Here is a 72089-nt window from a genome sequence, read left to right on the forward strand (position 1 = left end):
GACAGGCAAGTGTGCAATGGATTTGTTGTTAGATAGAAACAGTTAGCTCACATCATATAATTTTTGTTTTTGTTTCTTTTATTTTATTTTTATGAAGTAATTGCAATTGCTTTAGTCGACTAATGAGTTTTGTAGTTAACTTGCTCATTACTTCGTTAGTTTAAGAAAATATTGATCAATTCAAGCTTTTCTATCAATTGCTTACTTACTTTCCTGTTTTTCTTGTGTTTTTTTAACTCCTTTTTGTCTGACTGTTTTTTATTTATATAATCACCGTATGTTTTCAAATTTCTCACTCGTTTCTTCCTTTAATGAAATGAAAACATTTCGCTTTGAACGTTGTTCTGTAGCCATGTTTTTTTTGCAATCTTTGCTTGTTTGAAGATTTACTTTTTTCACTTAAAACTCTTTTCAAACATGAGCATACGATGTGGTTTATTTAAATTTTAATTTTCGTTATCCAGTGCACAAATTTCTTCGTCAATGGGACAGTACAAAATTTTCATCAACTCTGGACCATGAAAAACGTTGCCGGTCGTCAGAAGTTTTGGAAGAATGGTTTCGTCTTCTAGCCTTTGCAGCCCTCTGGGCTGCATTTACTTTCGGTAGAACGAGATGCAACTAACACCCAGCGGCCTTCTGCTGGTGCTGGGTCCGTTGGCTATGTTTTTGCATAAAATTACTGCCCGTCGTCACACGGCTTTTCATTTAAATATCTTCAATCTCCGGAATAATCGCACCCTTATTTTCTCTGGCACAAATCCACTGCCATCGGTTTTCCACGTCGGTCGTTCCGTTGCGTTCTACGGCGGATGCTTTATGTGTGCATTCGTCGCAAACGGTGGAAAACTCCACCCGTCTGCCGTTGGTTCTGGGTTTTCCTTCTTCCCTTTCTCTCGGTTGCTACGGATGAAAGAATACTTTTCCCGCTCACCTGCGATGGAACTATTTTCTTTTACGTGCGAAGAAACCTTTTTTTGTGGTATACGCCATAAAACCAACCTGAGCTGCACATTTACCACGAGATGCAGTTTTGCTCGTGATTTTTTTTGTTGCATTCTGTAATTCGCTCCGAAATCCCTATCGGGTTGACTGGGGCTGCTATTTTATTTTTTTACTATGCTATTTTATTCTCTGTGGATTCTTCTAACGTTACAGTTTGCTAGGTGGAATGGTTTCGATTAAGGATCTTTTTCCATGGCAAAGTTGAGGAGAATATTTTTTTCCTCCGTGTGCTTTAATGTTTCATGCGCTTTTTTAATTTTTCTCTTGTTTTTCTTCACATTTTTGTTTCGTTGTAAAATCAAGAATAAACTGCTTCTATTTAAGAACCGTTTTTGTCAGCGGTACACTTTTGCACGCTCTTAAGTGAACGGGTGAACATTCTTTTGGCTATTTAGACTGGTTCACGCTAGTGTTGTGTTACCATAAATTGTCAGGTTTTATGTAGTATATCGTGTAAAGGTTGTAATAAAATAAAGCATTTGAGCGAGTCGAGTACTATAGGAAGTCCTTTTTCCTAAAATAGTGAACCGCAATAAGATGGTTGACTATGGTTGGAAAGCTAAAAGAAACGCCTATTTCTATAATACTTCTACATTATCTTCTCCTGTTTTTTCGCCTTAAGAATTCAACGTAAGTTGAGTATTTGATTACCAGCTCCTAATCATTAGTTCGAAACCTGTGGTATGCTTTTTCACTTCACTAGGAATCCATATATTTGTTTGAATTGGAGCAGACTATTTTGATAGTTAAACACTGAATTTATGCTTTCTTTAGACGCTAGGAAAATAATTGCTCAATTTCTCCTTGCTCCGTTGGGAAAGATGTTTCTACTAAAATACTAAACGGAAGATATAGCTTCAACGTGGCAGGGCATCATCATTTTTAGTTGTAACTCGCTTAACAACTCATTTTATTTGCACGGAAAAACTGTGGCAATTAATTCGAACAGGCCAATGAAAAGTGTGCACAAATTAGAGCTTGTTAAGTTCAACTTAATGGCCCTACGGGTGAGCGAATAGCTGATACTGCAAGCGCATAAAAACAGTTTTGTACTATTCGGATCGGCATGATTTCTAATGTTATTTTTTTTATCTTTTTCTTCTTTTAGATCTCCCCGCTCACCGGCATCGCACCGGAAGTTTGGTGAACAGTAAAAGCAGAATCGTAAACTCATACCAATGTGTGGAACGAAACCATCGCAAAAGGAGTAGGAAAAACAAAACTCCTCCCCAACCGAGCCCTTTTATGATGCATAAATGAGTTCGGGTCAGCATTTATGAGGTGTTTTTTGGATGTTGGCACCACAGTTAACGGAGAAATGAAAAAACTCCTCCCTCACAATACGGACAGCAATCATTATCATCGACAGCAGCAGCAGCATGATCATCATCATCATCGCCTCGTCATTGTCTACCACTAGGGCGACCAGCATGGTCATCGGATAGAACCGTAAAAGTTTGACCAGCGGCGCAAGCGTTTCGAACCAACGTTACTAATTATTCATCGGAAATGCATTAAAATTCATTCACCAACCACATGGTGCTTGGAAAATGGTCGGATGTGTGTATGTGTATGTGTGCGTGGGGGTGTGTTTTATGCGTTTCTGACGTATTTTTTTTTATGTTGCCGTCCGATACGAAGCTTAACATCCCTTCTGGAAAAGCGTTGCTCATATGTGGTAGAAAGTAGAAGGGAAAAACAAATTTACTGTCATTAAATAACTCACCGATTGAAACGATTAATTCTAGGGGCACACTTTTGTGTCGTGTTAATTATTGTCGTTAACGTTGTAAATGCCTTTACTTGCAATAAGGCACGTTTCATAGGTGTAGTTGACAAGTTTATCCAATACCTAAAGTTGGATTTAGGAATCCTTTGACATTGTTTGTTAAGGGAATGTAAAATAACCTATCAATAATAGTTCCATAACGAATTGGTTAACAATGTCAGTTCCAACTTCTAAGTAAATTTTGCAGGTAGTTCCTACGCATGAATATGCATTATAGAACAGATCGTGGTGGAGGTGCAAAACTGCTAAAATGAAAACCTGTTTGTTTTAAAAGACAAGTAATGCTCACTTGTGCGAAGCTTTTATGTACGAAATAATTATCATAATGTATACTCACGATACTACGTAACTAGAATAAGTGGTTGGCTGTACTTTTCCCGTACGGTTAATCAATCACCAGCCCCAACGTGGAATTAGTTCTGTTTGTTTGCTCCATTTCCGGTGCATGACAACGACAATTGTATAAATTTTAATTAGCTGCACCATCAGCACAATAATCTCTATGACGCTTTGGTAAATTGATGGGTTTGCAAGTTGCTGTGATCAAAACACACAAAAATGTAAAATCAACTCCACACCTTTCCGATCCACGGGCCCCCTCGAACGTGCACTGTCTGACAAAGAAAATGGAAAATTCGTTCGCTACGCTGGTTTTGTTGCCGCCCTCCGGGAGGGTAGAGTAGCGTGTGCGGCCCGTTTATTTACATTTTACCTTTTTTTGATCGATTTACTTGTCTTTTTTGTTTTGTTAAAGTGTTCCTTCAAGCCATGTGCATCAATAACTGTTATGCTGGCGTTTCCCCGCGTTGCTAGTTTTATTTATATTGCCTTGTACCTATTTGCACACGGGCAGTGTATTCCGTAGCGACTTTACCGTGAACGTATGGATCGCTGAAAATTCGAACAGGATTCTGTTTGTTTTCTGTCTTATTTTTTTCTACAGTTTTCCTTCCTGTCTGACCATGTTCGATGTTCCGCATTTTACTTTTACACGGTTCATGCCACTGGCTCGGGAACTTTGTGTGTGTGTGTGTGCGGTGCTTCCGTGTAAAAGTCTTCGGAAGTGCAATATTGATGTCCCAAAAATTGAGCCGCGAACGGAGAAAGGGGTAAAGCGGAAGCAATGGAAACCATTTCGATCAGCGAAGAGGCCCTTCCGACTCCGTTGCACTTCCACTTCCAGTTCGGTGCTGTGTTGCGTGGTGGTTTACTTTCGGCATAGTGTATTTACAGGCGATAAATATTGCATGTTACCCGGGAACTTTTAATTAGCTTCATATTTTCGGCTTATCTGCTGCACAGCGGCGGGGTGGGTTGTAATGGTAAAGAGGTTTCTTTATTTTTATCATTGCACCGGAAAGGCTGGTGCCTTTTTCGTAAACGTCAAGCAGCCAAAGTTATTCAATTTCTTATTCAATTTCTTCCCCTCCCCAAAGCGTAGTACGGAGCGTTCGATTATGGGCCACTTTGAAAGGTCTCTTCATGCTCTAGTGTGGTGTTCATAGGTACTGCATAAGCTATGGAAGGAAAGGGAAAACCTGGCTGGTGAGCTGAAAAGCCTTATGCACCATTGCACTGGCTTTTCATCGATCGGTTGGTACGGTTTCGTCGGACGGTTGGTTCGTTGAATTGGGTGTTTCGTGATCGGCGTGGTCGGAAAAACTCATAGGTCTGTAGAACAGCTTCGCTCATAGTGTTTGAGAGAATCGTGATTCTCGTTTAAAATTTATTTATTTTCAATGAGCTTTAGATTTACAAAAATCCATCAAAATGGACGCCTTGGTTTTTTTTATTTTTGGTTCTGACTATTAATAACATTTCTGTATTCTTACAGCATTATTCACGGTTGATTTGAGGTTCGTGTTTGTGTTTGACTGTGCAAAATTCCCTTAGGTTTTACTCAAGTGTATGTGATAAACGAAAAATAGGTTAATATGAAGTGATCAATTCAGAGTAAATAGTGTTTTTGAGTGTAATCGTGTGTCTCAATGAGTGTTAGGCTAAAATTTATCCCTGTCCAACAAATGCTGTACGATTGACAAGTGTACCCAATCCCGAAGCAAGTATCAGTCGTTCGGAAAATTGGTATTTTTGTTGTTTGAAAAAAGCGTTGCCGAATCCACTGCATCTGTGGCCGAGGCGAACTGACCGCGACCGAGTCGGACGGAGCATTTATGTTTGGCCGTAGGTGAATCACGCCGTGGGCTGAAGAGCGACTAACAGACGGTCGCTTCAGCAAGCGGGCTTCAGCGGACGCACCGACCAAAATGACCAACGTTAGCCTCAGCAGAATGTTCCGGGGCAAGTTCCGCACCAACACCTGCCGGATCGTGGTGCTGACCTCGCTGGTGTGGCTGCTGATCGATGTGATACTGATAGTGAAGTACGCCGACTGCCCCAGTACGGGCGGTGGCTCCAGCTGGCTGTGCAAAAACAACAACAGAGGAGAGTACGACGGGGAGGTAAGTTAGCATGCTCCAGTACTTTGTTTTACAAGCGCAACGGAAATCATCGAAAATGTATTAACTCTCTCCGGCGTGTTACTGATAAATAATCACCGCTTTAAGCTACGCCGCAGGTGGGTTGTGATGTTGGATCGACCAGGATGTGAACAGCGATGTTGAACGATTGTTGTTTTCTCCTGATGTACACAGTTCATAGTTGTCACGAGTTTGAGATCAATTTTTACGACTAGAAGTATTTAACTATTACCTTTCAAGAACATATTCAACCAATTATTATTAAATGATTAACAGCTAAAGAATTCTTATTAAAACATTGTTAGAAGAACTAAATCATTTAATGCATCTGCAAAATAGTACACAAACGTCCTGTCAACATAATATGATGAACATGTCTGCAAAACGTTTCATTGAATCTGCAACATCTTGTCTCAATGACTTTGTACACTTAGTTCCTCGTACAGTGGCTGTCAACTGTCAAAGAACTGGGATATCTTGAGCGTTCCTTAATCTTTGCACAGCTAATCGTTCCTGTGTCTCTTTTAATATGGGAACAAAACTCCTTGTTAGGTTTGAAAGGAACTTAAATATCATTTCTCTTACTTCCAATTACTACCATTTCCAACAAATATTACTTTAGTTATCCGCTAAATATATATCCATCCTTGTCGATCCAGAGAAATCAACTCGAAAGGTTTAGAAAAACCCATGCAGTCGATTTCTATATTGCAAAATTGGTGCAATCCATCAGTTTCAACTGCACTTTGCAATGTACCGTGGCAATAAATCTTTTTTTTCCTTCAAGCAATCAATATTCTTCGATGTTGGGAAAGTTTAGAGCAGGAATTTCGGCTGCAGGTAATACATCATGTCATTGGTTCGTGAAATACTCCACTACCGTGCAAAAGGACTCTTCTGGTGCGCCGGTGGAGTTGTTGTGTTTTGCTACGAATTCTATTGGTTTGGCCACTTTCCCCCCCCCCCTCCCCCCTCCTTATCGTTGCTCCAATCCATTTCCCAGTTATCTATGGGTGATGCTATACCGCAAAACCCGATTTCTGTTCGATTCTGTCGCAACTAGAAATCTCGGTGCTGATGCAGCACGTATTTGCCAGCTGTTGGTGCGGTTTCTGCTGGAGTGGGGACGAATATTGAACCAGTTTGCCAATAATGGTGGAAGGGGTCCGCATCCGACGCTCATCCATTTATTTGCTTACGATTTTGGAGAAATTTGGTCTTATATCATTGGAAGGGAAGCTTGTGCCTGCAATGTGTTGAAAATAGCTATCGAAACATATTCGGGTGCGGTGTAATGTTAGACAACACTGTTTCACATTTTTCGGTTGCTGTAATATGTATCCGGCGTTATCGATCGCTAGATTCTTGTCGTACCAGGTTTATAAATGTTCCTCTCGAAACGGCTTCCGAAGGGGCCAACTAACGAGAAACACAACCTTACACACAGACAAGCGCCCTGACCAGTACGGATAGTTTGGACGGGATCGTTAGGTTTGCCTGCCATAGGCGGCCATAGCTAGGTCAGGTTTCGTAAGTTCTTGTGGTTCGTTCGTTGTTCGTGAAATTACATAAATCAATAGGATCCCTTTATACTCTAACCTTTTACCTTCATGTTTCAAGTGGGATGTGGAAACATTTGATTAATCTAGGAAAGTTTTCTGGCTCGGAGAGCGATTGTTTCTGCAGTCCATCCGGTCCATCGGGGGGCTGCATATGGGGTAAACGTTGGATCGGTTCAGAAAGAAGATAAGCAAAATTTGAATTTTATCAATTTTTTTTTATATTTTCCTGGAGTGCTCTCCTACGAAGTTCTATTGAGGGTTCAATTTCCAAGGGATGTTATGAATCCATCCTGGTAGATGTAATAAAAGGTCTCTTATATTTTCCTAATGAATCGCCAACTCCATTAGCTTAGATTTAAATCATAACACACCCTTCCCATGTATTGGAGATTGTTTTGTTCATGCATGGTCCGAAAGATGAAACGATAAAATACAAAATATCATCTGCCTACCTTACGGAGTAAAGTAAATCAAATTCCCGGTACATGTTGGTCGGGATTCATCAGCTTAATTAACCCGGATGAAGTTGGTCTGAAGCGAAACGGAAATGGGTTTTATGCGCTATGAACCTGTCAATTGCAGAATTGCGATCCGTCTTCCCATTCGCTCGGTAAAATTTAGTTATCCTGCAGTAACAAATGGATTAAAATTAGATGGGAATGGGCGGCATTCGTTTTTATTTGAGATTAAAAATTTTCCTGTTCCATTTTGCCTTTTTAATTTGTTTGCCGTTAATTTAAAGTAAGCACCTGGTGTACCTGCTTGTGTTTGTGCCCGTGTGCTAATAAAAAAGAAAACTCTTGTTAGCTTGAATCTTTTTCCGCGGTGCTTTTCTTTCGCATTGTTCGTCCCGGGAAAACTGTCGCGTTTGCCTCGTGACACCGGACTGAAAGGCCTTCGCGAATGCGGCCGTATGCGCCGGGAATGTGAAAAATGGACGAAAGTTAATTTTCTCCAATTGACTGCGAGAGAGTGTACAACCTGGCGCCATGATGATGTAAAATGTGTTTCATTCCTGCGACGGGCGGTGGTGCCAGCAGCGGTTGCGGCGGAATTCAGCAGCTGATGCTGATGTTAGGGATGGGGTGCCTTCCGCTAAATTAACCTCAAGGATGGAAAAAAGGACACAAGTAACGGTGAAAAAAGGATGCTTAGCGGAATCGTCCCGCAACCGCAGGCACAAAAATCAAGTGGCAAAGAATTAAATCTCCTTGCGGTTGTTGTTGTTGCTGCACCAGTCTTCGTCGCGACCCGGCGGCCACTCGACCGGTCAAACCCGATGGAAATACCTTCCAGTACCCGGTGCAGTGGATCTTCAGAAGGCCAGGATGGGTGTGTTGCTTCAAAAGAAAGTCCCCGACTTCATTAGCATAAATTATGAGTGGGAACGATGCTACTAGTAGCTTTTTATTTTTTTATTCTGGTTCTATTCTTCTACTAAGAATTCCATCCTTCTTTTCAATTTTCTTTCTTTCGGAGTAAAAAGGAAACACGCGAATGTTGTTGTGGGGAATGGTAAGAAAATGTGCCGTTCCACTGAGCACTGGGCTGTTATGAACAGTTTAAGTCGTATTAAATTATTTATTTCAGCACATCGCATATAATTGAAGTAACCACATTGGATTGAAGTAACATATCTGTTAGTTTACTTTAATGGTCTAGCTTGTTGATTATATTTCGCTGCAATTCTCGAATATCCATTTTTATACCTTTGCTTCTGTGTTGCATTTTTTTAAAATTAAATGAATTGTTGAAGAATGTTTTATCCTAAACTTGAATTTAATTTATATGTGCAAAATTGTGCTTCAATTTCGTTTAAACTTGTGAACCACATCTTACAATCAAGTCATATTCAAATTACAAATCATTTCCAAAAATTATAATACGTTGCAACAATTGTAACAATAATAAACATGTATGAGAAAACAAGTATGTATAGCTCAACTATTATAAATTAAAATATATGCCTATGTCCGAAGATTTATGATTTCTAAAATACTTTGAACTGCTTTGATTAGGAATGATCATCCATAAAGTATAAGACTCGTAGGCTAAATTAACTTGAGTTTTGTTCAAAAGTTTCAACCACATAATGCTAGGCTAATAATAGATGGGAATGCGGTTAGCCACCAACCCAATTCATAAAATTTTCAATTAGTAAAAATTTAAACTAATGGCATCCCAGGGGGTTTCATTGATATAGTAATTATAAATTGAAACAGCTTGGTCATAATGATTTCATATACGATATTTAGATCTGTAAATTTGTATCACAGCACTGGCACAAATAGCTTCATCTACTTGTTTCGGGTTACGCTTTAATAAGAGGAATGAAAAACGTTGTCCTACGTATCGAATAATTTATGCATCATTTAATGTGTTATGCATCGTTTTCGCTGGAAAATGGGCACCGATTGGAGCTCGTGTGCATTCCCATTGCATCCTTATGCAGTGCGTTCGTTTCGCATTCCCAACCGTGACCGGTGTTGGAGGCACTCCACTCGGCAAGGATGTGGGGAAGGACACTCGAAAATGAACTGTTGCACACCAAACCACCCGTCTACGTGTCGTCCGATGGTGTTCCCAACGTTGCTGACATCGGCTGGCTTTAGCTGGGCCCTGGCCTGGCTGGTAATGGAGTTATCGAGGTTGCACTTGACGCAAAGTTGCATCCAACGCATCTACCTGCCCTGCCCTACCCCTGCTCAAACATTTCCCTACCATTGCGACAAATGGAGAGGCAAATGTTTTGCCTTTTAATTAGTGCGGAAATAAACGTACGTAAACGCACGTTGAATGCATAATTTCCGGAGAGTCGCGCAAGGGCCGGCGCTCCAACGAGAGATCGACATTAGCGTGCCGGTCGCACAGTGCGGCCAATCGTCCCGGAGGGATCCAACCGGCCCAGCCCGTTTTGCCGAGCAGGCTCCATCCCGGTTTTGACATGACATCTTCACTTTCTAGTGTCGAGTGGCTCCCGGAACACAAATAGTGTGTGTCCGTGCGTCCGACCGTTTTGCAAAAGTCCGACGCAACGACGTGGTTAAGTGCGATAGCGCTAAAATAAAAGAGAAATTGTATGTATGTGCACTCGAGTCCGGTGTTTTAACTGCGCGGCGTGTGCTTTCGCGTACAGGATTTTCCATTATTAACACCACAGTGGAGTGGAGGGCTTTCGGAAACTCCGCCCGTGCGCTGCAGTGACCGCTTGGGCGGGCTTTGGGAAATGGTACGATTGTGAACCAATTTTGCACATCGCTATGTCTAGGAACCGTAATGAATCCTGTAGCGATCCGCGCTTAGTGCACTTTGTTGCAGTCGAATATTTCGAAAGAGAAAAATTAAGTGCAAAAGAGTGTCCATGGCAGAAGCAGACCTATGATGACGCACATGACTGTTGTAAGTTGATAATTTGAAAATTTCACAGTTCGTCGAGCATCAAAAGCATTACCAATTTGTGGTGTCTGGTTACTTTTGTCATCTGTTTTGCGATGTTCATTATCAGAAGATAGAATTTAAATAATTCAATAACTTAAAGTAATGCAGCTAATTAATTTTGACTCACTATGAACATAAACGACCATGACGTAAAATGTATATTTAGATTATGCTCAGCATTAAAACTCCCACAAAGATAACAATATCATAATAGCAATCGTTAAATCTACGTTAATTGTTCATTTTAAAAGATTTAACTTCTTTGAAAAACATGTAAATAATTAGTTCAGTTCTAAAACGTACGTCCATCCTCTCCGTCCTGTATCATTTTATTCTGCAACTAAACTCTGTCAATAAGACAACGTTTTGTGGTCGGCTGTAAGTGGACGCACGACCCTCATCGTTTTTTCACTGTAAATCTCCGAATAACAAATTTCAAGTAGGTTCAGCAAAACCGCCTTCGGGGTCAAACCGTACTGCAGAGGCATTCCTTGGGAAATCGTGGCTACCGCGTCTTTGTTTCCCTTTGCGCTACGGAAACTTGGGTCGTACTAAAAAAAAACCGAACACCGTAGAACGACCAGACGGTGAGTAAATTATGATAATTTGTCCTCCTGTCCTATCGGAGGACGAGAAAAACGCTACATAAAAGGCAGACACACATCCCCGTGCAAGTCTTGAGCACACCGGACATGAAAGCACATTAAAAATACGACACCGATAGCAGCCCCCCGCCAGCGCGAATGAAGCTGGGCTCGTCCTTTGTCGACCGGCTTCTTTCAGGTGACTAGCAATCAAAATGAATCTCTGTCACCATCTTTCTTTCATCGTCTGTTGGTTAAGGAAAATAATCCCGAGGCGGATCCCTTTTGGGTTCCGTCCGCCACCGGTGGGTTGTCCTGTCCTAAACTGAGGAAAAAAGAAAACTCTTCACGGTCAGTTATGGCTCTTCTGCTTCGCCATTCCGTTGGCGAGATAGCGGGCGGCGTGTTTTGAATTTTCCGGTGCCTTTACTGTCCGTACTCCCTTCACTCGCAAACCACTGCACCATTCTTCTGCTAATCCATTGAACTTGAGAGCCCCGGGGGGTTCTAAGGTGGGTTCTAACCGGGGATCGCTTCGGTTTCGGTTTCTTATCGATAGATGCTGGGTTGGGCGCTGTTTTCCTTCCTCGTAGAATAAAGAAAGGTCTTTAGTTTAGGTTGGTTGAGATGTTCATAGAATTGAGTCGATAAATAAAAATATCTTTTGATTATAGGAGCGTGATTTCGATGTGTCTTATTTATGCCCACCCTAGTTCGTGTCTTATTATAGCAAGGACATAATTTTAGTTTAAAACTAAATAAAAAATATGATTTGACATAATTATCATTTTCATCATGCTTCAACACTTTCGTTTTAGCACATAAGCTTCCTCTTATGTAGCTGATAGCTACTTTCGTCACCCCTTCCGTTAATATAATTTGTAATACAGTGGAAATAATAAATCCACAAGAATGATAACATCAAGCTGGGCTGGAAAATACAACCTATTCTATGATGCGTATTCTACGAAATTCAGTTAACACAAACCGAATTCAATTTGCCGGCAGAAAGGGCTTAGCATAGTTCATCTCTGGATGTTTCTATTACCATACTTTAGAATAGGTAAACTGTACTGTTATTGATTTATTTTTTAAATTATACAACCGAACAGTATTCAACCTTCCGTTATTTACAATTTCACCAATAATTATGCATTTCCCTTCCAATCTTGTTTCAATCAATAATTATGTCCTGAAAATCAATCTTGCCATTTATCCTTAAAGATGCCACTTTCATCAATTTGCCCCAATTTGCTTTCTTCTTTTTTTGCAAAAAGTATCGATCCTCAGATTGTGGGATTGATGAAGTATTCAAATAAATCAATTTAATTAGCCCAGCATTACAGATGTCGGTAACGCTTGGTCGATTCATTTTTCAGCTCTGAAAAAGGCTCTATTGTTCTTTTGTGTCCGAAAGAAAGTTTTTAGTCGCTGCAAGACGTATTGGTTGGTTTTCGGACGATCCATTACGGTGATTACAACCGATGGTCCGGAATGGATACTGTGGTACTTTTAGTGAGTTTAAAATTGGCTGCTTGTGTGTGTGTGTGTTTTTTATAGCTGGTACCTAATCAAACTTGACAACGTAGCATTTACAGACGGACGGACGGTAAAGTGAGCTAGATGCTCTTGGTTTTGGGGAGGGGGAGACGTGATGGACTCTATCACGATGGGTAATAGATCAAGTTTTATACGGGGCTGTAGTAATCATCCTAACGACCATATCAATTATCCGCTTCCTTATCTAGATGGCCGTGTGTTTTTGGGCACTGATAAGATTGGGGTTTCAATAACAGCACACAACGTGTCTAAACGTATCTACCTTTGGATATAATTCTTTTATGTGCCTTATTGGTATCTTTTGCATATTTATTGAAGCGTTGTTGTTATCTTCACACTCTAGGGATTCTATTTTTCACGCAACTCCTTTTTGTTATCGTGACGAAATTGATCAATAAATCGGTCCAACAACTACCTTTGGTACCTTTGGCGGCTTTTTGCGTGATTGAGTTTGCGTAAAGTGAGAAGTAAAGTGTGTTTTAAAATTAAAATATGAATGACTGTCCCAATGCTAACGCCAGCGTTCGTTTTGCAGACATTTGAAATTTAATCTTAAAAAAGCCGTTCGATTTAGTGTTTCTCTTGTTTGTTTTACGTTTAATGGCATAAGGAGAGGTAAAAGAATGTTATTGATTACGTTTGCCAGGCAATATCTATTCTGGCTTTTTGTTGTACAATTGTGAAAGATATGTTTCATGTATTCAACCATTTTTATTCACATAAGATTACTCTATCATAAGAAAAGTACCAAATGAAGATACTTGTTTGTTTTTAAATCATGATCCTTTTCTCAAAAACGTATTTAATTAGATAATTCGTAATTTAATAAAAAAAATCTTCCATGTTTGAAATCATCCTATACTAGTGTTTAAGCTGGGAACAACAGTATCGCATCGAAAGTAAAAATTACTTAACAATCTCTCCTGGTGGCCGTAGTTAATTTAATAGACGAAACAAAAATTAAACCTCCATCGGTGGCTGTGAATTTGCTTGAAATTGTTCTTTGTTTGGGTTTTTTTTTCTGCGACAAATTTACTCCGTCACATCATCCGAGGTGATTGTCAATTACCGTTAACGGATTGCAAATTGGATTTGCTTCATAAAATTCATTCCGTTTTCCATTTCAACCCAAATTCCAGTCCCGAGGGCTCCCGATGGTGATGCGACTGATGGACAAGATGATGGACATCATGAATGAGGGTTTTTTATTCCTGTTACCCGCCTCGCTCCTCGGAGAAGGAAAGAAATGGAAAATACTTCAAGGAAAAACTGTGCTCCCCTTAGTTCCCAGACACGCAAAGCTGCTCGCACCGGGAAACAATGTTTCCGTGCCGTTTAAGCCGCCCAGTTTTCTACCTACCCTCCCTCCGTGGAGCTGCTCTTTCCAACTGACTTTAGTTCATTTTCTGCCAGATGTCACCAGTACCAATGGCAGCCATAGGTCGGTCTGGCGAGAAGACATCGAAAATTCAATCAAAACTTTTCCCAGCTGGTCAGCAAAGACAATGCTGCGCTTGTGTTTGAGGCGTGCTAGTACAGTAGAGGGTGCACTGACTATCGCTATCGTTGCATCCAGTGGATGTTAAGGATTCTAAAATTTTCCCAACAACGCGGCCCCCGGATTAAGTTGCGATAGTTTAGGAAGTGTATTAATTAGAAAGGCGGTTGAAACTCTTTCTCGTATAAAAGGATTCACAACTTGTTTGCTTTGCAGTTGAAAATACTTTTAAAAAACGACACTGCGTTTTTGAATATTTAGCATACTCAAAATGTTTTGGATAGCCATACTGCCAACGTAGCTAACATTTTAATTAATTAATAAATACTTCCTCCGCACAAACATTTTCATTCTTCTACATTCAGTAGGGAAACTACATTTCCAGTGCACTCGAAACAGACTGGCAATTAACAGTTTCCTTCGATAATGTCACTTCGGTGTACTTTCTGGCACTATTAAAGTATATTCGACACCCTCAAGCGATACGACATCGAAACTTGTCCGGAGTAACTTTTTTTTTCGATTAAGCTCTCTGCAAAGAACACGAGATTGCTTGAAAAGGTGTCCGACGGCTAGCATAGTTTTTAATTAATGGTTTGTATTCTGCATCCAGCCCTCTTCGTCTTCATCACTCGATTCCTCTCTGTTTAATTTTAGTTTTCAGTGTGTTTTGTTGTGTGCTCTCATTAAACTTTTTCCCGAGACGTTGTGCGATTGCATTTTGTGGTTGGTAAAGTTCTTGAGATGAAAATTACTTCGTAGATGGATGAAAAAGTTTATCGCCGCAAATTTTGTTCTGTGTTACTGTATTAAAGCGATGCATTCAATTTTGTTATGCAATTCACCTTAAGCTGTGCCAAAATATGAATACAATTGAGTACATTTTTCTTCAATTTAAAATTAATGTAATAAGTTTTATTAGAAATTAAAATTGTCCATTAAACGTTTTCACAAAACGCATTACTTATGCTGTACGTCCCCTCTTTCCTCTATTTCCGTTGGGATAAACAATATGAAACATGATTATACCGTGGTCAAGCGCTCAACAGCATCCTCTTCTACGCCAGTTTACTCTCTTTTATCTGGGTTTGCCCTGAAAACTTTAGGACAAACCATCACTAGGTTTTTTTCCTGTACTCAGGAAGCATAATATTTCATCGCTGTCCTAGCGAGCATCCGGGGCTGCTTCCTGACTCGATAAACTTTTTTTGTCTCCTATTACGATCGGATGTCTGCTCATAATGCTGATTAATAGCTTCTGTATCAGTTTTGAGCGCTGTTTCCGTTATTATCGTTTCCTTTTGGGACTGTCACAGTGCCATTTTCACTTGCTAGGAATGGGTGAAGTTTCGTTAAAGAAAAGTGGTTCTTTTTTTTATTCTCAGTAATTCTACAACTCACCAAAGCCGTGGAGTTCGAAACTAAGTTTTACATGAACACCAGGTGCAGCAAATTTAGCCTAACATATCTTTCCTATGCACGTTTAAGAAGAGCTCTTCTATAAATTGATCTTCTTCTGAAAATCTGCGAAAATATTTGGGCTATACTTTTACTATCTCTATATTCAGCACAATGAAATATTATTCAAATGGGTATAGTTGTAAAATTTAATTCTATATTTGAAATATTGATCAAACACAAATATAAAAGCCCTAAAATAACGCACGATTTCTCTCGATCGCATAAAACCACTATATTTTAACGAAGTTTATGATTCAAATGAGGCGAATAAGGCGAAGCCAAGTACAGTCTACCGACTTATTATGGAATTTACTGCCCACAATATTTTTCATATGCTAAGTTTAACCCACTTTTTAACTTCTACCAAAATCTTGGGAATAATCTACACAACCGTGCAACTATTGTTGCATGTGTGCCAAAGTTCAATCACCGAACATTAACGCAGTTCGTGTGCTTTATGAGGATTAAATATGGATCACCCTGTTCGCTGCACGACTGCAATGAACTGTTGCAATGAGCATAGAATTATGTCGCAGCCAGCACATATGAAAGGTTTATGAGAGAGCTAATGAACAACTTGCGCCTCACGATTGTTGTCGTGTCATGATGTTATGATTGCTGGTGGGAGCAAGCAACTGTTAATGACATTTCCCCGGACCAATTTTGCCAGAACGGCCAGTCTCTTGGCCAACGGCGTTAAATATTTATAAGCATGGGCGTGTACTTACTCAGTTTCATCAGCAGACCTTATGAAGGAACACACTATTACCGTCAACCTTTGTGATAAGCCGTATTTTCATTGATGATTTAATTTTGATATCAACTTTAAACCATCTTGTGGAACCAACCGAACATAATGATAACGCTTTTTGTTATTTGTTAGCTTATGCTTTGGGATCACTTGAATAAATGCACTCACAAATAAAACTGTATAAACATAGACTTTCAAACGTATTCAATCTTCAATATTGTACACGTCATTTTCTCGATCCACGGTTAACATAAAATCGTTCCTTCGATCAACATAATTGGGCCTAGATCGGATATGTTTCTTCCCGATTGGACATTTCTCTTCGCCGGAACGTCACAGTCGAACTGACGTGTCGGTCACCGATGAATGCAGGTCGCCAGCCGATTTCCCCTGAACGAACGGACCAACTGTCCAAACAATCGGCACCCGTATGCGTGTGTCTTCCAAATCTTCAACCTGTCCTCTGCTAAACTCTACGTCGAATTCGTGCAATGATTCGTCGGTTAGTCGTGCGTGAGTAAGGGTCGTACTTCTTTAGTCTGGGGTTGCGTAGCAGTGCTATTTGTTCGGGTTTTGTGTAAGAGTTTTGCGCCTTCAACAACATGAGGCACTCATATTTCCACGGATTCGTGCTGGTCCTCCTGGTTGCCGTTTGCGTGGCGGACAGACCAATCAAAGCTTCGCGCCCAAAAATGCCCAACTCGGGCGCGACGGACGATCTTCGCGAGGCGGTGAAAAACATCGCCAACATGAACCCGGCCGGCGACGTTTTGAAAGCGCATGTCGATAAGTTCAAGAATCTCCGGGATGACCTAAAGAAGCTGCAAGACTTCAAGGGGCAGCAGAACCCGCTGCAGTTTTTCCGCGAAACGATGCGTGTCATGGAGGGTCTGAAGAGTTTGGGAGCCGAGTGGAAGGACATCGAGAAAATGCAGGACACGCGGGCCCAAAAGTTCGAGAAGATGCTGGAGGAAATGGACCCACGATGTGGCATACCGAGGCAACGCACTTTGCTGGAAGAAATGAGACTGCGCTGCTATTACACCACGCTGAAGAAGAACCCGATCTTCCTCATCGGTCCGCTCAAGCTGGAACAGGCGAAGCGCGAGCCGAGTGTGGTGATCTACCATGACTTCCTGACGCCGGCGGAGGTTCGGCAGGCGAACGAAACGCGTATCATCGACCCCAGCGTGCGGCGTCGGGTTGGGCAGACCGTCCGGGTGCACGGTATAGCGGTGCGGGAAGCGAGCCAGAGTGGCTACAACGGTTCCAACGTGAAGCAGCGTGGAAACAGCGTGTTGATCTTTGTAAGTTCGGTTGGCTTTTCGCTCTTCTGCTTTTCGTTCAACAATTTTCCCATCCTTGGTCCACAGTTGGAAACGCATAAGGCCGCTGGAGTGACACTGTACGCGGACACTGGATTGACGATAGCTCCGATTGCTGGCAGTATGGTCGTCTCCATGGTTCACCCGTCGATCTGTCCGTCGCGTAGTCCCGTGCACCTCATCACCAACTTTGCGCTGCTCGATAAGCCTAAGAGTAAGGCTGAGACTATGAGTCAGATGGAGACTGAGAAGGAATAAAATCATTTTGCCCGTAGTGTTACCTGCTTGTGCGTTGGTTTAGCTGATTGAAATTCATTCTCAAATAAAGACCATGGTGGGTGAATGCGGGATATCTGGAAGATTGCAGAAAAATAGGAAACATTCCCTCTCCGGAAAAAGGACTCATAAGTGCACCCTGATTTTATCTTTGGTCAGGACTGCATTTCCAACGTGCCGGTTGTTGCTTTCCATTTCAATGCCTTAACCCCTGGTCACAGCTTTGCGCAACCGCATGCGGTTGCGTTTTTTCCCATGGGAGAGATAGGAGCTGTCAACCCCTGGTCACAGCTTTGCGCAACCGCATGCGGTTGCGTTTTTTCCCATGGGAGAGATAGGAGCTGTCATGGGCTGTCACCGCAGACGCAAGACCTTGCGGTTGCTGTACTAAAAAATCAAACGAGTTTGATTCTTGCCGCAGACTCTTGCGTTTTTATATGTCAACAGTAAATTTTGTTCCTAGTAGACTTTAATGAGATTGTATGCTCATATAAGTGGTATATTCAAACATTAAAGTATTATTTTTGGCAAAAAGCTGTGCTCGTTTGACAGATCAAAAACGCAACCGCATGCGGTTGCGGAAAGCTGTGACCACAGGTTCATGGGCTGTCACCGCAGACGCAAGACCTTGCGGTTCCTGTACTAAAAAATCAAACGAGTTTGATTCTTGCCGCAGACTCTTGCGTTTTTATATGTCAACAGTAAATATTGTTCCTAGTAGACTTTAATGAGATTGTATGCTCATATAAGTGGTATATTCAAACAGTAAAGTATTATTTTTGGCAAAAAGCTGTGCTCGTTTGACAGATCAAAAACGCAACCGCATGCGGTTGCGGAAAGCTGTGACCACAGGTTTAGTTTCCGATGATTTGGCATACGAACTGTCAAATTTGACAGTTTCAATGATGACAGCATATTTGTTGTTAGATCTTCCACCTTATACCGAATTACAAAAATGTAACATTTAATATGTTTTCAACCCCATCAGAAAGGTATTGTGCCAGCCTTCGGAAAAACTTAATCGAAGCGCTTAAAATGTTAAAGCTAGGGCTTGAGAAAACGACGTGCCAAAATTAACGCTAGAACACTTCGAGTGTAAAGGTACACATCGCAGCCGAAGCGTGTGTCGTTAGTTCGGCGAAGATAATTTGGCCCACTCGCCCGACAGACAATATCATTGCATGCAGGCATGCGGCGGCGGTTTCCCCTCAGTGTGGAAAACGGTTCCTTTTGTGTGGAATTTGAATTTCATCACCGTGTAATAACATCAACCTTCGTCAGTGCGTGCCGCTGCTGCTGCCGTACCCAAATCAGCGATGGCTTTTCCTCGCTGGCAGATTTGCTACAAATGACTACACCGTGGTGGATGCCGGCTTATTTCCATATCCCACGTTTCCTTTTTTTTTTTGGAAAACCCGGATACTTGGCGCTATCGTGGAGATCATCTCGTGTGCCTCCCGTGTGCACGATGGGGGTTTCAAGGATGTAAAAGAAGCGTTTAACACCACAGCCACTCTTCGTTCCTTCAACACTGACAGGCCGGAAATTCTGAGTTTCGGCTTATCCAAGGACGAGGCTCGGGATTTGATTGGGAATTCGCAATGGTTCATTGAAGTGAGAACGATTTCAATCAACTTCAAAGGAAAGAGTGTGCTCAAGCCTACTTCCAAAAGTCAACAGAATAATGTGGATTCTTTGAAATGCCCGGTTCTTAAAGGTTTAGTGGAGCAATGCATAATGCGGCACGCTTGATAAAAGCTTACTAAGGTATACTTGGGTTTATTCATGTTTGGAATACACAAGCAGTTGAGGTCAAATTCAATAAATATAAACGTATCAAGTTGATAATGCGGAAGTAAACAAGATATTTTTTATGTGGCTAACGCAGCAGTCGCCTCTACCTTAGCAAGCATTGCAATTAATAATTAGAAAAACTTGTATTAGGGCTACTCAACAGCAAGGTAAGATTAAATTCAAATTAATTGTGTACCAAGTTCGTACCTACGGTTACTTTCGAAACGCAACATTATTTTCCCAAGAACGGCTCCGTAAACTTCAGCTGTCTGAACTAATTACTCCAGGTAAATGGCACTTTCATGTTTCCCCATTATTGATAGATTGGTTAAAGCCTGTGTTGGCAAGGTCCTTCCTGCCACTATCTACCATGGCCATTGCTTTGGTTCTTACAATCCTCCCCCGTCATCTTTTTACTGACGCAATTCATCCAACAATCCTGAAAACAATGTCTTGCCTTTTGCCTTCCCGGTGGTGGCGAGATAGATAAAAGCTTTTCCGTGCCTCTTCCAAGCGGTGCCGAGTCAGCTAGAGTACCAGAGGACGATCTTTATAACACTCCATTGCTCTTAATCATCGCCATCGTCATCATCATCATCGACGCCACCAATGCCGGGTGGGAACTTCGGGAACGGTTGGATGTACAAAGGCGCGAACCATTCGAAGTGGTGGTTGGGAAAATGTCTTCCTGAGGTCCTTGCTTGCCGTTGATCTTTTCGCTCATCCGCTGACGCTGGGACGGAAACGGGGCTGGTGGACGGAAAGAAGTAAATTAAAGAGCAAAACGATGTGGAAATTTACTTGGCCCGCTTTTGGGAGCCTTCAGCTCGTATCGCCCGCAAAATGAAAGCAGGATCGCTTTGTGCTGACGCAGACTGTTGCTGGCTGTCTGGTACGGCTTAGAAATCTACCACTGTTAATAGTCGCAAAGAGGTGTGGAAGAAATTGGATTGTTAATGCCCCCACAGTACGTCGAACGCTTTTCCGGAGCTGTTCTTAAATCATTTTCATCCATTTCGAAAGGTAGAACGCCCCTTGGTGCGTTCTGTTTAGTTTATCATTTTAAATTCTACCAATTTTCTCCACATTTCAGGAAATGAGATAGAGTCTTTACCAAGCGTGTGTCGAAAGTGTGACTGCACGATTCGTACGAAAACGAGCACAGCCTCTCGTGCAAGTTCGTCTCGTAAAAGGTGCAAATGATGCTTTTCCCTCCGTTCCGTGGTGTCTGAGAAAAAAAAAGGTTTCTCGTTGGCTTTCCTTCGAACTTGACGGTTCTTTGCCAAGTAATCGGCTTTTGTCAATATTATTTTCGACTCCACACGAGAAGTTGAAGCTTATTTGGTTGCTCGTTGCCGGAAGGAGGGCATGATGAGTTCTTAGATATTTTTTTCCATTGGTCATATGCTCTGACTACGTGTTGTTACTGTTTGTACGACTGAAAAGGAAAAGTCTTTCGAACCTGGGGCAGAATATGGGAAAATGAATAGATAAACGAGATCAATTAGGTTAATTGAATGGTTCAGTTCGTGCACTGATTGATCTTACCAAACACAAAATGTTGATTTTCTGTTGATTAATGCTGTTTTTGTTTCGTTCAGCATAATATAACAATAAGATTGTTATTAAACTACTTAGAGCTTTTTATTTGTTTGTTTTCAACAGAACCGGTCCCGGATTTTTTCAACGATTTTCCGAATCGGCTACTCACACTTTTTCGAAAAATGTGTTTATTTCCTGGCAGTTGGCATGGCTGATACCCAACATCTCCATGCAAGTGTAATGAAGCAAATGTACGTTGAGCGGTTTGCTGCAATTATGCCAAGTTGCGTTGAGGTTTTCGAACGAGAACCCTTCGAACACCGAAGAACCTTCGGGAATCGTCTTCGTTTGATTAAATTGGAATGATTTCTCTGATGTGGTAACCGTGCACCGCATGCACTAATTGCTTTCAGGACCATCTCTTCCTGACGGTTCGAGAGATGTAAAGGTAGATATTAATTTAATTAAACATTGATCCGTTCCCGAGCCTCGGTACTGCTGAGATTATTGGCAATCACATGTGCCTGGTTTGATAGTGAATGCAATTTACTGCTTTTTTACTGGCCTCGAAAGCTGCTGAAGTGGGTTCAGCAGGGAGCTACAAATTTTCCTCCATTACAATGAGGCTCAGCAAAGTTTGTTGATGGAAGTTTAAGGCCCTGAGATTTTGACAAGTGTGCTATTCAAATCGATGGGGACAATTTCATGGAAATATCACCTTCCAGAGGCAGTTGCAATTTAATTTCAATTTCAAACTCCAACCGTCATTGCCAACGATCCGTTCGGTAGGCAACCAAACCGTGCGATGCCATTCATCTTTCTAAATAAAATTTATCGCCATAAAACCGCCACCATCCGGAACGTACTTCGCGATTTTTATTTGTTATTTACCGTCCTGGTTCTGGGCCGATGCTTGGAAACCACTTTCATCCAGCAACCCTCCCTTCCGCACACGCCCCGAATTCGGCCGATGGTGATGGAAAATTTATTTCGTTCGATTTTCATTTCTCTGCTCGACAAAGCGCGGGCGGCCAAAGCAGACGTCAATTGTGAGTTGTGACTGCGAAGGGGAAAGTGAAAAGTGTTTTGTCAGATTCACCGGAATGGTTGGTTTACTGCCCTGGTGATACGAATGTGATTTTAAGTCGTTTCGAAAACGCCAAACGGCTTTCGATGGAAGCCGTTTGCCCGGAGTGGTGAAAACTTCCGTGGGGAAAATGTAGCCGGAGTAAGAGGTGACAGCTTAGGGCGTAAACGTGACAATCTTATTTTATTGCCCTTCCACTTCACATGCTCCGTTTTAGCGGCTCGTTGGTTGGATTCATTCGCTTTTAGTGAGTATTATCGAATGCAAAAACTTTTAATGTACATGCCAATCGAAACGTAGCTAATATATCAACGTACTGATCGTAAATCATGGGGACCCTAAACAAATAAGGCTTATAATTTTGCACTTTTTATTTCAGTTAAACCATTTATTATCGTCCTTCAGATAATACTATGACAAACCAGTTACTTTAATCTAATAGTTCGGTTATATATTGTTTGACAAAACAAACAAATGAAATCTATGATGAGCTTCAGATGTATCATTTTTTTCTTGTTTTAATTCATGAAGAAAGATCGGGAATACTTTTTACAATTATCTTACTAAACAATAAAACAAAAATATTAAAATCTAGCTTGTCTAGTATCTCATCACACTAATTTTGCTGACGGCAGCGAAGTGTAATTTGATGATGAAAATCTTTGTTGATTGATTTTGTTTACGTTTTCTACGGCTTTTTGCCTCAAAACCCGCGTAATTGGTTTTTGTTTTGTTTTCAGTATCTACTGATACGATCCAAATTTATTCGTTATCCTCCAGTAGTCTCGAGGTCATGGTCGTTATCAGATTTTCTAATTCTTCACACAACCATTGTTCAAAAAATTTAGTTTTGTTTGTCTATGTACAAAATGGTTTATACGTTCTCATAATGCTCCAAAACGGGATTCGTCTTTTTCTACGGATGGTTTAACAGTACATTCCGTTTCACTTACCAGGTTGTTTCAATTTCGGAGAGTGCTATCATCATTTCAAATGATAAAAATAGCCAAAACATGGCAAAATTCTCTACCCATGGTGTTGTGCTTCCTACGAGTTTTCTACGAAGCCTAGATGCTCATCACATTAAAATGGTGTGAAAAAGGTGGAAAAAGAAATCACCATTGGATAGCATGTAAACCCGGGCAGGAGAATGTACAAAAAACAACGATTGTAGAAAAGGCCATTTCAGATTTGACCAACAATTGCAAACGAACGAAAACAAACAGCGTAAGCAGCATAAGGTCGGTAAGGTTCCATCGCAAACCTACGTCTGTTTACTGGACTATTTTTGAAGGTCCGTAAAAAAGCATTAGAAAGCAGAGGCTTGGCAACTTTTCTATTTCTCTATGTTAATTAGCATGGCAACTGCCAACTTATCAATGTTTTCTATGTACAAAAAACGTACTTTCCACACGGTAACGTGCAATCCAGTTGTGCCTATTAGGTTGGAGGTTAAAAAATGCTGTTTGCAGAATGAATCAAAGACCATCCATTTCATTATTTACGCAAACATGTTCATATTGAAAAATAATGCATCCTTAACACGCGATAAATTGCAAATTAAATATTTTAAAAAGTATAGGTAGATTTTTTGTTGCTGTTTTAATCACGTACACTGCGTGGGCGCTTTGTACAAATACTTTCAAGATTCAATTACGGTAAATTGACCGAATGACGTATCAGGACAGAACAAATAACGATTAATTTACGTAAATTACCCGCTAGGTAGAATACAAACAAAACGAAAAAATGTAGCACACATTTGCTCTTCCATGCTCACCATGTTTTTTTACATTTGGTTTTCCAATGCTTAATTTTTTTCACAATATCATTGCGTTTTAAATGAATGAAAAATGGTTTTGCGTGTAATTCCTTTCCACAAAGCTTGTTCGCTGTCTGTTGTTCAATCTCTTTTGATGCCGAGCTGGTGGCAAAACTCATTAAATATTGATATGCCGCATGACAAGCGAAATAGGTTCTCTAATATAACCCTTTTCGTGATCTGATATAAATTGTTTCCGGTTTTATTATTTTATTTATTCCTAGTGTCGGAAGAATCTATTCACTTATGTCAATGTCACTTATAAGAAGCACGTTCTTGAGCTTTTTTGGTGCCGTGTGTTCAATGCATTAAAATAACGCATTTTGAATAGCCTTCACGCCGCTTCTCATTAAATTTTCGTTTGTTTGTGATAAAATTGATTTGTACAGTAAAATGCTTCCTTTCCAAATAACTGGATCAATTGTGCAATGGTTCGTACCGGGAATACAATAAACATTTTGTAGTTGCATTCCCCCGCATTATTATTATGCATTACCCCAGCCTCACATCCAATTTGTACGTTTTTTATGGTTTCACAGCTTTCCGTTGCAGTAAAACTCTTTTACGTCCTTTGCACAAAATTTGCGCTATCTCCTGTGAGCATTAGGATTACTTCCGCTGATCCACCGAATCGTCCAACCAATAAAAATAAACACAACGAGAGTGCAAAAATGCAATAAATGATATCATGGGGAACATTACCGAGAACACAGCGCAGCACATCGGTCGCATGCTCCCGAGCTCCTACGCGGAAGCAAATCGTAAAATTAAATGTGCGCATCCTTTACGATTATATCATCCTTTTTTGTGCTTCCCGGACTCGAACGAAATCCAGTAGTAAAATGAAAAACCAACACCGACCACGCGGAGCGAGAACAGTGAAATGCAATCACAGTGGCTCCCGGTTCCGAGTGCCGGGCTATCGGAGGCCATTGGCCCGACAATGCGATTCCATCTCGTGCGGGGAATTGGGGAGGCACTTTTCCTCGTGACATCAGAGATCGTGACGGTGCAGTTGCGGTAGCGAAATCGCACCCAACTGCACTTGCACAGTTCGTCTTTGTAGGTTAAGTAACGGCTTCCGGACACAAGGGGAAACTGGACCACGCGAGGGTGGAGGTTGGTAACCTTGGCCCCTGTTTCCAGTTCCGACCGCTCGAGCGAGGTGTGTTTTATAACGGACCTTGAACTGGGGGAGGTGGAGGAAAAAAGCATAGTGGCGTAATTATGTTTGCCATTCGGTAGCGACGCTCGCGACGTCACGTCCACGTTTATGCTCTCGTCTCGAGCGAACGGTGGTTGTCTTACCGCTTCCCACGAGCTTACAGCGACGAACGGTCCGGTGTAATTTGTGCAACCTCGGTTGGGTTTTCCGCACTTTTTTCTCCCCTATGTCTGCCCATCCGTATCGGAAAAAGTGGGTAAAATGGCGGGTACTCCAGCCAACGGCACAAAGATGAGTAGTTATGTTTTGATTCGAGCATGGTTATAATTATGCATCGCCGTAACGTTACATGAGATGGAGATGTTATTATATGGATTTGAGTTGAAAAAGGAAAATCAATTTGTATTGCATTAATTTATCAAACATTTTCTGTATAAGAGGAATTACAAACATATAATTTTAATTGTACATTCCAGTTTCTACATTAATATCAACAAAACTTATGACTTATATTTTATTTATCAAAAGCGGAAAGCAACCAGTCGAGTAAAAGCGACATTGACATGTTTATCCTTTTTTCCTTCTGCTATAAACTAAATAATTTTTGCACAGCCAGCAAAGTACCCTTCTTTCAAAACCTCAAACAAGGCTTAATCGGTGCTTAGAAATGAGGGCCAGAAATTTAAATTTACACTTGCTCCTCGTTTTCCACCTTTTTTTTGTTTTAGTTTTATACTCCACAATAGCTTATGTTGGCTTCATGGAGTGAGATGTTTCGCTGTTCGAGCGAACCAGGTACGGTAGTGTCTGTCGTTTTTAGCACTGATAAAACATGGAAACCAAAGGATGAAATCGTCTCTCTTCCGGACGATATACATACGCCTGGTGGGACGCTTACCCAGGAAAAGCGAAAACCGAAAAAGGGATAATTCCCTAATGAGTGATAAAAAGCAGTACTTTATGCTTTGCTTGTTCGCCCGTGAGCAGGAAAACACAAAGCAGGAGGAACGAACGTAAGAGCCCCACCGGGTTTCGTCGATGGGTGGGTGGGGTTTGATGGTTGGCATAATAATGGGTGAAGTTTTACGGGAATTAATGCCACCGTTGCGGAGGGCGGTTGCTTACCGGCTGCTTCCTGGCTTTCTAATGCATTTGGGTTTTATTTTTTTCGATTTACTGTGTTTAAATACTTAAACTTTTCTGAAATGTAATTGAAAAGCAGTTTTTGTTAATTTAATTTTACCGTTTCTAGATAGTTTATATCCATTTTGCATATAAAAGGCTCGTAGGAGAACTGATTTTATTGTAAAATAAAAAAAAAGTATCCGTACAGCGGTTGTCTGGGTAATTAAAACATTTATTGGCGGATTTATTTGACGCACAAAAATCAATATTTATCAAATTGGATTTACCTTCATGGAAGGAAAATGGTAGAAACATGTATACGCGTGTGGAAAAACCATCGCAACCAATCCGCTATCCGTCATTCATCGTTATCGGAAATACGTTATGTCGATTATCACGGCCAATCGGTCCATTTGCTCGTTCTAGGAAAAATTTAAAAGGAATGGAAAGTGGCGTAAAACGCTAGGAATAAAATTAAAACCCGGACCGAGATAAAGCAAAAAAAACGTCAATAACTAGCAAGACTAATTTATTGAAATATGCTCATCTCCGTAAAGCTGCCATTCGCTTTCGATGTCGTCAGTGTCGTTGGCATCAGTCGAAATGGAAATGATAACTCTCCAGAGGGATCAATTGCTGCCCGTCCGTAGGGTTGACTGAATTTCGTTTATCCCGACGATTGGTAAAGTCACTCATAAAAAAAAAGAAATAAAGAATCAACAATATACGGTGAAGCGCTCGGGTAAATCGGTTAATGGAAAACCTTTTCGATGGAAAGTCAAACGAAAGTGTATTGTTTCATTTCCCAGGACTGCATCTGCAGCTTATTGCGATGCATCAAGTCGGTGCAACGATTCGAGCACCTGCAAATGCCAACACTTGCAGATTTTGACGCACTTCTCGACGCTCCGATGCATATTGCAGTGGTGACAATGCAGATTTTTCCGGAGGGAAAACTACGATCCCTTTCGAAGGGTGACTTTTTGTGAATGCCTCGGCAGAAGCGCTGATGATGAACGTCGTAGATATAGAAATACCGGGAACAAACACAAAATATAGACTCTACCGAGACTCCCTTTTCGAGCGCAGTATTGAAATGTTTATCATTGTCAACTGTGTGGCGTGAAGGTGCTGCGAAGCATACACCAGAAGCTTTCCCCGATTATGCAGCGTGATGATGGAAAAAGCTTATTTTCTACGATAGGGACGGTTCGTTGCCGAACTGTATTGGGGAAGCGTGAAAATTATTGCATTTTCGCATTACACACGCTTTGATGGCTTTGGAAATACTTTCTACGAAAAGACACTAGGCATCGCTTTCGTTTGAGTTAACAGCTACTCTAAATAGGATCTTTATGTATTTTTGCTGCAGCGATTTTTGAATGTTTTGATTTTTTTTATTTGTATAGTTTTGCCTCTATTCAATGGTAATTACCATAAGTTACAAGTTTTGTGCTTTAGTTGTTAATGATTGTTTTTTGGCATTTTGTTTATGATTTATGTTGATACTTCCAATATTTTATGCATTTCTCTTCTTTTCTGGTTTAATATTTAATGCTTATGTACATGAACGATACTAAGGACAGTCAGGTGATTTATATTGGCTATGTTCTGTTTTCTTTTTATGACTTAAATTATTTAAATATTAAAAATTATAATTCAACAAATTAAACTGCTTGGAAAGCATTGGTTTTTATCATTCTTCTTGGCTCGGTAGAACTCAAGGCATATAAAATCCTGGATTTAAAATAAGTTCCTTCTATATTGCAACTCGTTTTATGTACTCTACTGTGGTATAGCATCAGGACATCATATAATGCCGTCTCAGTATGTAAATGTCTTCGTAAGGATAAGAAAGGGTGTCCTTCCACATCCCTACGCCTTCGCCCATTCATTCCCGCCGAGTAAACTAATTAATGAAGATTTACCGACCAATTGAGTTCGGTTGCGATTGTTGCAGCAAACGCTGCAGTGTGCCATCTTTCGATCGTATCAGACGCGCCGGGGCATTATAGTCGGCTCGTTCACGGGTAGTGCATCTTAATTAAGTTAAACAAGAAGATGGGACGCCATCGCGCGGCCAGCAGATGTGAATGTTTAGCCGGCTGCAAGAAACTCGGACACTCGGAGATCTTGTTTCATCGCCATCGCCCGGTGATTCGGGGTGGCGTGTGAGATTGGCTTAAGGCTTTTCCTAGTCGTAGCTTCTGGCTGGCTGTGTACGCTCTCAGGAACGGCATGTAAAAGTGTTTTGCGTGCGAAGGGCGAAGTTTTCTTCGTCTTCTGCGTGACCACCATCTCCCGGCACTAGATTTGTGCCGGTGTCGTAAAGCTCTCGCAGATTGGATTTATTAAATCGTGTCCCTTCCCACGGGGCGCCCAGGCACTCCGGAGTGTGAAAAGGATGTGCGCTTCGGGGCTAGGCTTTCCTAGTCACTTTTCATCACCATATCCTAGGACTGGATTACCCGCATCGCATGGTAGTGGGCCTCGGAATGGGATTTCCTTGTTTCCTCGTCGACTGGGCCGTCGGGGGTGGTGCTGGTGGAGGCCCTTTCGAACCCGGGAAGAGTTGATTATAATCGGACCCGGGAGCGCAACGGCGTAAGAGCCGGCATAAGTGTGTGAACATGAGAACTCAACGGGTTCGGCGGGAAAATTGCTGTCCTCGGTTGGGTCCGCACGGTGTTTTGGCACTGAATCAAATTGATGGTCCAAATTGTGCGCTCGAACGTCATGTGAGGACTTCATCCGTTTTGCCGGCAGTGCCTTTGGAACGCTGACATCGGTCTTGAGAACGGTTTGGTTGTTGAGAGCAAACGTTCATTTCGATGACATGTAACGAAATTGCATGGTAATGTTTACTAGTGTGAAGTTTTCACGGAGCTAATCTAGCATCGCATAGTTTGCACTCGTCCGGTAATTGAAAACTACGCAATCAGCATCGATATGAAGGGAAAATGACTCATACTCATGGAAGAGTTATCTTATGTATCGAAAAACACTGTACGAACGTAGTCTCTTCTAACAAATTGTGTAATAATTTCATACGTATATTTTAAAGTGTATATAAACGTATATATAATATTTTAAATCGATACACTAATTTAATTGGAATTTAATGTTATGTTCATAACAGCAAGATTTACCTTTTTTCACTTTCAACTCGCTGAATCACTGACTCGTTTCAGCTCCCTACAAACGTTGCGAATTGAATAGCAAATTTAATTTTATATGATGAATTGCATCTTTCAAGAACCCTCTGCATGATGTTGGCTTTCCGTTGGATTTGTTTTGCTGTTGAATTAGTTTCCTTCAGCCATACCAACAATCATTTCCTGTGTTACGAAAAAGGAACAAAAATCACCATCGGCTTTGAGCAAAAACGTCCATTTTGAAAGTCAAGAAAATTTAGGAAATGGAAATGGATATTTATTCTCCCAAGCAAAAGGTGAAGCCGCAGCATGCGTAATGCCGTTTCCGAACTGGGCCAGCTACCCTTGTCCCTGTGGCGTTAATTAATTAGATTTTCCCGGTAATACTCTGGCTTCCAGCGTTTCCATTTTCCTCCAAGGGCGGAAAAGGTGTAACCACTGGTACTCAAAATTGCATCGCTGGAATTGTGAGCCAAACTGCCAGGAAGCTTGATTTTTCCGCTACCTTCAACCCCTCTCCCCCGCCGCTTTCCTCTCCCTTCCTCTTCCCCAGGCTTATTTTCGTTGTCACCGATCGTGTCGAAAATTTAAATCAGATACCTTCAATTAATTTCCTTTGCGAGTGCAGCGCGCACACCGCGCCATGCATTGCGACCCTTTTGGCGATGATTTGGGAAATTTAATTTGCTTCCGCCCACGCCACCCACGGCTCCCGCTTCGATCGGTACGAAGATAATGCCAGTCGTTGACTTTAACGTTGACCCATTTCGTCCAACAAATCCCACACCGTCCGATTGTTCCCGGATACATCGGATGACCTGGAACAAAGCAGTAGCATAATTAAAGGAGCGTCGAAATGCGATTAAACAAATTGCTCATTATGTACATTGGGCTGTGTTGGCAGGAGGAGGACGTGGGTGGGGAAACGAGGTGGGCACAATGGATGGGTCAGTGTCGGACAAAAGGGATAAATAAGGGGCTTTTGGCATGCGGGCTGCATAGATGGTATTTGCATTGACTCTAATTCGACAATGCACTTTAATCAATAAACCATGAATCATTGGCCGTTGATGATTTCGGGGCAGCCGTGGAATAAATTTTGAATCACTCCGAGCTGAATGATGTGCTATTAGCAGCTTTGCAGTGGAACCAGCACTCTTTGCCTAGATGGTTTAATTTGATTCTAATTGAGCCTGATTAATCTGTCTGTTGGGAAGCTGGACGATAAATTAGATCCGTTTCAAAAGGATCCTGCTAGGTTAAGTTTTCAATTATATGTTTTAGAGTTTATTTTTCGTAATGACCTTTAGTGTTCGTTAAACCTCGTATGTTCTCTCTGTCATCACTTTCAAATAGTTCAATTGTTTGTTTCTGTGCCTGTTACTAATAACTGTTGATTTGCTTGATGGTTTGTTTTTTCACATTAAAAATCTACCAAAAATCATAAAACCTATATGTTTGGCTCAACTTACACTTCTTGACAAAATTATGGAACATTGCTCGAAATAGTTTTTCAAAACATAGATTGAGTGAAAAGTTTCTCAGTTTTTGTGTTCTAATAAATATCAAAATAATTCTTTGTGTCGTTTAACTAGGCACTTTAGCTTTTTGCCAGAACTAAATAATTCTTGTTTTAAAATAAATCTCGGATTTTTATTATTCTTGAGTTTTTTTTGCAAAAGTGAAAAAAAATGGTAAACGAATATCACGAAGAATAATTCACTGTTCTTTCGATTTAAATACTTATTCATCTTATTTAAAAAGTGCTGTTCTCCGTAGCGTGTACAATGCTAGTGCTGATAAGATTATTATTGAAATCAAATGAATTAGATTTGCGGTGCCTGTTGCATACTGGCACTGTTCTTTTCCCAGCGGAACAGTCAATATTTCATCAGTAGGTTTTATCCTGCACTTTTCGAACGTCACGTAGAAACACCTGTCGATGATACTCTCCTTGGGCCCTGCCATCCTGCCGTTCCACCCTGAGCCAGCAACTGAAAGCGTCTTATGAAACTGCTAAGCTTCTAGCGCTTTCGATGCAATAAAAAACGAAAGATTTATGCTCCACTGCTCCAGTCCTTCGTTCGGTCGCGCAGAAGGAGAATGCTATTCAATTTGCCCTGCACAAATGCAAACGATGTGGGAATTCTCACGTATGTCGAAATGTCACCAGGCATCCCGGCGATGCCATTTGTTTTTGCACTCTACGCACCCAAGGGATACAATTGAACTTCTGTTATTTTTTCGTGCTCGTTCCGAAATTCCAACCCATCGGAATGCTTGATTTTGTGATCATTGATTTATTCGCCCTGGGGGTATTTTGGTGTAGGGCTTTTCCTTCAGCCAGCCGATAGTTCTTTGTGGTGCAGTGGGAAAAGTTCACCGAACGTCGTCGAGTGCATTTGTCGTCAGATTGTGGGTGGAATGTGTGTGAGTTTGTCGTTCGTACGCTCAGGCGAACGTCTTTGCGAAAGAGCGTTTTATTCGCGGGATTGGTTGGGATTGGCTCGGGAAAGACAAGTCGATACAGCAGAAACCGTGAACTAAGAAACTTGCATATCCAGGTAGAACAGGCTCAGCCAGGGTGCCGTGTATAGTTTTCTCTAGAAGGTGGCATTTGCAGACCCGAGGAATAGTGGGAAAATTAAATTTCTTTCAATCGAATCTTTCTACCATGTTTGCGTTTCCTTTTTTCAAATCTCATTTCACTTTCCCTACTGCATCTCGTGTTCTTCATGCTGTGTTCTTTTAATCAGCTTTTGCAGGTTTGCTTGATAACATTTCTTTTTTTTTAAATTCTTATAGTGAACAAAAGCGTTTTGCATCTTGCCCGATTATGTTCCGCAGACGGCGTTGCCTACGGGGCCCGAAATCCACTTGCTTTTGCCTGCGGTTTTTCCTAGCTTCATTTGATTGTATTTTGTGAAGTGGAAGAAATCTCCAGCAGCATCCTCTTTTTCGTTCTTTGGGTTTCCTTTCGCAGTATCTCTACTGTTTCCAGCGAACAAATTGATTCGACGTGTGCGATAGAGGAGAGTTAGAAAATGGAGCCTCTATTTTCCAAGGGTAGAATAGTTTTGAAGCTTTAACGAACAAAAGCGTAAGAAGAATTGTATTCCCTAGTCGTTGTTTCGACCGGGTACAATCTCTCCGATCCGTGTTAAGGAAAACTGGTTTTCTGCCGTTTGCATTTGCCTCCACCTTCGCTTGCAGGTGTCTGTTCTTTTGTGTTCGTAGTGGGAAAACTCTAAGTTGTGTTGCAGGACACTACGCAAAGTGAAAACCACAAATTCTTCGCCACCAACTCGCTCGGAATGGCAGGCTTGCGGTTGCATCTTTCGTGCATGTGCATTGAGCGCGTTGGATATGGACACGGATGCATCGGTGGATCCTAAGCCGCTTAAGCCATGCAAAGCCTTGCTCAGTCGGAGGAGCGTGTTTGCTTATCCATACGCTAAAGTTTATAAATAATTTATTTATTTAGTTACTTCTCGGTTCCGACATCGATGGGACGCCGTGGCTCCCTCGTCAAGTATCCGGACTATGCACAGACTGAAGATTTTGAATAGTTCTCGGCATGGATTATGCATGCGCCAATGCGTTTCATTTCATCGTTCTTCTCACCGAGGAGTGTTTGTTGCGAAAGAGGATGCCAAGCCGAGGGAACGGGACAAGGTGCATCAAGAAGAACATTTTGTAAAACTTTTCCCGACTACACTTTTCACCCGATCATTTATTTCTCTCTCTCTCCCTATCGTCAAGGTGCGAGAAAGAGCAATAAATTCCCAAAAAAGGCCCTTTGTTAGTTTCGTTGGGGTTCTGTACGTCGCGTGAGGACCTGCTGTTTGTTGTCATAAAAACCTTTAGTGTTGATCCCTGTTGTGCAAGTGCATGTATTTCGACCAGGCTCTGAGGTGATTTGTCTTTGAAACTCGTGCAGAAGCTCAGACAACTTGTGGCTGACTTTTATTTTCGCTCGTTTCCGAAGGTTCCGAAGGCATAGAGCAGGAAGTTGCTTACCTTACTCCGATTGTTGAATAAATTATCAATATTTTACACAATTTGTTCGGTCGGTGAAGCTGCTCAAAACTTTTGCTTTGGGAGCTTAAGTGGAGGTAATGAAGTGTGGTATATCCTTCTTAAGAGGTGATTGAAAGTCCTACCTCCGAAGAACTGTTGAACGTGGGCAAGAGGTATCCTGCAAATTCGAACATGGAGTTTCCAAACTTATAGTCAATATTTACCACAATGATGTTGATAATTGTGGCACCATTCGTGGATAATTTCGTTTAAAACGAGTGCCACCTTTTGAAACACTAATTAATAAAGAAGCCATTAAATAAGTGCCTTTAATTAAACTACACAATGGAATCTTCTGTTAATTAGTTTGCACGAGAACTATGGAAAACGCTCGTTCCGTTTCTTAAGATGTACCTTGCGGTTGCAGTTCTCGCTTGGTTTCACTACGGTGCAAAAAGGACATTTGCAGATGACTCCTGCATTTCGCATTTGCTGCAATCCTCAGGTGAATTACCATTATGCTTAACGACCTTCGGAGAAGACAATTTCCCCATTACCATTAATACGGAATGCGAAGGGAAATATTGGTTGGTGAAAGCTGCTCACCATACACGCTCCGGTGTTGAGAATGGTCCAAATTCACCAATCGTCCTTATGGGATCCGTTTTCGCTGACGCTGGAACGTGGTATACCGCTGATGCAGTTCGTTTAAAGTTTGTCTAATTATTCCCATCGCTCTGGTCGAAGTTGTTTGCTTCACGCCAAACAAACCAAACCGCGTCAGTTATGTTTCGCAGGTCTTTTTGTGGCTTTTATTATAAAAACCTTAATCCTTTATGTTCTACGACAAAGCTTGGAATGGAGAAACACGCCGGCCTGGAGAGAGCAAAACAAGAACGTACATTTTTAACACCATTTTTATTGCGCTACCACACACATGTTAATGGCGATCCTTCGACCTCACTGATGTCCGTTAATGGTTCGTGTCTGCTTTTTTTTTATCTCTTTCTCTCGGGTTCGCAGGGTCCACATGCGGCACACCAGTCCCAGCAGCAGCAACAGCGGCGCCATGCGGCCCCCGAGGACGACGATCCGATAGTGGACGCGGAGGAGATCGACACCAACTCGAACAACTTCGGCGACCCCGGCGGCTACGGGGGTGGTGGCGACAGTTCAATGCCCCGCACGTACCGGCCGCAGGAGCTGAAGAAGTGGCGGGTGGCGCCAACGGTCGCGGAAAATTACGGTCGACCCGGCGAAATGGGTAAGTTTATCCTACTCCCACCGGGCATTGTGTGTCCGCTCCCGTGTGTTTGTTGTGTCGGTCGGACGGACAAGTGGACAATTCTCGCCCTCCCAGTGGCGCGCCGAGGGGATTATGGTGACATTTGGGGGCCGGCAAGAGCGCGCCTAGGCGATGGCTTGTGAATGAGTAAGCTTAACTTTTTCCCAAATCCCTGCAGACCACCGACCCGGGTCGGCAAGTTTGTTGACGGTTTCGGTTCGGGTGGTGAGGTTTTCACCGTTCTTTTCTTCTTCTTTTCACGCCTTTCATTGCCTTACATTACTTTAAATCGTGTTGCGTTTTGGTGGGAAATGTTAGTTATAGTTTTACGTCTTTTATTTTAAACAATTGGTAAATTTAAATTTAATTCCAGTTTTATCGTTTTCATTCCTTTTTTAAGGATCCTCTCAACGATGTGATGTAACTAATCAATTTCCCTTTTAATGAAAAATAATGGAAACCATTGAAATCGTTTACAGTAAAATAAAATTGTGAAAGTTGTTCGGGGATTGATCGCGCTCCATCATGCCCTCGGCTAACGTACGCGATATTTCATTCCATGGTCCGTTGATAGATCATTTCATGGGCAGTAGCTTTACTACTTCAGCTGGAAAGAAAATTGTCTCCCAAAGTTCACCGCTCGGTAGCGAACGAGGCGCAAAAGCCCCAAAACATTCCGAAAAGGGCATGTGGTCGCAAATTCGCAGAACATGTCTCGATACTTTTCCACCCGATTCGCGCAGATTTTTCAACGTTTTACAAAAAAGCATCCGAACCAACAACCCAAGCATCCCTCCTGAAGTAGTACTCCGACGCCCCGGAAAACCCGAGACGTCAGCCACACACACAGCGTCGGACGTTGACTGTTGCGATGGTGGTCAAAAGTTTTCCCATTAATTTCGCTCTTCCACGCACACCCACACACATACACACACACCTACTATGTCCGTATCGTCGGGTGGTTCGGTCGTGTTGCTGCCGCCTGTTGAACGACCGCCAGAGACTCGACCGTCTGTCCTTCACCGCGAAAGCATTCACTGCCTCCGACCAATAATGGGACTCGGTGCTAATTTACGAAAGGACGATCCAAAGTGTGGCCACCGTTTCGATGTTTAACGGAAGTAACGCAGGGAAACAGGCCCTGATGGTGAATGGTCGGTGTTCTGTGTTCCGTGAAAAATGAGTTTTCCGCGTGATACGTGAGTCACGGGGGGTGTCACGGGAGGGGTGAAAAAATTGATAATAAAACTGCTCAATTTATCGACATTTTAATAAGCGATCCATGGAGGTTGTGTTTTTATTTTCGTGCGAATATCAATTTTACCTAATTGAGATTTTTGAGATTATGTTTTTACTTTACGTTTGACGACAAGTTTGTTGATTGTTACATGCCTGTTACATCCTTTTTTGACATTATGTTTTCAAATAATATCAAACAATTTTTTTGCAACAGAAAATATGCTTTAATTATATTTTTTTTAGATGGTTTTATTGCAGACGTAAACAACCGAAAAGGCTGCGTACATTCTTTTTAAAATTCATTAAGCACGTTACGTGCGGGTCGTACGCGTTAGATTTTATTACCACAATGTGTGGCACGGCAAAGTTTATCATGATCAGATTAATGTGGATAAAACAGTGATCCAGCTTTTTACAAGCCTTGGCTAATTAACATTCCCGTCTAAGAACCGGACGGGGTGAACCAGAACCTAATCACCCGGGAACCTTCTACGATACAACTCAACGCAAAGTTTATTTAATAGCATATATTTTCAATTTATTATCCTCCAGGGACACCCCCCTCCTCATGTGTAGAAGGCAACACGTTAAGATGCGCTTTGTCAAGAGTTGTTCCGCGTTTCTTGGTACGGAGCCGGTTGGTTCGGGGAGCCTCCGGATTCCTGCAGGGAAACATCATCCAGCGTCGTGCATTACGCTACGTGTGAAGTGATAAAGTTATCATAATTTTATGAGCGTATGGCGCGTGAAGTGAAGGAAGAGGAACATGACTCTGTCCCTTTACCGATTTCCTGCCACATATGCCACGAGCGCGACCCTCCAAAGCCGTTGGCAAATTTGCCAGGATTACGTGCAAATACGCCTCGTCGTCTTAAGCTAGGGAATTAACGAACGTGCCTCGCTTTCCGCCCCCCATATTCCGGTGTCGGAGTAGAGATAATGAATTTTCACACGCTGTGCACTTCGAGCTTCACCGACGGAGAGGTGTATCGCCAATGGACTAACTTGTTTAGTCGAAACAGGGTGAAATTTGCCCGAAGACATCCAACGAATTCCTTCAGCTTGTACACAAAATTCCGGTGGTTTGTTCTACGAAATAACGTCTTCAGAAACTTTGGGTTACGGGCTCATGCACAATATTTCTCCCATCAGCATAGGAATTCAATTAAATGGAATCATTTTCCAATCGAATATGACGAAAAAGCAGATGTCTAAACAGATCATGTGATGTGGGAAACAATAACGACATTGTTTGAAAACAATATAATTTTTTTTTTATCTGGACCAATTTGCCACACATACTTAGTCTCGTTATTCGTGTCAGATGCCCTTCTGCTGCTTATCTACGCCAGAGGTCCAGATCGTAAAATATTAAATCACCACTTTTGTACAATTTTTTTTTACTGCTGTTGCTTGAAGGACAGCAGATTGATTAAAAGGATAATTTATCACTAACACGATTCCGGTGAGCATTTGAACATAACCGCCTCTTTCCACCGTAGCGGAAAACGGGCGAGCTCGTGTGAAGGCGTCCCGTCATGACGTGGGATTTTCTGGAGCAACAAAACCATCCTGGCAGATGCAGAAAATCAGTGATTCTCAAAGCGTTCGCCAACAGTGTACATTTTTCATTTTTGCAAAAAAAAAAAAATTGTCCCGCTCTTAGTGATTAGTGGAATATTTTTATTTTATTTCTACATAAGTGTTGCAAAACGACTAAGTTTGAATTGTTAAGAAATAGATAAGTGTACGTCATCTGTGAAGAAAATTTGGAAATCATTACTTTTCAATTCTGTAGGTTGGTCCTCAGAGTCGAATAGTTACATTTTCAAAAAAATTACCTTTGATTCGTCACTCCTAGATTGTTGTGATTCTTTCTTATTTCTATTCCAAAAAAGTTTTGTGCATTAATACAAAGAGTTTTCAATTATTCATATTGTAATATTCTATTTTTTCAAAGCGTTATGCTAGGGGAGCACACACTTAAACTGATTGAGAACCACTGTCCTAACCAATCGTTTTGCTTTCGTTTCCTTTCTGACGGTTCATCTCGTCTCGTCGAGCTTTTCCAACGTGCCAGCACTTCGGGAAAAAGGAAGCTAAGAAAAACCAAAATTCTGGAATAAAATCAGAATACATGCAGTGCAGTGTACCAGCTACGAGGATCGGAACGGTTTTGTTCTCCACATTTTGCCCTTTTTTTCTCAAAGCTGCTTTGCTGTTCCGGAAGCTAAAATCAACATTTACCACAAACCGGTCCCCCCCCCTTTCTCCCCCAGCCACCAACGGATTTTCCTTTCTTCCTTCTTCACTTTCCCACCGATTGAAAGAACATCGGTGCCAACAACGGGAGAAATTAATCCTATCCTCTAGCGCCCTCGTTCTTGTGCAGCCACCGTCGTTGGTTTTATTCGATCGTACCAAAATGTCATTAATCACTCTTCCTCCGGTGGAGAGTTGGTGGTTTGTCCGCCTTTTCCTTCCCCCAAGGACCGAAGGAAACGTTCTAAAGTTGGGGCTGGTGGCTACATGGGAAAGATTGAAAGAATAAAGTGGAGTGGAAGGAAAAACCCCCATCGCAGGGTAAGGCCAAAGGTACTACACAACATGCTTCGGCACCTTTCGCTCACCGGCGGAACGAGTGAGGAAAGAAAACATAACCTTAATTTAAATCAAGAGTTTTCCCTACCTTTAACCTCGGTGCCGCCCCGCCGTTTGTCGCTTTTCCAATTCGTTACGAGAGTGTCGATTTTCATTCTGTGTTGGCATTTTTCCCTCCTGTTTTTTTACTAACGATCTATTCTTATTTGTTCTGCTCCTCCCTCCCCCCCACACAGGTAAGCCGGTGAAAATCCCGTCCAGCCAGCAGGAGCTGATGAAGGAAAAGTTCAAAGAAAATCAATTCAATCTCCTCGCCAGTGACATGATCTGGCTGAATCGATCCCTCACCGATGTGCGCCATCACGAGTAAGTATGCTTCCCATTGTAGACAAAAAGAAAGAAAGAAACAATGGCAGCTCTGCGAACGCTCCATCAACTCCCCGGAGTTACTTTAATGCCGTTCATTTGTCATCGGAAATTACTTTAAGCTGGAAATATTCTGTTTTTTTTTTCTTCTCTCTCCTCTTTTGTTTGCTCCTCTCCGAACAATTTCCCTGCCGCAATGTAATGGATAACCTCGGGGCTGATTTCGTGCACCATTAACCGGTTCGATGGTGATTTTATTCATTAATCTTGCGAGATCTATGAACGTGCTTTGTAATTGTCTGGGCTGCAATGGGCGATTTGCGGAAACTTTTACCGATCGAACCCGCAAGATGTGGCCGTGTTTCGGTGGGCATTAAAGAAATTGGGATTATTTCTCCGCGCCAACCGGCTGCTTGTGCATCATCCGCTTTTTAACTTGTTCAAACAATTTAAAAGTGGCGAAATTGTGACATTTTATGTAGTAGGTGAACCAAAGACCATTTTAAACAAAATAGGTCTCTCACGATTATTTTATGTCGTAGTAGATTAATCAAGAAATTGAAGAAATGTACATCTTCTAAAAGACTTTTTCTTTTTCTGATAGCAATGTCTTCAGTAAATTCACATATTACTTTTGTAAGTGTATCTAATCTTGGCATGATACTATTTTCTAATGCATTTGATTCTATTTTTTCAAAATAAAGTTTTCTTTAATTAGAACAATTGATCCATAACCTAGATTCGCTTTGCTTCAACTAAATTCTCACATGCGGAAACATTTATTTTCAATTTAGTTGCTAAATACAAATTCGCCATCTTGCTTACCTCCATTCCCAGGATTTGACATACACGCCCGCATATGCCGACCGTTGTCAACCCGGCACAAATAGGCATACTAGCGCACATGCACATACAGCACAGGGTACAGAAGCAATTGCCTCCGTTTGTTGCGCACGCCGAGGGTTTTTGCGACTTGGGAGGATTTTCCCAAACTGGTTAAAAACCTATCCATTATTCACACCACTCTCTAGCACTCTACTTCCGTAAAACGGGCGACGGTGGACACAACCGGAGGTGACGGATGCGTACATGACGATGATCTACCCGTATGCAACGGAAGAGGGGACGTGCGACAACGACAATTTGACGCCGCCGAGAGTTAGAACTTCCGGATACGAATCCCTCCTTCCCGGCGGAACTCGTCGTTTGGTGGGGGTTTATTTCGGCGAGTTTGATTTTTCGGTCGTGGCACTCCGATAAACTTTTCCAGTTGAGACCGAAGGATCGGTGCGAAGGAACCGGCGGTTTAGACCAAAAGGATGACGGAGTGAAAGCGCTAGGAAAAGCGATGGCAAACGCGTGGTAGAGTTGACTTAACGAAGTCAAGCTAGAACGTCAGAAGAAGCCGTGGACGAAGCGAGTCGTCAGTCGAGTGTTGTGCACTCAAACGAAGTTTACTCCAACACAACAGATTCGGGGGACTGTGAATCGCTACCGAGGGTATCATGTGAGATTCTTTTGCATGTTGTTGCTTTTACCTTTTTTGCTTACGTCTGTGCTAACGTTGAAAAGTTGCTTGCTCTCGGTACAGAGCTATGTTTAATTTAAGCCTCTACTCGCACGTACTCACGTAGGAATTCTTCCACAACCACGGTGTACCCGTCTAGCGGAACTGTGCGGACAGTGAATCGTCCCGGGCGGTGTTTCATCTTGGAACGAATGTTAACCCTCCCATCGCTGTGTCGGTATGTGTCTTCTGGCGATGTCCGCAACATTGGCGATGGCCAGTGTTTGACCGACTGCCCCGGTCATGTCACGTCCAGCGGTTGAACCTTCAGCAACGTGTTGTCTTTTCAGCAAATCCTCCCAAACCCTTTGAAACCTACCCCTAGCTGACCCTTGGCCCGAAAGGTGGCCACCTTGTGCCATTCCTTGATTTGTTGGCACAGTGTTACCGCCGTTCTGGGGGGCAGAAGAACCACCTTTGCTCGCTTATGCAACGCGTTTCGAATTTCTCAGCGCTCCCCCCTCCTCTGTCCGGATATTGCCGGTAGTTATTGGATTTAGGCACCGTTTGAACATGCATCGCCAAGGGGAATTTGCCGGAGCAGAACATGAACCGGTAGATTGCGGAAGCGTCGTGTTTATTTATCGTTTTTAGTTACCGAACACAGAGAGACAATGCACGTATGAGCCCGGGAGGGGCAAGATTGTGTGTTGAATTGGGTCATAGAGATTTATCGTAGCCGGGATTTTCTGCGATGATCACTTGCAGATATATTGCCGGGAACACCAGAAACACGGCTATTGAACCGTTTCATTATTTATCTAAGTTTACATGAGCCACAGAAACGAAAAATACGAAAGAAAGAACATGTTAGAGTTTGTGCAGAGGGAGAAAAAATGCAGGGACAGAAGATAAGACTGTGAAATAAGTTAATTTTGCTAAAACTCACTTTACAATTAATTGTTTAAGTCTAAATTAAGTCAGCTGCGAATTGAAGCATGGTTCTCAAACTGTAGATTTATTCAAATGCGAAAAGAGCTATAAACAATCTAACAATAAGGTTAGGTTAGTTGCACAAAAACAAGGCAACGACGTAAAGCAGATAAACTTTGCCAAATTCCGGGGAATAATTGGAGTAAACAAATTGCTACCATTTCATCGTACGACTCTTGCTCTCTTTTTTTTCCAGCTGCAAAAAGAAGCACTACCCAGCGAAGCTGCCAACGACCTCGATAGTGATCGTGTTCCACAACGAAGCCTGGAGCACGCTGCTGCGGACGATATGGAGTGTGATAAATCGGTCACCGCGGCCACTGCTGAAGGAAATCATCCTGGTCGATGACGCGAGCGAGCGGGAACATTTGGGCCGCAAGCTGGAACAGTACGTCAGCACGCTGCCGGTGCCGACGTTCGTCCTGCGGACCGGCCAGCGATCCGGTCTCATCCGGGCCAGACTGCTCGGTGCCAAGCACGTGAAGGTAATGGATGGATAAGGCAATAAGAAAAGGCGCGTTCCCTGGCGAAGGAAGGGCAGATGATGGGACACAATTTCGAATCCAAGTAGCACAGAATTAATGTAGAGTGTAAACTTAACCGCTTTAAATTTGTTTCGATTTACCCTTTTTCATCGTGCTCGTTTGACGCTCAGGGACAAGTGATCACATTCCTGGACGCGCACTGTGAGTGCACCGAGGGCTGGCTGGAGCCACTGTTGGCGCGCATCGTGCTGGACCGCAAGACTGTCGTTTGTCCGATCATCGACGTGATATCGGACGAAACGTTCGAGTACGTTACGGCGTCGGATCAGACGTGGGGTGGATTTAACTGGAAGCTGAACTTCCGATGGTAAGGAACTTACACCAACACCGTAAACATCCGTTTACATTTTAATAAATGGCCTTTGGTTGTTCATCAACTATTTCGGTTCGATTTTAGGTATCGTGTTCCGGCTCGGGAAATGCAACGGCGAAACCAGGACCGTACGGCCCCACTCCGAACGCCAACCATGGCCGGTGGATTGTTCTCGATCGATCGGGACTATTTCTACGAGATCGGCTCGTACGATGAGGGCATGGATATCTGGGGTGGAGAAAATCTTGAAATGTCGTTCCGGGTAAGTGTGTCACGGCTTTGTTTACCCCCCCTTCTCCCTCGGTCGGTAACATTTACCTTTTAGGAAGAACTCTTACCCGAGAGCATCTGCAGCAGAAACAGTTCAGCCCAACAGCCCAACCAACAAAGCAAATTCCACGCCATTCCGTACCACCTGCCCCGCCCGTCGTGTCCAAGATTTTAATGTGCTTGATTTATTTCCATTCAGATTTGGCAATGTGGTGGCATCCTAGAGATTTCACCCTGCTCCCACGTGGGCCACGTGTTTCGCGATAAATCACCGTACACGTTCCCCGGTGGCGTGGCGAACATTGTGCTGAAAAATGCAGCCCGCGTCGCCGAGGTGTGGCTAGACGAGTGGAAAGAGTTTTACTATCAAATGAGCCCAGGTTTGCATTATTTTTGTGTTTTATTTAGTCCCCCGCCCCTCTTTAGAGTATTAACTTTTCTCGCCATATTCCCAAACACCCATTCATACCCTCTCTTCCCTGATTCGATTTCTTTAATTGCTCCTCCATTTTGTGATTTCTCTCGTACTTGACCGATTTTTTAAATGATTATCAAAGTTGTCTTCTGCTGGAGTTTTGATTTCAAAGTTTATAGGAAAATCAATACACTATAAATTAAGGAAGTTTTTCGGTATATTTATGAGGGAACAAAAAATAGATCGGAACATTTTTATTTAAACCAGGTTCAAATGATGATTGTTCTTATATTCTATTTAAATTTTTAAGTTAAACTAAATCTAACAAGCAAGTTTTAGTGTTAGTTAGTTATGGAACTGATGAGAACCTAACAGTCACAGTGTGTACTCGGTATTAACACGCCTTCCGCTTCTAGTTGAGCGATACAATTTAGCTAACAAAAGAATTAAACCTGCGTAAAGGATAAGCGTACCTGTAATGACTAATGTGCGTGCAACAACAACGAGTAGCTAACGCCCGGCTGCGTGTGCAAAGGAATGGTGGTGCTCAACGTGTGCTGCTGCTGTTGGCTTCATGAAATGGTCGGTGGATTTTCCGCCTCATTTGCAAAAACCCGACACAATCGCATCGATTACGCCTCACCCTCCCCCAGTAGAGCTGACTAACCTATTAACCGATTGGATCTTCGCTCTTTTTCTCTTCCCCCTCTTTTTTCTTCCTTCTGTGTGTGTTTGTGTGTGTGTTGTTTCGATAAATCCGGTGTTGCTTCACCTTTAACCTTGCGCCTGTCGTCTGGCGCAAAATCGCATTTTTTACACCGTATTCGTATCCTTTGCTACTTTGCGCCACAAAACAATCGCAATCGGGTGTAACACGCGTAACAAAAACAAAAACCACAACGAAAACCCGCGCATAAATAAAACCACAAACCAATACACGCTATAACAACATAATCCGATCGGCGTACATACGTACAACCATCCCGTACAATTGTGTCGCCTTTTTGGGTGCGTTATAACAACATACGTTCCCCCCCGGCGGTGCCCGACTGTCCAATCAATTGCCGGCGGAAAATGGAAAATATTGTGTACCGTCAACCGAACGGAAAACAAATAAAAAAAAAACACCACCGCGGGTCACCGACATCATATTTCCATCGCTGCATCTCAATAAACAAAAAACGCACTGCGACTCCACCTGAATTCATCATCACCAACAACAACAACATCAACACTGTGGCCTCCGGAATGCTGCACCATGTTGGTTTTGGTGCAACCTCCATATCATCGTTCGCCATCGGGTCGGCCCATTACGTAGGTGTGGATGTGTGGCGGCACGCTAGAGATTGCCCCCTGCTCCCGCGTGGGCCACGTCTTCCGGAAGTCGACGCCGTACTCGTTCCCGGGCGGTACCTCGCAGATAGTTAACAAAAACAATGCACGGCTGGCTGAAGTGTGGCTCGATGGTTGGAGTGAATTTTACTACAACATTAACCCAGGTTCTATTTATCGTTACCAAACCTCGTTTGCTTTCTTTTTCAATCAATGTTGTTTTTGTTTTACCACCACCACTTCGCTCAAACCGCTTGCTTCCTTGTTGTTTTGATTACACCTCCAGCACCAACGTTTTGCACGAATTTGTTATTTGCTATACGAACGTTTTTTGTGTGCTTTTTGTTCGCTGTCGTTTGCGTTTCAGATACTCAATTTTGACCTGCAAAGTATTCCTGTAGCACAATTGCATCACCGTTTTCCCGCACAACCTATTTGTATTTGTTTTTGCATGTTATTTGGTAGTTGTTGTATGTAAACTCTTATTTGTAGTATTATGTGTATATATTTAGAGGTTCATATATAATATTGTATCTATATTTTATCAGCTACATTTTCTTTTCATAACCAAATAAGTTAGGAAACGAAACGGTTCTTTGTATTCATTTTTCTAGATTTTCAGATAGAAATGTACTTGCTAAACATGAATGAGCAATTAACTTATTTTAAGTATGTTTTCAATCTTCGATTTTATATTTGTAGGCTTTTTTCCATGTTACGAAAAATAGAATACAATCTAACACAATATATATGAAACTCTTAAAAATAATGGCACATTTGGTTCAATTGCTCATAGAGTATGTGGATTGATTGCATTTTCCCAAACTTGTACGGGATATGTATAATCTCTGATTGATAAGAGATGACCAAACTGTAACTGTAATAACCGAAGTAAACGGTTGCCCTGTTTCGAGTGTGAGGGACAACTTGTCTGCTATTTAAAGGATTTTCAATTGTCGAACTTTAAATAAACCAAAGCACTCAAAATGCTAATATCTCCTCGCTGAAAGGGACTTTTATCTGAATTATTAAGCTCCAAACCAGAGCCTGGTTTACGTGTTTTTCTGCGCACCAAAAAGGGGAACTGGTCAGCATCGCCCACCTTACACGACCGATTTTGTGTCCAAATAGAATTTATTTAGAACGTACAGTTCACCGCACACCGACCGCCACCGCCCGGTTCCGTTCGGTTGTTTAGTTGTTTGTACACCGGACCGGGAGCTTCCGGTTGCACTACCTTGTGTTCACTTTTTGTAACCTTTGTGCGGTGGAACCGCAGCCGGCAATAGTGTGCTGCCGTTTTTCGTTTTCACTCGACCGGGGGACGAACCGGTGAGACTGGCAAAGCATAAATAGCTGCACGTGAGGTGTAAAGCATTCGTTGAAATTTTCATGTTCGTGTTGTGCTGCGCGTTGCTGCTGGCGAATGGAGAAGGGTTCCGTCCTAGGTCCACACGGAGCCCGGTAATCCCTGAGATCATCCTGGCGGTGGTGCCGGTAGTGTGTATAAAAGCGGGACCACCCCCGGGTTTCTCCTAGGTGCATCTGGTGGCACTAATTGACTTTTGCACTCGAGGAAGCAGAAGCAGTTGGGTATGTAAAGAATGCACCTACACAAAGACGGCGCGCAAGTGGAGGAAGTGTAGAGTTGAAAAGGCGAACACGGGGAAGGGGCCAGTGTCACTCTGTGTGTATATTTAAACAGGCACATCGAAAGTGCAAACGTGTTCAATGTTGGCAGTCTTCGTTATCCTTTTCGCCCTCCTCGCCCATTCCAAACGCATCTCTCGAGTGTACTTTTTCCCTCTCGCTCTCCTTGTCGGCGATGAACCAAGGACGGCTTTTCAAGCTTTCCTCCCCAGAGGACATTGACGAGAGGGATTGCTCTAGGGGGCACGCTTTCATACCATTGCCATTCGCATGTACGGTATGTGCGGCCAGCGAAAAGCGGCATGGAATTGGTAGAATTGACGAAAACATTTGAAAGCAAAGCAAAAAAAAAGAAAAACAACAAACATCCGTAGGCAGTAAAATGAAAACAAGCTCAGCAACATCACGAATCGACAAACAGTTTGTGTCCAAGAGGGGGCTTTCCCGATGCCCGAAAAGCCCTTCCATCTCAAGCGACCCGCAATGGCGGATAGTGTGCTGCTGCACCGATTTCCCAGACAAAAAGCGACGAGTTGCCACTGGTATTTGGCCAATTTTCTCCTCGCCGGTGTGTTTGTGTGGAAATCGTCGGTGGTGCCGGTGTGGAGGAGGAAATCTCGTTAAAAAAAGAAACCTGTTACGATTCGATGACAGAATGTCACCGCCGTGTATGGAGCGTATGGAACGTAAAAACGGGCAGATAGGAAAAAGGAACACGGGACAGAAACGGAACCCTCTGGCCCGGCGAAAGCTCAGGGAATGCGGCGCTATCTGGATTGTACGTCGGGCGGCTAGGAATCCCCCCGCTGGCATGGGTATGGCGCGGGGAAAACACGTTGCAATCAAATGTCGTTTGAAATAAAATAAAAACTAACAGGATTTCGCAATCCGTAGGCCTAGTTCTGGCAAATTTCACACTCAAGCGGCGAAATCCGGGAGGTTTCGCCAATCACAAGTTGCAAAAAAGGACCTACAAAAAAATGCTAAAATGTCGACAGATGTCAACGGAGACAGACAGTCGGCATGGGGGAATATTATCGCTAACTGATGAGTTCTGTCGCGTGTCGCCGTTGGAAGATTAATATGTCAATCAGATCAACTCGGACACGTCGAAATCATTGAGTGTAACATGGCCGGGCAAGTGAAAATTATTGCGACGGTTTTTTGTCCAACATGTGCGTCCGTGTGTGTGTGCCACCAGCTCAGTGGACAGCTTGACAATACCGTTTCGGTGTAATATTGTTGATTCCATTAAGCTGACACGTTCCACAATGGATAAGTATTTACTGAAGGTGGTTTTGTTACCGGATAGCGTTGTTCAATCAGTTTAATTTGCTAATTAAAGTGTGGCGGTTAGTTTGGATATCCTATTGTTATCGTTGACACCAAGCAGAGAATATAACGGGAAGGCATTTAGGTTTATTTTAAGAGGAAAGAAAACGTCAACTTAATTGATGGCGGTTACTTTCTTGCAGTTTTATTAAATTGATTCAATTAAACCGATCAGGAAGGATATTCTAGGTAGAATAAATGAACAATTCAAAAAAATATGTCATCAGCGCTAAAATTAGAATCCGGGTATCATGGATTTTCGCTTTAGGAAAAAACAAAACACAAGAGGGTAGTTAAAAATTAAACGAAAATAACAACCTCGCCAGTGATTGACAAATAAGCGGCAGTCGAGAGCATTATCTTTCCTTTCGTCCACCCCGAACTGTGGGATGAAAATTGAGATAGCAATAATTTCTCCACCTAATGGAGGCGCCTGGTGTTTCATGGCGTGTCATGGTGTGCTTCGACCGAGCTTTTCTTGCATTTGTACCCCGGCTCAGAAACTAATACCGAACGACAATGAATTCACCTAAATCCCGTTAATACACCGACAGCAGTCGGTGGTTTTGGTGGTACACCCATAAAGATCGTTCACCAGTCGGAAGGCAGGAAAAGGAGACCGAATTCAGAAACTGTCGTACAGTTTCTTCTAGATGCTCTGTTAACAATCACTTGGCGCTGGCAACGTTATTTTTTCTTCGTCTGTTAGGTTAAGGAGCTTTCAATATTTCGCCTAACCATTCCTTTTTTTTAAGGACATGCTCTCACGGCTAAACCCACGCCGAGGGTTTCACAATGGTTCGATCCATTCGGCATCAGTCGATGGCCCTTCAACGTAATTGGATTTTGAAGCCAAATTGTATTTGATTGAGCGGCAACACAGGACGCACCGCTGTCGTGCACCATTGAAGGTGTTACAGGACACAAACCGTGAATAATTTATTTACTTTGCCATTTTATCGTTCCCATCGGGGGAAGGGAAAAGTATCGTAATCGTTGAAGAAGAAGCATCGGAGTTGTGGTTTTGGTTCTCAAAGCTTTGAGTTTAGATGCGTTCCCCTTTTTGCCATTGTTGTGGGTGGGTGTAGAGGGAAACCCCAAAATCCTTATTTTGGAGGGACGGTTTAGGGATACTTTATTTCGGAATCATAAGCTCTCTTGTTTTGCCCAGCGACTTTGAATACGAAAAAGATGAAGCTGATGAAAAGTGAATGAGGGACTCACTTCGCACAGTGAAAGATAAAATGGTTACATTCTCCATCCTCTGTCGACACTTCTGTCTGGTGGCGAAACCATCGAACCTCAGACCGATCAAATATTCATTCCGTTCTAGTGAACAGCGTATTTGTGTGCGGCATCATTGTAATTGTTTTTATTCATGACGGCGGTGGCCAATTGAGTGCTTTGCGGGAAAACCAACCCATTCACAAATGGGTTGATCTACAATCCATTGATCAGCAATATTAAGTATTGAGAGAACTTAAAGGCTGGTTTCGGTGTATTAAAGAAGAATGAAGTTGTTGTACATAAGTTATTTAATCATTCTTGTAAAAGATAATTTGGAGCTAAATATAATTTCGATGAACCGTTGGAATTTCCAAAACAGAATATTTATTTCAAATTTAGAATAAGGACTGGACTATGCCATTTCATAACTAGCATTGTCTAATTGCTTCAAAGTTTAAATATCTCAACAATTTATAGAAAAACTTAACGGACAATTATTATCAATATAAATATTACTACAGCTCTGTGCTGCATAATGTTCTTTCGTTTTTAAAAGATAAAATAATGAAGATAATATTATTTTTAGCGTTATACTTTACAGAGAAATTCAAACATTTTGAATCATAAGTATGTTTGAAAAGGGCACCTGCAACGAAAAGGATACATAAGCTGAATAGTTTCTGTCTAAAGTCATATACTTCGAAACATACAATTTAGTGGTCTTTGCCGATTCGTAGCAGGAAAACAAATTCTATTCGCTTCATGACCTATAAAGATTTCAATGCACATGAAATGTACTTGCAAAACCCAATCAACAAACCCACATCGAGGCGGCATTCGAGCGGGTTATTGTGCACAATATTTTATTTATTTCTTCCGTTGGTACTCGCGAATTCCTTTTCTACAATTGGTTACAGGGCAAAGTTGTTTCTCTCTCTCTTTCTTTATGATTTACGATAGAATGTACAGCAACACAATATTAAATTAGGCTGTACCATACACAAAGATCCGCGCTTTAGTGAATAAGTCGCCATTCACCATTGTTCGGACGGTCTCTGTGAGGGACAGTTTTATTGCCATTATACTTGTTGATCTCTTGCTGTTCACCGTTCTTCCTGTGTGCTTCAGCATATGTGCATAGTTTTTGTGTATATTTGTTGCTCCCATTTTTCACATCCGTTTTGTCTCCCTTTTGTACTGTCTGCCGTCCGTTTGATGTGTCCATAGGATCCCTACGCATTCACGTTTACTCGATTTTGCACCCCGTTTCCCACAACCAATCCCGTGAATATTTTCTATTACATGTCCATAGTATGCTTTTCTACTGTTCATCCTTTCGTATATCCCCGTCCCCAAAACCTTGTACGTACGTTCTACTGTAGCATCCATCGCTCCCCAATCCCATTCATGTATAAACTACCTAAACACGCTAGCTCCGTTTTAGCTAACATCCAATCCTCGACTCTGGTTGAAGGTGAAGTTAAGTGAAGCTAACTCCTCTTTTATTCCTCACCCTATCGGTTCGGTGCGTTACAAACGAACAGGCGCTCGCAAGGCATCGGCCGGAGACGTGAGCGAACGGCGGGCCCTTCGGGAGCGGCTAAAATGCAAGAGCTTCCGCTGGTACCTGGAAAACATCTATCCGGAAAGTCAGATGCCCCTGGACTACTACTTCCTCGGGGAGGTAAGTTTTGGCTGTCACATTAAGGTGGTCCCTTGGCACACAGTTTAGCGTCGCATTTGTTTGTGTTCCGTTTTTTTTGCAATATGTAGAGAGTAGAGGATATATGCATTCTTTTAAAATTATTTCCAATGAAATCATATTTGTTAAGACCATATTCAAATAATATTTTCTTGGATTATTTTTTTCGTCCAAAGTGCCACGAATCGTGTTTTTTGTATAACTTCGTAAAAATCATGATTGTAGTAAATAAGTTCCTTTTCTTATTTAATACTAAGTTATCCAGTGCATAAGCCTAGATAAATTTCGTTCTTCCTTAGTGCCATCTCTGCAACGGTTTGATGTAGAAGATAAAAGAGTTCTTGTTTACATTTTGTATGGAATTTTGACAAGCCGCGTTGATAATGGCATCGTTATTATCAATCAGATTGATAATTAAAAAGAAGAGGATTAGTGCAACATATTCGCCTGAAAAAACTGATGTCGAAAAAGTGTTCTTTTATCAATTTTTAATTGATGTCATCCTGTAAAGTTATTTTTAAAAGTGTTCTGTAACGCTATCCTCTTTAAAGTTTACAGTCTTTGCTGGTTCTACCGGTTTATGTTTAGGTAGTTTTTGAAAATTCTTTTTAATTTATTTTTCTATGCTTTTTCATCTCGCGCTTTATAAAATTTTCTCCATTTTTGCCATTTTCTTATTCTTCCCATTGTTTTCTCTTCTAGATTCGTAACGTGGCGTCTACAAACTGCCTCGACACGATGGGCCGAAAGTCGAACGAAAAAATCGGCAGCAGCTACTGCCACGGGCTCGGCGGAAACCAGGTGTTTGCGTACACGAAACGCCACCAGATCATGTCGGACGACAACTGTCTCGATGCGTCGAACGCGCTCGGCCCGGTGAATCTGGTCCGGTGCCACGGCATGGGTGGCAACCAGGAGTGGATATACGATGAAGAGGTATGCATTTGGCTAGATGTGCTATGCAAAATGACTTATATTAATCCTCAACCCGTCCCACGTCCCGTTTTGCTTATTTGCAGGAAAAGACTATCAAGCACGTCAACAGTGGCAACTGCCTGACTCGCCCGACGCGTGAGGACCCATCGACGCCACTGTTGCGTCCGTGCACTTTCTCCGAGGGCCAGCAGTGGCTGATGCAGTCCAAGTTCAAGTGGCAAGCCCACAACGAAAACCGCATCGCCGAGGACAGATAAGACGCGCTGTTCCGTGTTCGATCTGCCACCGAGGCCGGGACTGGCCGCCACGCTGGTCAGCACCTTCTCGCCGGGTCCATCGAACGCCACAGAAGCGCGAACGGGAGCACTAGTAGCGTTAGCAAAAGCGGTAGTGATAGCAACAATCATGCAACTATCAATCGTTGGCACACGGGCCACGGTACCGGTACACTTCCGTGAGCCGGAACCCCGGTGGTGACTTGTAGAAAATGTAACGAAAGATGCGACGAACTCGAACTCGTCTTGCCATTTGTATCAGTGTTCCTGGTGCAGCACGGGTACTAGAGAGAAAGTATCGATAGAGAAAATGAGGGTGTAGTGTTATCCGTCTTGGTAACGTAGAGCCTTACCCTGGTCCTGGGTTTAATTGTGTTAGATTTGCATATTATGTTTAGCACATCCGTCAGAGACAGCTCGTTCACTTGTATATGAAGGAATGTTAATAGCTCACCTGTTTTGGTTTACCCTGTTTTCCTTTTATGATCAGTTCTAGCCTTAGGCCATTGAGAAATCATTTTAACGACATTTTGCGTGAGGGATCATGGATGCTCAAATCATTCTCATATTTTGCTTACTTCAACGAGTGCAACCTCTTATGTTTATTGTCTATTTTTGGTTGTACTCGTTGCACAAAACCATTTGCAAATAATATTTCTGCTAGACGCACAGCACAATCTAACTAATTCGGGCAGAATTATTTGTACTGGATGCAGACTGTATATTAGCGAAAAATACAATAGTATTTCTTCAATGATTGAGATGTTTTCGCATAAACTAAAAAGACATGCTAGTTCGTCTTTACTGAGATATGTTGTTCGGAAAAATTAAATAATTTGGCTCTCATTCTGTTTGAGAATGTTTCTAGGATGATTTTAAATTGTTGGTTATGGGTCAGCATTAACTGTTGTGTTTTAGTATCAGTGGCATCAAAAAAAAAAAAATCACGGGCATATCATACTGAAGGAAAGCTTTTTAAGATGTTCAAAGAAAGTTCAAAGAACTCAGTTCTCTCAATTCTTTTGACCCGTTCCTACTCATCTTCCTTAACATCAACGTTTTCTAGGACTTCCTATATTCCCTTGTGGTTAAAGAAATGTTATGTTTTTTTATTTCAAATGATGATAGTCAACTTTGTTTCCTTCTTCAGACAAAATGAGAATACACATTTGAGTACTACAGATGTCAGGAAAAAAAAGTCAGTACTAAACGAGAAACAGGACCAGTTGCATTTAGAAACGCAAAAAACGAAACAAGCACGAAGATGGGATAAGCATTAGCAGACGTTGGAATCGATAAGGTGGAGGAATGAGAAAAGATATTGATAGACTCGGGTAAGCTCCCGGTTATGTAAGTAATTCAGTGTGGAAAAGGGACAGTATAAGATCCACGCAGTTGTAAATATATACATATATCGAAAAGAACTAGGAAAAAGTGTAGGACAAGGAAAGAATCCAGGATCACACGGACGTCGTAGGCGATTAAGACGAATAAATAGGACACAGAGCATGAATTGCGAAAGAAACCCAATATCATCTATTTGTAGTGCAAAAAAAAAATACTTGAAATAGTCGTAAACTATACACAACTGAACGACCACAATTTCTTGAGTTTTTCAAATAAGAGAAATAAAAGACAGCTCAACCACACAGTGGTAGATGAGGTGTTAGAAGAAGCGATAAAAAGTAGGTTTGTTCAGCTACAGGCGATTACAACTAATGTGTGCAAAATGGAATCTAATAGATGGAACCGATAGCATGTTAAAAATGGATATTAACGGTTGTCTCCTAGAGACGACGGTAAAGAATGGCAACAATCAGAGAGCAAGACACACAAAGTGGCGCACAACACAACCGACCGTCGTTGCAATAGTCGCAAAGGACCTTCCTAGGTATTGTGGGATTAGGGTTAATGGAAAATGCACAAAATTCTACAGACAAACACTCAACTCTGAACTCTGATATTCTCGCGACTTGAACTTGTTAGTTGCTGTTCATTTGGTTCTTCCATAAGTTTTTACAGCAAAATCGAGCAAGTACAGTAAGGTTCTTGTTTCTATCGCTTTATTAAATTTTTAAACAAAAAACATAAACAGGGGTTTGATGAACGCAATGAACGTTAGCACTCTCAACGTCGCACTAGAGATGGAAAAATAAATCCGTCATATCAAGTCGATGCGAAAATATGAAACAAAACAAATGCCCCACTGCAAACGATCCGTCGTGCTACCAGCGTCCGTCTTGATTCAATACGAAACGGCGGGGCAAATACAAGCGGGAAATATCTCCCTATTTTACTATTACGTTACGTTTTTAACTCTACTATAGTCCTTAGCTAGGATAAGTTGACCGGTACGGTAAACGCTCGCGCAGAATTGAATAATTTTAAATCGCGTTACGATCGCTCGCTGGCTCGCTTTTTATGATGGTTTGTGCTTTAGCTTAGAGTTTTATACGTAAGTGTCGGGGAGAAAAGCAAAATGGAACATTTCCGCGGGTAAAACAAGTAACCTTTGCTGCATAGATAATTTTATTTTCTCTCCTCGCTAGCAGTTGCGTTGCGTTGCGTTGCGTTTTTTTTATCCTTTACACTTTATCAATTCTTAAGGGTGATGGTGTGCAATTTAATTAAACCTTAGGCTACATTTGTGCAAGCGAAAAGTTTCTTCGTGCTATCCACATGTCGTTATTTTATGCCTTACTATCCTGTGCGTGGCAACATTATTGTTTTAAACGCTTCTATTATTTAATGCTAGTTTAATTAAGTCATATGATCCGCGAGGAAGGTTACGTTAGACGAACGAGAGCGTAATTGTAAGAGATGAACCAACCTTTCTACCATCGTCTTAAAGCTAAGAAAAGGATTCGTTTGCAGAAAAACCGAAAACTTAACAACCCGACCAGCAAGAAAGCGATAAGCTGTTTTTAAATTTTCCTTTGCCTTATTCAGTAGGATTAAAGCTTCGTTCATTTCGTCCCGCTTGTTATAGGAAACAAAAAGATAAAAACGAACCATCAAGTAGCACAATGTTTTTTCAATCCCTAAAACATCGAACTTAATCGAATTGAAATGGTATGAATTAAACAGTAAGCTCTCAACTGCTATTCAAAGCTTCGTTCTTTCAGTATTACCTTTTACGTGCAGAATGCGGTTCTGCGTTTGGAATTCAACAGGCCCATAACTGTTCGGAAAAAACATCCCACTTTTTTGGGACGTTTTCGTATGCAATAGGTAAATTACTACACATTCCCTTGCCCTGCAATAAGATTTACGCGAATAAACTGCGCCTAACGTCGTTTGAGTAAAGCATCAATTTCTCTTAGTTTAGTATCTTTGCTTTTTTATAAATGCTAAAAACATTGTAGTAACCCAAGCAACAACAGCCTCAGATAAATCTGGTTTGAGCCAAAAACATTAGATTTCCAGCGCTCAAAGTGCAAGTTTCCATAGCAACAGATTCTGTACACTTTCATCCTACGGTGTCGTTGGACTTCTAATCTAATGACACAACGTGCAGCCAGCGGAACAGTAATGAACAAGCGTCCAACAACAACAATTGTTAGAAAAAGACAAAATCAAGATATAAATATGAATCGCAGCATATCATCTTGCAGTTTGTTTAGCGAATGCGGTTATATTAAGAGAAAATTGCGATAGAAGGCACAAAACAGATAAAGAAAGACACGTGTGCAACAAGAAAATAAAGAACCATAAGTAACACAACATAAAAAGAAACAAAAGATCCATCCCTTCACCAACGAACCTGCAAAAGAACTTCAAACCTTATGTGAGAAACAAAGCACGAACAATGAAATATACATAAGATAACCTCCGCTGATCAGAGACGCGGCAAGCAGGCAAAACCAGAGTGAATGGATACTGAGTGGCTGTAAACATCACTTGCAAGAGAATGTATCAAGGAAATGTAAAAGAAGAAAAAATAACAAACATAAAAGTGAAGCTACGAAAGATAGAAAGGAAGTTTATTTAAAAAAAAAAAAAAGAAAACATATGCGAAATACATTGAGAAAGACAACAGTAACGGCGGGGGTAGCGTGTTAAAAGGTGATAACCCTTATCGGGATCGTTTGGATTTTGCAGTAATGTTCTAGTGCTTGATCGTGTAGAGCGAAATGTGTGGATGTGTGTGTTTTTTACGAAACAAATAACAAACACTGAGTGGAGTAAGAAATTGTAGCGCAGCAGTAGTTTTCATTTCTCGTAGTAGAACTCTTAAGCTTAAATATTTTCCGAAATGTGCTATTCACATGAAGATCTCGGGCTACTGGGCGTTCATGCGGAACTTTTTCATCAGCTCAATGACCCGGCTCTGCTGCTGACCGTCTCGGGCGAGGACGAGGGCTTGTATGTGCTTAAGTAGCTCGATGGCCTCGTAACCACGCAGCGTTCCGCGTTCGATCATGGTGTCCACCAGCGCCTCGTACCCAGCGACCGGTTGGTGCTTGAAGTCGACGCTCGCCAGGAACGTCATCATATGCCACGAGCTTCTCACGCGCTTCATAATTTCACCGTACGGATCGTTGGTGTACGCCATGAGATTCAGGAAATTTTTGCTAGCCATCGCTAGTTTTCCCCCATCGATTTGCGTAGCCACCAGGTTGATGAAGTGAGCGGCATTCTGATTCCGCTGCTGCTCCAGCTCGCTTATACTGGCGTTCAACTGTTTCTCCAGCTCCTTAATCTTCTGCTTCAGCTCGCTAATCTGTGACCGACTCTGAGAGCTCAACTGCGACTCCAGCCCACTCAGCTTGGCCTGCAGATCCCGCTTCCGCTGCTCGTACCGATTCTTTCGTAGTTCAAACTCCTGCAGGTTCACGATCACCTTGGTGTCCTTCAGCTGATGGTAGGTTCGCTGCAACCGTCGGATCGAATTGCGCAGCCGGTTCAGCTCCCGTGTGCATTGGGCTGTCTGGTCCGGCTGCGGTTCGACCGTCTCTTCGGTCTCATCCGATTCGTCCGTCGGCTCTTGCTCGATGTCATCGAGAAGCGCCAGTAGGGAATCGAACTCGTCCACCGATAAGGTGCATCGATGCGCGGCTGGCTTTCTGGTGCGCAGCTGCGATTGCCCCACGGGTAGGAGGGTTGCCAGTGCGAGAAGTAAAACGACGCACCGAATCGTTGCGCAAGACATCTTTCTCTAGAAAACGATCACTTTGCGGAGATGAACACTGATAGACTGAAGGTTGGGTTCGATCACTGCAATCCGTGCGTCTCCGTATGAGATGTTGATGGGCAGTTTGAATGAGGCCGCTACAGCTGATAATCTGTTTGCCTGGGGAATTCCCTGTACTAGGGAATCCAATATGAAAAAAACTGATAAGCGCCATAGCACAGCATGAATCGTTTTTCTGTCTAAAAAACGTTTTTTTACCTTTGCAAAGTTGAGCCAAGCACAGAAGAGACTAGGATTGATTACTTTGACCAAGTACCGTTAAACCGTCCGGTTGGCGTTGAAATGTTAGTTAAAACAACCTGATATATAGAGTTTAGGATAGACGTTGCTTTATAATAAGCAACTCCTGCTGCTGTGTAAGATTTTGATACTCGCGTCGAAAAACCGTTGAGATCCCATCATGACTTCGAGGATTTAACTGGGCGAGGATTTGTAATTACTTTTTTCTATTCAATTTACATTAATTATTTTTTTCTATTAGACTATTTAAGAATCTTGCTTGCTATCCGCAGACCCATTGAGATTCTTGTGCATTCGCACCCTTCGGCGAGCAGATAACGAATACTTCGAAAATGAACGAAAAACTGCTCGAATTTCTTTCGTTCAGTTCGACGGTTGTGTATACGCAGCTTATTATCGCTTTTGTCGATCTTTGACATTTGTAGATTGTTGGTAAACAAGTGTAAGCACTTCGGCAGTAAGTAGTCTGCTTCACGATTTGTTGAGGTTTCCTGAAAATCTTCCTATAATAAAGTACTTTAGATGTAGTTTTGTCAACTAAACTGGTTTTGAAACTATAGTAAACGTTATTGGAATGACTGCTAAGACTATTCAATTACGAGAAAAGTGCCGCTTTTGTCTGTGTTCAGATGATCTTTTATCTTTTTCGGAAGCATTAAATACGGCATTCGACTTCGAAGATGTCCGGCATTTCACCGGCATTGAGGTGAGCTGTTTTTTGTTTCTCGTTCGGTTGTTTGTGTCTTAGAAAATTGAAAATAATTCATTATTCTTTACAGATGGCCAAAGATGCAGACATTGCAGTTTGCTATGAGTGTTGTACATCAATCAACGAATCAAAGAATTTCCGGCTCACTTGTTTGCGTAATGATTCGATTTTTAAAAGGCTTATGTGTCTAGATGATAGAAGCACTACGCACAATATAACAATAGCACGTGCTGCTCCAAAAGACGAAGTGAAGAGTGAACATGATGTAATAACATTGGACGATTCGGAATCCGATGATTCTTCTTCGCATTTGGGGCAGCCTGTATCAGACGACAAAAATACTCTTTTCCATGACGAAAACCAATCGAATTATGAACACGGAAAAACCTATACCTACGAACAATCAAGACACGGGTCCGATACCGACGGACATTCCGGAAAATTAGATGGGAATGATTCCGATTATTCTATGCCTTCTCTATTCGATGAAACTACTCACAAACCCTCGAAGGATGCAGATATGCAACAATCCTTGGACGCTGAGTCGATGATCGGAACCAAAATAGAGAAAAGTGCAGAATGTGCCACTGACGTTCGCAGAGAAAATTCAAAAACGGATTGCACATGCATCAGTCGTAATAAAGAATCTTCCACGAACTGGTCAAGAAGAAAAAGAATAGTCCTAGATCCCAATGACTCGGATGATTCTATAACTTCGCTTTACACTGAATGCAATAGAAAACGTTCTGGCACGCGTCATTTAATTACTACCTGTCCAGTGCATGCCACTAGTAGTGATTCAGCTTTGTCTTTACGGCGTCATCATGTATTATGTCATCTTTGCGGAGCTATCGTCGATAGAATGAAACGCCATTTAGATGGCGCTCACGGCGGTGAAAAAACGATTGCATGTCCATTCTGTCCGAAAAAGTTTGCGGAACCATACCACCTTAAACCACATATTAATACATGGCATGAGAGGAAAATAATTTTAACCTGTTCAATATGCGGAAAGGGATTTGTCAATGAAGGCAGCTACACATATCATATGGTACTGATACATGGCTGTTTGAAAAGACAAACATTTTATTAATTGTTTTTTTTTCAGACAAACAAACACGTTAAAAGCGATCTGTATGAGTGTACAACATGCAAAAGGAAACTGAAATCTTGGGACGGGTACAAAAAACATCTGAAGGAACATTCATTGACTGCTCTGAAGTGCGAGGATTGCGGCAGGCTGTATAAAAATATGTATGAAATGACACATTTGTCAAGGTTTGAGAAATCTGTTATCTGTATCTTTTTTTTTTTTTGCAGGGTCACGTTAGAGAAACATAAACTTCGTTATCACTCATCGTAGCGACAGCTACGGTACTGAGTTGCTTTATTCCAACAGTTATTCACTTGTTGTAAAGAAGCATGAAATGTAAAGCAAATCTATACCAATCCAGGGCGTACGAGAGGACTGACTATCCACGTACAACAAGGAAACAAGTCTCGTAAGTCCTTAACGGGCGGGCATGACCAAGAGGTCGTTACGCCTAGAAAAAGAAGAAGATAACAATTAGCCGAATTCTTAGATATAGTTTTCACGTATTTATTTTTATGTATTTTGTTCTCTTTGTGTAGGGCAAAAAATGCTAAAGATTGTTTCAGAACAACCTCAGCACGGACTTATATTGAATTTATCTGGTCGAATCAAGCTGTAAATTTTCATGTATTTTACGCCAAATGTTTGGTTCTTTTCTTAGGAAATATTTATCTCCTCCGCGATTACCGTGTAATTTTAGTTTTTTGTACATTTAATTTTGCGGATAAGTCACGCAACAAATGGTTTTTATCTCAAGCGAAGTTGCACGTATGACAAAGGTTTGGTTGAAAAGAAAATGGAGTTTAAAAACTCGCTTTTATTGGTACAGTATCAATATTCGTGGACAAATGGCTTGAACAGGAATTTTGATTGCTTTTGCGTGTAACTGAATATTGCTTTTTCTTTACTTTACTCATAAAGATTTCGGAGCTGGCCTAAGTGTGTAACTAACTGTTGTTCTGATTTCAACGATTATTTATTTCGACGCGAACGGTTCCAAATATAATAAATACGCGAATCGCGCTAGGTTTTCTTTTCAGGTCGCTGTTGCGGTTGCTTGGTCAGGCGACGTCGCGTTACGCTCAAACTCGGCTAAATTTTTATATTGAATTTTGAGTAGTAATGCATGTTATTTGTTTAGCTACGTATTTTACGCACACTGAGTGAGTTTGGCGCTTCTACATTTGAAATTCACTGAGAAAACAAACTTAAACAGACAACGACGATATTTTGGCCCGCCGTAGGATGTATATATTTCCACATCATCTCCTACTTGTTGAAGAGCAGTTTGTTTACGTTTCGGCACCCGAAAAAACTTTGGTAAAAATATCAATTAAAACGGAGTTTGATAACTGACTTACTCGGGATCCACACTACAGCGCGACGTCCCGTCACGAAACGCGACATCGCCTGACAGGCGGCCAAACTCCATACAAAAAAAGTGTCACACAAATCGCGCTAGACATTGCATGGTGTAGAAACAGTAAACAATCCGACACCTGGACAAAACGTAAACAAACCGAAACACAAACGCGAACAAAACGAGCAATATTCTCCTCGAAACATTGGATTTTTCGATGTACTACTTATTTTTAGCCGTAACAAATGTAATTCAGTTATGAAACTCAGTTTTAATTGATATTTTTACCAAATTTTTTTCGGGTACCGAAACGTAAACATACTGCTCTACAACAATTAGGAGATGACGGAGAAATATATACCTCCCACGGTGGGGCAAAATATCGTCGATGTTTGTTTTAGATTGTTTTAACTGTGAATTTCAAATGTAGAAGCGCCAAACTCACTCAGGGTACATAAAATATATAGCTAAACAAATAACATGCATTACTACGTCAAAATTCAATAAAAAATTTCGCCGAGTTTGCGCCCGAATGTGATACATATTTCCATATACTCCCCTACTTCTGTCGCGCTTGGCTTGCGCGATTGTTCTGCCGAAACTGGTCTACTTTTGAAACGGGACGTCGCGCTGTAGTGTGCGATTCACATGTGATTCAATAAACAAAAACCTTCTACTAAAACAGGTTGTAACTTTTTTCATACCACAGTTATTTTAAAACCAACCACAAATTAAGCTAGACAGGAGATGAAACTATGTAACTACCAAAGGATTTGTAGGTAAGAGTTGTCATTTCAAAAATCATGGTAGGTGGCTATCAAAAATGATAGCCATGGCCCCCCAAGAAACATCACTGGCTATCAAAAATGATAGCCATGGCAGTCAACGTGTTAAAGCAACCTGATGTAAAATTTGGGATAGACGTGATCGTACACCGCTTAGAAAATAAGCTCCGGTACAGTAGGTCGCGTTTATTTGAACCTTAACCGAAAACGGACCTACCGGAAGGGAAAAGTCTAATAAACCCTCAATGAGTCCAAAAACAATTTTGAGTGCCCCTAGCCGAGCGGAAGAACAGTGTAGGCTTGGTAGTCCAAAACTATAATCGAAGGATGGCATAAACGGTCAATAAACCCGGATTACGGAATCGCACCAACAAGTTGCACCGACGACTTGAAATTGCTTTTTTCTGTAAATTATAACATTTAAGAAACTAGCTACGTTAGAGTGGTTTATCTGCAGACCCAATGAGATTCTTGTGCATTCGCACCCTTCGGCGAGCAGATAACGAATACTTCGAAAATGAACGAAAAACTGCTCGAATTTCTTTCGTTCAGTTTGACGGTTGTGTATACGCAGCTTATTATCGCTTTTGTCGATCTTTGACATTTGTAGGTTGTTGGTATACAAGTGTAAGCACTTCGGCAGTAAGTAGTCTGCTTCACGATTTGTTGGGGTTTTCTGAAAATCCTCCTATATTAAAGTACTTTACATGTAGTTTTGTCGACTAAACTGGTTTTAAAACTAAAGTAAACGTTATTGGGATGACCGCTAAGACTACTAAATTACGAGAAAAGTGCCGCTTTTGTCTGTGTTCAGATGATCTTTTATCTTTTTCGGAAGCATTAAATACCGCATTCGACTTCGAAGATGTTCGGCATTTCACCGGCATTGAGGTGAGCTGTTTTTTTCTAGTTCAGTTTTTTGTGTTTTAGAACACTGAAAATAATTCATTATTCTTTACAGTTAGCTAAAGATGCAGACATTGCAGTTTGCAATGAGTGTTGTACAGCAATCAACGAATCAAAGAATTTCCGGCTCACTTGTTTGCGTAATGATTCGATTTTTAAAAAGCTTATGTGTCTAGGCAATAGAAGTCCTACGCACAATATAACAGTAACATGTGCTGCTCCAAAGGACGAAGTGAAGAGTGAACATGATGTAATAACATTGGACGATTCGGAATCCGATGAATCTGCTTCGCATTTGGGGCAACCTGTACCAGACGACAAAAATAATACTTTTTCCCATGACGGAAACCAATCGATTATTGAACACAGAAAAACCGATACCTACGAACAATCGGGATACGGGTCCGATACCGACGGACATTTCGGAAAATTAGATGGGAATGATTCCGATTATTCTATGCCTTCTCTATACGATGAAGCTATTCACAAACCCTCGAACGATGGAGATATGCAACAATCCTTGAACGCTGAGTCGATGATCGGAACCAAAACGGAGAAAAGTGCAGACTGTGCCACTGACGATTATATAGAAAAGGCAAAAACGGATTGCACATGCATCAGTCGCAACAAAGAATCTTCCACAAACTGGTCAAAAAGAAAAAGAATAGATCTAGATCCCAATGACTCGGATGATTCTATAACTTCGCTTTACACTGAATGCAATAGAAAACGTTCTGGTCCGTACTTTATACTTACTGTCTGTCCAGTGCATGCCAGTAGTAGCCATGAGACTTCTTTACGGCGTTATCATGTATTATGTCATCTTTGCGGAGCTATCGTACAAAGTTTAAAACGCCATTTAGAAGGTTCTCACAACGGTGAAAAAACGATTGCATGTCCACACTGCCCGAAAAAGTTTAAGGAAAATTACTATCTCAAAGTACATATTAATACATGGCATGAGAGGAAAATAATTTTAACCTGCTCAATATGCGGAAAAGGATTCGTCAATGAAGGCAGCTACTCATATCATATGGTATTGATAAACTTTCGCTTTTGAAATAGGTATTTTAAAAGACAGACATTTAAGTGATTGATTTTTTTCTCAGACAAACAAACACGTTAAAAGCGACGTGTATGAATGTACAACATGCAAAAGGAAACTGAAATCTTGGGACGGGTACAAAAAACATCTAAAGGAACATTCATTGACTGCTCTGAAGTGCGAGGATTGCGGCAGGCTATATAAAAATATGTATGAAATGACACATTTGTCAAGGTTTGGGAAATCTCTTATATGTTTTTTTTCTTTTTGCAGGGTCACGTTAGAGAAGCATAATCTTCGTTATCATTCCTCGTAGCGACTGCCACGGTACTGAGTTGCTTGATTCCAACAAGTGAACAAAAAGAAGCATGACATATAAAGCAAGTTTATACCAATAAAAGAGCGGTCTAGCCATTTCTTATTGATTTGGAAGCAGATAACTAACTGAATTCTTAGGTACATTTTTGACGCCATAGATGTGGCCAGGTTCTTCTTCTTCTTCTTCTTGGCGTAACGACCTCTTGGTCATGCCTGCCCGTTAAGGGCTTACGAGATTTGTTTCCCTGTCGTACGTGGATAGTCAGTCCTCTCGTACAGAGGAGGGTGCGGTCTCGGTTGGGATTCGAACTCACGCCGTCGAGGTGGTGAGCCTCGGCGCTCATGGGCCGATTTTCTAACCGGGGCTACTGCTCGGCTGTCGCGGACCCACCAGGAGGCCAGGTATTTTTGTCTTTTATGTTCGGTTTGTTTTAGGTAAAAACATGCTAAAGATTGTTTCAGAATACAATCAACCTCAGCCTCAGATCAGGAAGGAACCGGTCGTGCCCGGTTCCGATTTTGAGGAAGGAATGTATCTGAGGATCTGAGGAAGGCAGAAACTGCGAGTTTCGCGGTTTGAGGCTGCCAGTTAACACGCTTTCCAGACTGCACCGTCGCGTAACGCGACATCGCCTGACAGGCGCTGAACTCCATGCAAAAAAAAATCTAGCGCGATTCGCGCGACATCACGCAAGGTTTTTTTAAAATGGAGTTCAGCTCCTGTCAGGCGACGTCGCGCTGTAGTGTAGACCCCGAGTAAGACTCAAGGAAAACGGTTATCCGTCTTGTTTGCCACTACCTACGCAGGTAGTTTTAACAGTTTTATATTCAACTAACTAAATTTGAATGAATATTTCCTTCCGTTTGTCAGATCGCACGAAACTCGTGATCTGCTTAATCCACTCTAAAATTACTGTTACACCATGCCATGAGCTTAGATAGCAATAGCATTGAAAGCGAGTGAAGGGAGCGCGAAAGTGAGATGCAGACAATTTCGACAATTTCTACCTTGAGCTTAGATAGCAATAGCGAAGATGCCGAGCGAAGCGAGCGCCAAAGTAAGATGCACAATTTCTACGCGTCGAAATTTCCCCTAAGCGTCGAAATTTCCCCTTAACCGCTGTGCTGTTGCTAAGGGAAACCAAATACCGTATGCGTGATAATGTTTGCACCACCGTGTATACCATACCGTATGCGTAATAATGTTTGCACCATCGTAGTAAAATAGTTCCCGTTTTCTCTGGGCATACAAAACGAAATGAAACGTTTTCGTGATTTTGGGGACAATTTCGAATCGAACATTGCATTTACTCTTGGGAAAGGTGGTTCTTCAACGTGATGAAAATAACCAACGCAGAATAAAAATAACCAACGCAAAATAAAACTACATCCATAAGGTTGGGCCCAGTAAACGGGCCTTTTACCGGGCCCTGCAAACGGGCCGTGTTACCGGGCCACGTAAGCGGGTCCTGTTAACGGGTCGTGACACCGGGCCATGTAAACGGGTCCTGTAAATGGGCAATGTAACCGGGCTCTGTAAATGGGCCGCGTTACCGCCGTTTACCGGGCCCTGTAAACGGGCCGTGTTACCGGGCCCTGTAAACAGGCCGTGCTACCGGGCTCTGTAAACGAGCTGTGTTACTGGGCCCTGTAAAAGGGCCGTCTTACCGCCGTTTACCGGGCCCTGTAAACTAGCCGTGTTACAGGGCTCTGTAAACGGGCCGTGTTACCGGGCCCTGTAAACGGGCCGTGTTACCGGGCCCTGTGACCGGGTCCAGTCAACGGGTCCTATAAACGGGTCCTGTAAACGTGCACTGTAACCTGGCCCTGTAACCTGGCCCTGTAAACGGGCCGTGTTACCGGGACCTGTCAACGGGCCCTGGAACCGGGACCTGTAACTGGGCCGTGTAACCGGGCCGTTTTACCTAGTCCACTCTAAAATTACTGTTACACCATGCCATGAGCTTAGATAGCAATAGCATTGAAAGTGAGTGAAGGGAGCGCGAAAGTGAGATGCAGACAATTTCGACAATTTCTACCTTGAGCTTAGATAGCAATAGCGAAGATGCCGAGCGAAGCGAGCGCCAAAGTAAGATGCACAATTTCTACGCGTCGAAATTTCCCCTAAGCGTCGAAATTTCCCCTTAACCGCTATTCTGTTGCTAAGGGAAACCAAATACCGTATGCGTGATAATGTTTGCACCACCGTGTATACCATACCGTATGCGTAATAATGTTTGCACCATCGTAGTAAAATAGTTCCCGTTGTCTCTGGGCATACAAAACGAAATGAAACGTTTTCGTGATTTTGGGGACAATTTCGAATCGAACATTGCATTTACTCTTGGGAATGGTGGTTCTTCAACGTGATGAAAATAACCAACGCAGAATAAAAATAACCAACGCAAAATAAAACTACATCCATAAGGTTGGGCCCAGTAAACGGGCCTTTTACCGGGCCCTGCAAACGGGCCACGTAAGCGGGTCCTGTTAACGGGTCGTGACACCGGGCCATGTAAACGGGTCCTGTAAATGGGCAATTTAACCGGGCTCTGTAAACGGGCCGTGTTACCACCGTTTACCGAGCCCTGTAAACGGGCCGTGTTACCGGGCCATGTAAACGGGTCCTGTAAATTGTTCGTGTTACCGGGCCCTGTAACCGGAACCAGTCAACGGGCCGTGTTACCGGGCCCTGTAAACAGGCCGTGCTACCGGGCTCTGTAAACGAGCTGTGTTACTGGGCCCTGTAAAAGGGCCGTCTTACCGCCGTTTACCGGGCCCTGTAAATTGGCCGTGTTACAGGGCTCTGTAAACGGGCCGTGTTACCGGGCCCTGTAAACGGGCCGTGTTACCGGGCACTGTGACCGGGTCCAGTCAACGGGTCCTGTAAACGGGCCCTGTAAACGTGCACTGTAACCTGGCCCTGTAAACGGGCCGTGTTACCGGGCCCTGTAAACGGGCCGTGTTACCAGGACCTGCCAACGGGCCCTGGAACCGGGACCTGTAACTGGGCCGTGTAACCGGGCCGTTTTACCTAGTCCACTCTCAAATTACGCTTACACCATGCCATGAGCTTAGATAGCAATAGCATTGAAAGCGAGTGAAGGGAGCACCAAAGCGAGATGCAGACAATTTCGACAATTTCTACCTTGAGCTTAGATAGCAATAGCGAAGATGCCGAGCGAAGCGAGCGCCAAAGTGAGATGCACAATTTCGACGCGTCGAAATTTCCCCTAAGCGTCGAAATTTCCCCTTAACCGCTATGCTGTTGCTAAGGGAAACCAAATACCGTATGCGTGATGATGTTTGCACCACCGTGTATACCATACCGTATGCGTAATAATGTTTGCACAATCGTAGTAAAATAGTTCCCATTTTCACTGGGCATACAAAACGAAATGAAACGTTTTTGTGATTTTGGGGACAATTTAGAATCGAACATTGCATCTACTCTTGGGAAAGGTGGTTCTTCAACGTGATGAAAATAACCAACGCAGAATAAAAATAACCAACGCAAAATAAAACTACATCCATAAGGTTGGGCCCAGTAAACGGGCCTTTTACCGGGCCCTGCAAACGGGCCGTGTTACCGGGCCACGTAAGCGGGTCCTGTTAACGGGTCGTGACACCGGGCCATGTAAACGGGTCCTGTAAATGGGCAATGTAACCGGGCTCTGTAAATGGGCCGTGTTACCGCCGTTTACCGGGCCCTGTAAACGGGCCGTGTTACCGGGCCATGTAAACGGGTCCTGTAAATTGTTCGTGTTACCGGGCCCTGTAACCGGGACCAGTCAACGGGCCGTGTTACCGGGCTCTGTAAACGAGCTGTGTTACTGGGCCCTGTAAAAGCGCCGTCTTACCGCCGTTTACCGGGCCCTGTAAATTAGCCGTGTTACAGGGCTCTGTAAACGGGCCGTGTTACCGGGCCCTGTAAACGGGCCGTGTTACCGGGTCCAGTCAACGGGTCTTATAAACGGGTCCTGTAAACGTGCACTGTAACCTGGCCCTGTAACCTGGCCCTGTAAACGGGCCGTGTTACCGGGACCTGTCAACGGGCCCTGGAACCGGGACCTGTAACTGGGCCGTGTAACCGGGCCGTTTTACCTAGTTACTCAAACAGCACAAGATGTGCGTCGGCTAGGATTTCTCTGACTTGAGCTCCACCAAGCGGTCGTGCCGTAGATAACCTTACTTTTCCGCTAACTATTTCAGGAACCTCGTGCACTGCTAACCATCCGCTTTGATGCGACACCGAACTGGAACTGAAACGATGCTGCTGGATTTGTCTTGTAAAACGCTGTATTGACAGTTGTGGAAACGCAGCTTCATTTGTGTTGTTAAGAATTGACATTTGGCGGCAGTTGTTGGTAAACAAGTTCACGCGGGTCAGCTGGAATGTTTGGTTCCATTGTTTTGTAGTCGGTCGCACTTAAGTTTACAAAGTATTGCACGGGCATATTTTATCGACCCTAGCTCTATTTTTAAGCCACTGAAACATTTTGGCGATGGCTAGTAATGTCGTTGCAATAGGAAAAATTTGTCGTTATTGCCTCGGCCAAAATGCTTTAACATTGCTGTCGAAAACAGTAGATACAGCCTTTTCTCGCGAAGATGTGGAGTACTGTACCGGTATTAAGGTGGGTGCAACAAATTCCATTCGTTAGCTCTGTGCAAAATGTTGTTCATTTGGTTATGTTTTGCAGATAACGAACATCGAAGATATTACCATTTGCCACGAGTGCTGCGTGGCAATAAAGTATGCTGTGGACTTCCGTCGGACATGTTTAAACAATGATATCGTTTTTAAGAAGCTCGCTAACATAATTAACGGGAGTGCTAAGAGCAATATTACTATAACATGTCTTGCTACAGGACCTGCCGAAAGTGCCCCCCAACCTGTTGAATCCCCAGATGTCGTTTGGTGTGATGATGACATAATTCCACTGGACAACTCAGAATCAAATGATTCTACGTCACAGCCCGCGCCAAACGGAAATAGTAAGACTGTCCCTCGCGACGCATTAGAAAGGCCTACGAGCACAGAGATTGAAGTAATCGAGATCGTCGAACAACTCGAAGTAGAAACATTAGATGGTGATGATTCCGATTATTCCATGCCGTCTCTATATGGTGAAGCTATCCAAGAATCTATGAACAATCGATCGAAATACGAAGTTGGAAAGGAGAAAAGTACAGAATGCTCAACCGAAAGCGGCACCGAAAAGCAATCAACAGGAGATGGACGTAACAAACAGAAAAATTGGGACTCTTCGACGTACTGGTCGAAAAGAAGCTCATTACCACCTGATTCCGACGACTCGGATGATTCTATAGTTTCTCTTTACACAGAATGGTGGGCAAAATTTTCCGATGGGCAAGATGTGGTGTACGTCGACGGTACTAGCAGTGGCAAAGATGGATTATGCTCCATTTGTGGGTTAAAGACAGCTAATGCAGCTCACCATGAAAAACGGAGGCACAACGCAGTGAAGAAATTAGTGTGCCCACACTGTCCGAAGAGGTTTGCGGAAAATTTCTATCTGAAAGAACACATCAATACACGGCACGAGAGACGTATACTGTTTACCTGTGAAGAGTGCGGTAAAGGATTCGTCAGTCAGTCGGCCCTCTTCTACCATACGGTATGGAACAGTGACATTGAATATTGATCAACTAATCGCAAAGAACCCTCTTTTTTCCAGGTTAACTCTCATAAAAAGAATGCCGTGCATGAATGTAAAACATGCCACCGAAAACTGAAGTCCTGGGACGGGTACAATAAGCATCTCAAGGAGCATTCACTGTCTGCTTTGAAGTGCGAAGATTGTGGCAAACTGTTCAAAACTATGTACGAAATTGATCGCACCTACTCTATGAGTTTTGTCTAAACTATATCTTTCTTGCAGGGTGACGCTCGAGAAGCATAAACTCCGGTATCATGCTGAGTAATTATACTAATGAAAAGATGCAAAAAATAAGTTTCTTGCTCATGCCGATTAACAAAGCCAAACAAAAAATATTCGAAAATATTGATACGTAACAGAAAGTTCAAACCACGAAATGAAACATCCACCTCTACAATCAACTCTTTGAACAAACGCTCAGAAAAATGACTGCCGCTAAAAGCGTTCTACCATTATCTTAGAAGCCATTTTCTTAATGCTTTGGATGGAGTCGCTTAACGACGCTTGCGTTATCTTAATAGCTCAGGTGATCGTGTTAATATTTTGGACGGTTTCACTAAAAGCCTTGGCCATCGCGCTAAACGGTGGTAAAAGGTGTAAGCAGCATTTCATACCTTTTGAATACCAAGGCGGCGATGGGATATCAAGAATATCCTTGGACCTGTAGGACCACAATCTGTTATTTAGATTGTGCCTGAAACTATTGCAGAACCATCGAATCATCTTTTATTATAGCTGAACAATGAATGAGAACAGGAAAACAAAACATTCAAAGAGATGTGAAAACATAGCAGAATGTTAGAAACATATGTAGAAAACATATTAGCTGTAGTGTCTGCACTACGGCTCGATGAAAAAAGTGTGTGTGAATATATTGGACACCTTTTAATTTATCTTCATTCATTTGTAATGGTTTGCATCCGGTTGTGAAAATATAATACGCGCTCCCTACTGTAGGACATGCTGTTCTGTTGTAACTTGGAACGAAAAACGGATGGAACCAATTTCTTCTAGCTGCGCTCGAGATGTGTTAGGAGGAAGTGGTACATAAATCTTAGCAAATAAGGTAGATTAGTAACTTGTGTGGAAGATTGCGCTGGGATCCAAATAAACGGCAAGAAAAAGTTATCAAATAAGACAAATAAAACTTGCTCATTGCAATTATCTAAGTGCGTAATGTTAATCATAATTTAAACTTACTCTTACAGTATGGCGTTGCGAAAGTTCGGGGAACATTTACATCATCATTATATTTTACGCATTTGGCAAATTACGGAACAACATTACCAATAACGTAGAATGTGGTAAGTGTGGAGGTCTAGAGCGAAATAATCGGTGGACAATTTGCTAGGAATTATCAATGTTCGATAGTGGAAATTTTATTGTCTCGCATTGTAGATTGTTTTTCGCGCATCTCAATGTCTATGTTTAATTCGATAGATCTAGGATTTTTAATACGTTTTTCATACCGCTCATACTTTAAACCGCTTATTTGGTTGTGCCAGCCACAGGAACATGTTTTCACGTAAAATTTGTGTGACAAAGGATGAACATCTCCTAAAAATTGATGTTCATGCTAAACTTATGATTAAGTTCTCGAGCTCCAAATGTCTAGACAATTGATACCAAAACAGTTTATTTTGAAGAGTATCAATGATTAATGTCTTCTGTTGGTGAATCACTTCACAACTTTCTATTTAATTAGCATCATTTTTATATTTCTTCATTGAATTGGAGCGAATGTTACGTGCAGTGGAAAAAATAAATGTAATTTCTCAACCATCAAGTATGACTTATTCTGGGGCGCTGTAAACTGCACATTTTTTCAAAGGAAGGATGATTTTGTCAACTTTCTATTCCGTTGAATTGCGTTAGATTATGTTTATGTTTGTGGCGCATACTTTTTAATTATCTGCCATCAAACACTGTGAGTATGTTGGTTGATTATTATTTATAGTTTTAAAACAATGCTTACTGGAGTGTGAGGGCCTATTGTAAGTCACTAGAGATAGCCCAAATTATGATCTGCTTGATATTATGCAATTTTTGCACAATAATAACAAAAACTAAGACTACACCTTGGACAGACTATTGACACCGGAAAGTGAAAAAACTGCGAAAAATTAAATTATTCTTTCATTTTAGCACGTTGAAATGAATATAGATGCAGGAAAAAGCTAACCTATACATAGTGCTAGTGAAGTAGAATTTACATTTTAATCTTCGGCTTTTGCATCGCGGTTGTTTTAATTTCCTTTTCACGCCATAGGAGGTGCACGCAGGGCACGCGCCTCTTGTTGGCAAATACCACCATTTGAAATTCGCCATTGTGAGCCATGCATTTCGCACAACTAATCAAATGTCTTATTGTTGTGTTGGGACAACTGGAGACATCCACAATGATCGGTGGTGGTTATATCATGAGCCGAACAAGCTAACTCCTTTGGATGAAATGTTTGTGTTGTTGAAGCTGCCCGATAAGGTTTGTTTTTCGGACATTTTAAAAGGGTTCCACTGCCTTGTTGTTTATATAAATGTTACAATCTCCGTAGCTTTTAATACTAAATCCAAAATTACCCTTTCCTCAACATTTTACTAGCTGACTTAAGCGGGACGAACGAACTTGGTTGCAACTTTGTAACGTACGTACGTGATACATGCGGTAAACAAGATACGATAAATGTGACTTCATCAACCCCAGGGCGGACCGAGAAAAGCGCCCACGACCATTCGCCAGCAAGTTACTGAACCAAAGTGAGCGAGAAACGGAACACAAACTGACCGAAAATCCATTGAAATCCATAGCGATAAAAATACACATTTATTTACTTTCGCTTACGAGCAATTAGCGCGACATCCACTGCAGATTGATAGGCTTGCCGATTTAATGTATCGACCTCTTCGCCAATAAAAGGTAAGATGCGATCAAGTTGGAAACAAAATTATTAAATAAGAAAATGAATTAATGAAATGCCAAGATGATAAAGTAAAGTAGCTAATTGGTATCGACATTCAGTAAATCCACAACCGTTAAGTCAAATTAAATTTATTGTTCTAACTCTCTAATTAATTCGATCTGTTCTATACTAGTTTAAATTAAATTTATTAAGTAAGTTTCGCAATCATCAAATTAGCTCGTTTGAACGTTGTTCCCATTTTTATCCCTTGAGACTGTGCAGCGCAGCATGCACTTCCACTTTTTATCCATCACGCCGTCGAAGTGTGCCATGTGTTATTTTTCATGGGATACATTTTTTGTTCAGCGGAAAAAAGGCACCTTTCCCATCAGGGGAGACACTTTTTGCACGTATGCAAATGTGTTTACACT

The 72089-nt window shown here is 42.1% G+C and overlaps 2 protein-coding genes across 3 annotated transcripts; both read left to right on the plus strand.

Moving 5' to 3' along the window:
* Positions 1-5061: 5061 nt before the first annotated feature.
* LOC131282723 (polypeptide N-acetylgalactosaminyltransferase 5) lies at positions 5062-52084 on the plus strand. Of its 2 annotated transcripts, none has more exons than XM_058312256.1 (10): positions 5062-5256; positions 34463-34703; positions 38801-38930; positions 41627-41915; positions 42086-42282; positions 42373-42550; positions 42758-42938; positions 50059-50198; positions 50919-51152; positions 51236-52084. In XM_058312256.1, the coding sequence occupies exons 1-10, from the start codon at positions 5062-5064 to the stop codon at positions 51407-51409; spliced, it is 1959 nt and encodes a 652-aa protein (XP_058168239.1). In that variant the 3' UTR covers positions 51410-52084. The 2 variants fall into 2 exon arrangements, with proteins under 2 accessions (XP_058168239.1, XP_058168240.1); XM_058312257.1 differs by lacking the exon at positions 42758-42938 and adding an exon at positions 44292-44472.
* Positions 52085-68227: 16143 nt separating this feature from the next.
* LOC131293288 (oocyte zinc finger protein XlCOF6-like) lies at positions 68228-68980 on the plus strand. The gene is made up of 2 exons (XM_058321369.1): positions 68228-68719; positions 68780-68980. The coding sequence occupies exons 1-2, from the start codon at positions 68228-68230 to the stop codon at positions 68963-68965; spliced, it is 678 nt and encodes a 225-aa protein (XP_058177352.1). The 3' UTR covers positions 68966-68980.
* Positions 68981-72089: the final 3109 nt, after the last annotated feature.

Source organism: Anopheles ziemanni, chromosome 2 (assembly GCF_943734765.1).
Source record: "Anopheles ziemanni chromosome 2, idAnoZiCoDA_A2_x.2, whole genome shotgun sequence".
Lineage (NCBI taxonomy): Eukaryota > Metazoa > Arthropoda > Insecta > Diptera > Culicidae > Anopheles > Anopheles ziemanni.

Coding starts and splice junctions, on each gene's coding strand:
- LOC131282723 (XM_058312256.1), top strand. CDS start 5,062: ATGACCAACGTTAGCCTCAGCAGAATGTTCCGGGGCAAGTTCCGCACC. Junction 42,939..50,058: donor TTACTATCAAATGAGCCCAG/GTTTGCATTATT, acceptor ACAAACGAACAG/GCGCTCGCAAGGCATCGGCC. Junction 51,153..51,235: donor AGTGGATATACGATGAAGAG/GTATGCATTTGG, acceptor GCTTATTTGCAG/GAAAAGACTATCAAGCACGT.
- LOC131293288 (XM_058321369.1), top strand. CDS start 68,228: ATGAACAATCGATCGAAATACGAAGTTGGAAAGGAGAAAAGTACAGAA. Junction 68,720..68,779: donor CGGCCCTCTTCTACCATACG/GTATGGAACAGT, acceptor TCTTTTTTCCAG/GTTAACTCTCATAAAAAGAA.